The 72089-nt window shown below is 46.9% G+C and overlaps 2 pseudogenes; one reads left to right on the forward strand and one right to left on the reverse strand.

Annotated features, from left to right (window-relative positions):
* The first annotated feature begins 9226 nt into the window (after nt 1–9226).
* Nucleotides 9227–9433, forward strand: LOC142285894 (U2 spliceosomal RNA; annotated as a pseudogene).
* A 25199-nt stretch (nt 9434–34632) lies between these two features.
* Nucleotides 34633–34838, reverse strand: LOC142285901 (U2 spliceosomal RNA; annotated as a pseudogene).
* Between the last annotated feature and the right edge of the window lie 37251 nt (nt 34839–72089).

The raw sequence follows: 72089 nt of genomic DNA on the forward strand, positions 1-72089 counted from the left end.
GGCATGGAGAAAAAACCACTCTCATCTTTTGGCATAAAATTTGGTCGCAGCTTTAAACCAGGCATTAACTTGCCAACATCACGGGGTTCAGGTAAATGTACCGCCTTCCGGCCGTCCGGCGCGGGTATTTCACCACCACTTTTTCTACCCCTTCCGCTGCTGCGACTTAAACACAGAAAACTCAATCAACTTGGAAAACAAAAAGGGAGGGAGGGTGGGAAAACAGGTCCGGGTCCTGCAGCCGAGAGGCTGGAAGCTGGGCAGCACGGTGATATGTATCCAGGAGGCGGGGCTTAGGCCAGTCACACCACAGGAGGCGGGGGCGGCAGGTCAGTGTCTTTCTAGGGGGAGACCTCTATTTAAACATGCATAGGGGCCAGCAGTCAGGGGGCAGCATCTCAAGTTTCTGGCTGCAGTGCCCCTCAGACTGCCAGGACCCAACTACCACCATTTTTCCCCCCTAGAAAGACACGACACCGTTCTCTTATAAATTAAAATACTTTTATTTGAATTTTCCATTTTGGAGAGAGGCATGGAGAAAAAACCACTCTCATCTTTTGGCATAAAATTTGGTCGCAGCTTTAAACCAGGCATTAACTTGCCAACATCACGGGGTTCAGGTAAATGTACCGCCTTCCGGCCGTCCGGCGCGGGTATTTCACCACCACTTTTTCTACCCCTTCCGCCAAGGAGCAGCACCGCGCCAGCAAGCTGCGACCCCCCCCAAAAACTGAAATACCTGAGCCGTCCCAGGCATTTCCGAAACCACCATATCCATAACATCATCATTTTGGGGTGTACCCATCCGAGCTTAAGGACAGCCAAATATTGCCTTCCAGCTGGCGGTGCCAGACCAACAACCTCTTTTTTTTTTTTTTTTTTAAAAAACACTTTATTAACAGCACAACTTGGGTAGGCCCTGATCGACCATGCGCCAGGAGAGATCCTTATCACATTCTTCCATAGCTCCAAGCCACCTGGGCCAGAGGGTAACCTTCGACCGGATCGTTGTAACACTCCACACTAAAACAGGGAAACTTGTACCTCTCTGACCGGATAAGGGTAAGAGGCCTAGCTAGACGGCCTTGGACCAGCTACTTGAAGCCTATGTGTATCACCAAGTCGGTTGTAGAAAAGAGAGCTCACGCAATCTTGATCGCCTCTGATAGACCCACAGCTGAGCCAAGCTCCGGCAACCTTTCCAATTACTTTCACTGTAACAGGAACCAAGAACCGACCACCAAGGCGAAGAGGCGAAGATCCGCTCTCCTCGCAGACAACATACATGGAAGTAACCTCGGACCCAATCACTGGGCCGACTTGGATCTGAAAGGCAAAAACACTGTCAGAACAGGGAATTCTCGTAACCATCAAACACCTCGTCTCTCCAAGGTGGTACTGACAAAAAGACAAAAACCCACAAAAAATTTTTTTTTTTTTTTTTTTGGATAAACAAATCACAATCATGTCATTTTACATTAGCCCTGTACACTGTTCTGAATCTCCTTACGTGTCGAATAAAACCCGATTTCAAAAAACCAACTCCGACCTGACGTCCCTCATAATGCATTTCCATTGTCGTTACCTGATCCACTGAAAACTGTGCTCATGTATGCTGGCTCCTGAAGCCTTGTAGCACCCCAACTCTGGGAGAGTACGTGCCGGGTACCACGGCTGGCAAACACCAAAATAACGAGTAACCGTCGCATTACCAACCAAAAACCAGCCCACAAAATGGAGGACCAACTACGTAACGCTAAAATGAAGGGCCGTCGTCATGGGTAAAAACTGGTCCCATACACCCGCTCGCCTAAGAGACATAAACGACAACGTCGGGACACCCGCCGAGTGAGGGAAAAAGATCCAAAATATCAATGTATAGATTTGCAATGGGGCGAACAATCCAAACCCCCACTTTTTTCTTTTTTTTTTTTTTTTTTTTTTTTAAAACAAAACAAACAATCTTCGGCTAAAAAAGAATAGGCCTACTGTGCTCCACTCGCTTACCATAATCATCCAACCCTTCAATACCTTTCACCCCACAAGACCCTCATCGCTTCAGTACCGTTCCGCAATTTAAAAATGGGAAGACCGACCTCGTAACAGTTTGCTTGCAACCGAAATTGGTGCACATTCGCTGAATACTGCAGGGTGTGTATTACTAGAGGGTGGCTTGTAAAATCGTCACGCACATCAACCACCAGAGCAACACCCGCTGAATAACGTACCATCGAACCGTCAGGTCAATGCAAAATGGAGGCCCGGATCATAGGCCTAACTTCACCGAGCACCCCACCATCTAGCTGAGAACTCCAACCTTGATCCTGCTGGTGGGTTGAGTTACCAAAATACCTGAGATTGGGATTGCAATAAGGTGCCCGATACTAACCCGGAACCCAGATGCCTGTTTTGCCTTCAACCCTGCGTTGACCCATAATCATTCCAAGCCACAAAAACCTAATCAGCCTGATTACTTATTCGAGGAAAGGGCTGTAGTTGGTTAAGGCTTTTACCCACCGGCATCGTCGGACCACTGGTCATTCTCCTATTTCCCAGTCCACCCCCCCTTTTGTGTAGCTGGAACCGAAATAGGGGGAAAGGCGCAATCAAAGTTAGGTTAATGGACCATGTCCCCCCGGGCCCAGCATAAGGAGCATTTTTTTTTTTTTTTTTTTTTTTTTTTTTTTTATATATAACTATATAAACACTTTGTATCGCAAATGATCCCAAACAGCTGGCCCTGCAACGCCATAATACTCCATCTACAAATCTGTCTGTTCCTGCTCTTGAAACTATTATGGCATGGCACGGTGGCTCAATGGCTAGCTGCAGCCCTGGGGTCCTGGGCCCAAATCCCGCCAAGGACACCATCCGCAAGGAGCCTGTACGTTCTCCCCGTGACTGCGTGGGTCTACTCCGGGCACTCTAGCCTCCTCCCACACCCCCATAAACATACAGATAGGGAATCCAGACCGTAAGCCCCGATGGGGCAGCGTCCCCAATCCATGCAACGCACACAAAAACTAAAAGTGAATTTATACCTTTTAGAATATGTATGTGGAAGTAATTGTCCAGAAAATATTAGCGGGCATAATTATTCTGCGAATAGCTAACATTGCCGGTTTTCCCATCTCACTTGTTTATTTTCAGTTCTTACGGTAAGGAAAACCAATGAAAACATACGTAATTAACCAAAGAGGGAAAATCTAGTAAAAAAGGATGAAAATTACTTCACTACAAAAAAGAAGCAGTTTTAGAAAAACAATCAAACCATGCAAATGTACAGAGATATACTTCTCACATTTCGATAAAACTAACTGTGACCAATATAGATCCCTTCTTTCAATTACAGCATGACATTAGGGGTAAAACAGGGGGGTTAGATCCCGTGATCCCATAATATTGTCACTAATCAATAAATCACTTGAAGGGTCAGTTAACCGGTGGCAACAAGATTATTACAAGGAATGGAGGCCGCCTGTATTAAACTAAGGTTGAAAAATTAAGATATGTTTAATTTTTGAAAGACGTCTCAGAGGATATCTCATTTGTACCTCTTCCGACAGGCCTACAAGCTGCCGTAACCCTCAGTCCGATACAGCGCCGCACAATCAGCTCTGCCCTCATCTACTGTCTCCTCACCCATCCCCTGTAGACTGTGAGCCCTCGAGGGCAGGGTCCTCTCTCCCCCTGTACCAGTCTGTGCCTTGTACGGTTTATGATTATTATACTGGTACCTATTATGTAAAAACCCCTTTCGCATGCAAAGCGCCATGAATTATATGGCGCATAATAAATAATAATAATTTGTATAAATACCCGTGTGGTCAATATAAATAAACTGCCACCAAACTTAATCCTCCGAAATAGGGAAGGCTTCTTTACAGTTAGAGCAGGTAGATTGTGGAATGCTGTCTACAAGGGGTAGGAATGCTAGATACCATCACAGCTTTTAACAGAAACGGGGGAGGGCGATTCCCTCAGCACCAATAACATTGTTATAAATAACTTAGTGACAACATGTAGAGCTGGGCGGGACGCCTGTTACCTGTGACGTCACGTTATCCTCCCTAGGGGGACTTATCCCACCCCGCATTCCCCATCAGGGTACTCACCTGGTGATTCAGGAAATGACAAGACGACTGGATCTAGATCTACCCACGTAACGCCTGCTACGACGACGCTCACACCTATCCAAGGGTTAAGATGACAGACTCCGGACATGGTGGCTACCCATGCCAAAGCTTGCTACCGTGACCCCTGCACATGACCGTACAACGCGATAGTCGGCACCGCACCCACCGCCGCCATAACATGCTGAAATCCCCTGTGTGACAACGGGGCGGGGCTGTTAACAGTCACCATTGTCATAATGTCAAATGGAGTGTGTTTTGGCCTGGGAGGGGGCTTGGTGTAGGTGTGGTATCAGCAGGAGGGAAAACACGCCACCTGCTGACTGTTGCTTCTTGCCCCTGTTCACTACCAGCCCCCCTCAATTTGAACATTGAAGTCCTAACAGAATCCCTTAACCCGCCCGCTCACTGGGAGACCCACATGGTCCCTGGTTCATTCCCAGGCTAGCCCCCTTGGCATTCCCGGGGCATACAAACGGAGGGGAGGGGAAGTTCAGTGCGTGTGGGATGGGGTGATTTGACTCTTGCAGGTTAGTGCCTGCATACTAGATTCTCCCCTACCGTGCCTCCAACCTGCGCTGTGACAGGGACTGCACTGAGTCTGCACTTCAATTAGGCTGTGTGCCTAATTCATGCGTCCTGCGTCCCCTGCACAGTCTATGGAGACTGTGTAGAGGCCGTACGCACGTTGCATAGTAGAACGCAGCGATTCAGCTGTTGCCCGAATCGCTGTGTTCTAAGAAGTGACATGTCACTTCCGTGCGCTTTGCCGGCAGCTCCTGCTCTGTCTATGGCAGGAGCTGCAGGCTGAGCGCACGTTCTCTACCGGCACCATGCGCCTCAGAACGGAGCTTTTCAGCTGCGCTCTGAGGCACACCTTTTAGGTGCCGTGCAGAGCGCACACAGCCCTACCCAGCTCCTCCTCGGCACTGGCGACGGTGTCTGGTCGGCGGTTGCTGGGCGGCGGGTGGGCGGGGCCAATGACAAAGAGCGCGAAGCGCTCTTTTTCAAACTTAATGGCGGCTCAAGCTGACCGGCGGGCGGGTAGTTCCCTCAGAACGCCGCTCGCCGGCGCACGTAGCTTGAGCCTCAGCAGGGAGGGAGCCGCTCATAGCAAACAGCGCCGTGAGCAGAACGCTTTCCTCCATGCTGATTTTAGGGGAGGAGGGGGGGGGGTGGGAGGAGGGGGGGGGGGTGGGGGGAGGGGGGGGGTGAGGTTGTTAAATAATGGCGAGCACAAGCGGACCAGCGGGCGGGTAGTTCCCTTAGAACGCCGCGCTCACCGGTCACACATCGCTTGTGCCTCAGCATAGAGGGAGCCGCTCACAGCTAACAGTGCTGTGAGCTGAAACGCTTACCTCCCTGCTGATAGCTCTCTTACCGCCTCCAGGAGCGGGTCCCTGTGTCCGGCTGCCCAAACAGGTCCGGGTCCTGCAGCCGAGAGGCTGGAAGCTGGGCAGCACGGTGATATGTATCCAGGAGGCGGGGCTTAGGCCAGTCACACCACAGGAGGCGGGGGCGGCAGGTCAGTGTCTTTCTAGGGGGAGACCTCTATTTAAACATGCATAGGGGCCAGCAGTCAGGGGGCAGCATCTCAAGTTTCTGGCTGCAGTGCCCCTCATTGTGTTATAGCCCACGTGTCATGATAACACTTGTACCATCTTTTCATTTAGATTCCACCTACAATTATTTACCGATTCCAGTTCTGAAATAGGCTTTCATGATCTACTCACTAGAATTCTCAAGTGCATAAGGTACTGAGACATATACATGTTCACACCATTATAAAGAACAAAGTATAAACATTGAGGTTTTTCTCACACCCATGTTCCTGTGTTCTTTGATATGATATGTGTTCATTTCCTTCACTATATAGGATTGCAAGTTTTCCATTTGTACCTTAATGGCAATGACGCTATACAATTGAACACATATCATCCTGTTATCCATATAGGTGTGTATTTACCTGCTTGACTATTTTTGGTTGTTTGATCCAGAATGTTTCTCCAGATAGGTCATGTGGAAATTTTCTTTCCTCAGTACAAATGTTTTCACTATGGCTTTGGAAAAATTTTTTGTATGTGCATCATGGTCATTTGACCCATTGTACTCTCAAGTAGCAATATATTGTACTGTTATGTTGTACTATGTACTAATTACGTGTTTATATGGTTTTGTAACCCTTTATGATCTTAGATAACTTTATCCTTGATAAAGACCTAAAAACAAGGTCGAAACGTTGGATGAATTATCCTTTTGCACAAATAAAGAATTTTCAGCATTCCAAGAGTTCTTTTCTTACGTTATTGATCACTATAGTGTGCCAGAGCTATTTCTATTGAATTGACTCTTATTTTTTCTGAGCACCTGCTATATACACAGTGACCCAGACATATTCAAGTTTCATTCAGAAGGCAGAGGGAAGCCTTAGCAGCTGAGCCTATATCTTGGCTTGTGAGCATTAGAACAGGCCGGCGATTACAGGGTAACATGAAAAATGTCCAGCTTGCATTATGACTAGAACATGACAATATCCTTTTAAGTACTAACCTATGATGCGTTCCTAAGCAGTTGATGTTATATGTTCTACATTTCATTTTCTGCATACTTTACAAGTAGTAGAATTTGCTTTGATATAGGCAACTGGATTTTCACAATGAAAAGGCAAAGGATAACGCCCGAAAAAGACGCCATACATTATGTCAGTGCCATCACTGACAAACCTGGATTGACCATGAAATACATCAATCCCCTTAAAGGTGAGTTAAAACAAGTTTTAACTAAATTGCCTTAATATTGTCATGCATTAGAATGACTGTCTTAGGTAATGATAAATATTTTCTACAGGAAGAGGAGTGTTTGCTGAAACTGAAATCGAAAAAGGGAGTTTTGTTGCAGAATATCGAGGCGAGCTCACGTATGCACTTACGATGGTAGACAACTACTCGAGATTTATGGTTGTGGTACAAGTCAAAGATCTAATGGCCCATACTGCAGCGAAGGTCTTCCAAGCACACTTATGCAGACCTCATGGCTACTCAGAGAGAGTCCTCACAGATCAAGGCACAGCCTTTGAAGCGGAAATCTTCAAGGACTTCTGCAGCTTTTACCGATGCAGGAAGATGCGCACTACACCCTACCATGCTCAAACCAATGGTTATCAACCTGCTCAGGACTTTACCCCATATTCCAGATGTGGCCTTACAAGTGATTTATAGAGGGGTAACAATACGTTGGGATCACCGGATCTAATCTCCCTTTTTATACACCCTAAAATCTTGTTTGCTTTAGAATAAACAATAACATCATAAAGGTATAGCAGTACCGTTTCAAAGTTTCGGTGTCCCAAGCAGCATTCCATCAGCCTCTGGAAGGTTCCTGGCAAATTGCACAGCTCGAAGGGCATGCTTTTGAACTCGCAGAGACCCATCGGGGTGGCAAAGGCGGTCTTCTCCCGGTCTGCCTCAGCAACGGACACTTGCCAATAGCGACTAGTGAGATCAAGGGTAGAAAAATAATTTGCAGTTCTCAATGCAGCTAGCTATTCCTCAATACAGGGGAGTGGTGCTGTCCTTCTTCTTTAACAGGACCAACGGAGCTGCCCAGAGGCTACAACTGTCACGGATAACCCCAGCCTCCTTCATGTTGCTCAACATGTCCTTGGTACACTGGTAATGTGCAGGTAGTTTTGGCTTATATCTCTCTTTGATGGGTGGGTGTGCACTTGTGGGGATGTAGTGTTTGACCCCTTTTATTCTTCAAAAGTCTAGCGGATGTTTGCTGAAGACTTGCTCGTATTCTTGCACTAGCCTGTAGACCCCCTTCTTGTGATGTGAAGGTGTGGAGTCAGTGCCTACGTGTAATTCCTTACACCACTCCTCTGGCTGACTTGGTGAGCTGTCACTGAATGGGTGGGCTGAAGCAATGGTGGATGCTGCTGTTTGGATAGCATGTGTATCTACTGAGAACAGCTTATCAATGGTGGCAAATCGGAGCAGCTTAATCTCTTGCTCTCCGCAGTTCAACACTCTCATGGGCACTCTTCCCTTCCATATTAATGAATAAAACTATGATGTAAATAGCATATAGATACCCCACAAATGCAGATAAAAGTAGGTTATGGGAAAAGGGGGAAGAGAGAAACAGGAAAATAGTGGAATAAAGTATACCTTCCAGGTGGGAGAGGAAATGGCAGCACAGCCAGTGGAGGTGAAGCAAGGGGAGCCTGCAACTAAAGAGTTGAGAGCGTTATCACATGGTGACTGAGCCTGATTGTAACGGGAGCATAGAGGTGCCGATCCTGTCTTACCTGCGTTGGTGTAGAAGTGGGTGTCCTGTGGTGGAGTCAGCTATGTGCAGTGGTGGCCGTGGGTTCTTTTATGTGCGACCGTAGTAATAGCTGCGCCCACTTCCTGTATGGGAGTGGAATGCAGTGAGGGTAATGGAACGCACGCCTGCGCATTTGTGTTTAACGTCGCGCATGTGCAGAACGGAGAAAAGGCTGCGCTCACTTCCTAATGAAAGGGAGTGAGACGCATCTGGGAAGGGAAGGGAAAAGATTAGGGTTTGGGGATGATGAAAGGGCTTTCTACGGGCAAGGATGGCAAAGGGTGGCAGTGACGGAAAGTCAGGCAGCCTGTCCTGTCCTGTCCTGTCCGTCCGTCTTTTTGTATCATGAATTGGAAAGACTGCAAGGGGGAGGGGAGGTGCTTGTGTCCAAAAGGAGGAGTTATTCAGATTCATTGCAGTGGGCGGCGGCTGCAAAAAGCACCATTCTTCTTGTTTTTGCTCTGCAAAACAGCCTTTTCAAGGGTTGGCTTGGGTGACAAAATGTCTTCTGTAGGCGTGGGTTTGTCTCCCTCTCCCTAAGATGTGTCCGGTATAGGCCAGGGTGCCACTCAAGGCCGTAACCAATTCGGGTTATAGCTTCTCGGCCTTTTGGCTAAGATCAAGTGTAGTTTCGGAGGACGCTACCTTGGTCGGTACTGGAAGGTGCCTGGGATTGCACGTCTGCCGGCCTTGAGGAAGTGTGTGCGCCTTCTGGTGACACATAGCCCTCTTGTGCCTGGACGGTTCCCAGGCAACGGGAGGCGATCACCTTTGTTATTTTGAAGTCCTACTGATAAACAGAAAAAAAAAAAAATTAAATCTGTTCTTATCAGTTTAATATCTGATACGTCCCCTCTCTGGGGACCATATATTAAATGGATTTTTAGAACAAGGAGATGGAAAAAATCTTGCTCTGTCCACTGCACGCATTGACCTGGTATTGCAGTACCTCCAGGACCGGTGCACCCCTTCTTAACCCAGTTTCCAAAAGCAGAACTCAATTCACCTGATTCAAATGAGCCCCATTAGTTAATTGAAAGAAAGCAAAAACTTTATATGCACCTCAATTTGGCCAATTCACTTTTCACACTTTCACCCTTTTTTTTATCTTTCACACCTTTTACTTGCTTTATTGATGCAAAAAGCTGTGCCAAATAGCAAACTCATCTCCACTCAACTTGACCAACTCTGCTATGTCCCGTGCAGTATCTTATTCTCAGTCTTATCTAGATCATTTGCAATTGAATAGAATAGATCCCTTTTGGCTGCTTATGACTGTGTAAAATATGTAGTTTTACTGGGCTGGGATGAGAGAATCCATTGAAGCATGGTGTAGGGATTGTGGTTCCTGTGTGCTAAGAAGAGAGGCTGGCACCAGCCAGAAAGCCCCATTGCAGCCAATAATCACTTAATAACTTTTTCAACTTGTCATCATATGGGAGGCCTTCCATTCCTTGTAGTAGTCTAGTTGCCCACCTTTGAACTGACTCTAACTTCTGAATGTCCTTATTAAAATGTGGAGCCCAAAACTGGTTCCCATATTCCAGATGTAGCCTTACAAGTGATTTATAGAGGTGTAACAATACGTTGGGATCACGGGATCTAATCTCCCTTTTTATACACCCTAAAATCTTGTCCCAAGCAGCATTCCATCAGCCTCTGGAAGGTTCCTGGCGCATTGCACAGCTCGAAGGGCATGCTTTTGAACTCGCAGAGACCCATAGGGGTGGCGAAGGCGGTCTTCTCCCGGTCTGCCTCAGCAACGGACACTTGCCAATAGTGACTAGTGAGATCAAGGGTAGAAAAATAATTTGCAGTTCTCAATGCAGCTAGCGATTCCTCAATACGGGGAGTGGTGCCGTCCTTCTTTTTTAACAGGATCAACAGAGCTGCCCAAAGGCTACAACTGTCACGGATAACCCCAGCCGCCTTCATGTTGCTCAACATGTACTTGGTACACTGGCAATGTGAAGGTGGTATTGGCTTATAGCTCTCTTTGATGGGTGGGTGTGCACCTGTGGGGATGTGGTGTTGGACCCCTTTTATTCCCCCAAAATCTAGCGGGCTTCCCACCGGTAACCCGCTCCCCAGCTTGGATGGATGCTGAGGGAGCCCCTTTTGCCCGCAGGCTCTGGCCCTGGGAACTGTAGCCTTGGCGGTGACTGTGCTTCCCTCTACGGTGTGAGCTGTTGCCTTCAATCGGGTCTTGACTGCTGGGAAACCCTGGAGGTTCCTGTCGCTAACGGATTTGACCGGTTTTACGGCGACTCCTAGCCTGGTCGGGGTCCGTAGGCCCTGCCGGATGGTGCTGGCTTCTCTTCACTCCCCGATCTGGTACCGGCGGGCCACCGCCCATCCCCGGTCCGTACGGTTCACTCCAATCAGCCTCTCCTGCAGAAGGTCACCACCGTCTGCCAACCTTGCTGAGTGCCCGGGCCACACACCCGGACACGGTCAGTCTCCTCTCCTCTTCACTTCTCTAACTCCAAAACTGATCTCTAATCTGACTCCTTTTCCCGCCTCCAGGACTGTGAACTCCTCGGTGGGTGGGATCAACCGCCTGGCCCACCCCCTGGTGTGGACATCAGCCCCTGGAGGAAGGCAACTAGGATTTGTGTTTAGCTTCGGTGTGCCTAGCCGGAGTGTAGAGTGTGTTGGTGTAGTACCTGTGACGACCTGGCTTGTCCAGGGCGCCCATGTGGGGTGTTGGCAGTGTATTTGCGCCTGCGTTCAAAGGTTTGCTGAATGGATAACTGAACGCTGCGCTGGGACAAGGACGTGCTTGATGATGGTGTTATTTCTGAGTAGGCAACTGCAGGTGCAGGACCGGAGGAGGCTTGTTCGCAGGCAGCATGGACAGGGGATTGGCTCGCATGCACAACCAGCGAAGACGTAGCAGTGACATTAGCAAGCACTGCTCCTCGACTCTGTTGTACTTCCCACAAAGTCGGGTGCTTGGCTGACATGTGCCTGATCATGCTGGTGGTGGTCAGGCTGCTAGTTTTGGTACCCCTGCTGATGCTGGCACGGCAGGTGTTGCAAATGGCCTTTTTAGAATCATCTGGATCCAACTTAAAAAACTGCCAGACTCGGGAAGACCTAACATTTGTACAGGCACCTTGTGTCGTGTTGTTGTTCCGGGGAACGGTTGCCTGACTTCTGCCTGGAGCCACCACCCTGCTTCTTACTGCCTGTTGGGATGCTACGCCTCCCTCCCCCTGTGCACTGCTGTCCTCGCTCTGCATATCCTCCTGCCAGGTTGGGTCAGTTACTGGATCATCCACCACGTCGTCTTCCTCTTCCGCACCCTGCTCCTCCTCCTGACTTCCTGACAATTGTGTCTCATCATCGTCCACCCCTTGTTGAGACACGTTGCCAACTTCGTGAGAACGTGGCTGCTCAAATATTTGGCCATCTGTACATACGATCTCCTCATGACCCACTTCAACATGAGCTGGCGAGAGGCCAGAATGTGCGAATGGAAATGTGAACAGCTCTTCCGAGTGTCCAAGTGTGGGATCATTAATGTCCGAGGACGTGTACTCAGCCTTGTGGTAGGAAGGAGGATCAGGTTCTGAAATGTGCGGTGCAGTATCACGGCTACTGACACTTGACCGTGTGGAAGACAGAGTGTTTGTGGTGGTGCCAATCTGACTGGAAGCATTATCCGCTATCCAACTAACAACCTGTTGACACTGGTCTTGGTTCAAGAGCGGTGTACTGCTGCGGTCCCCAAGAATTTGGGACAGGATGTGCGAGCGACTAGATGTGGCCCTTTGTTGTGGCAAAATTAGAGCTTGCCCACGACCTCGGCCTCTGCCTGCACCACCATCACGTCCACTTCCTTGTTCCTTGCCAACGCCCTTGCGCATTTTGCAATGCTGTGCTGACGTGTATTCACTAGACTTGGGCGTTATATCAAAGTTTGTGCAAATTGTGCACCTGTACGCTGCCACCGACAGGCACACACGTGCGGTTTTTAAATGCAAGCACGGACGCACTAAGAACCTAACAGGTTTTAGGAGCAAAAATTAATGACGAGAACTCTGACACTATCAGCCACTGCTGACTGACGTGTATTATACACTACACTTGTGCGTTATATAATAGTTTGGTAAAAACGCACACAAGTGCACCTGTACGCTGCCACCGACAGGCACACACGTGCGGTTTTTAAATGCAAGCACGGACGCACTAAGAACCTAACACAGGTTTTAGGAGCAAAAATTAATGACGAGAACTCTGACACTATCAGCCACTGCTGACTGACGTGTATTATACACTACACTTGTGCGTTATATAATAGTTTGGTAAAAACGCACACAAGTGCACCTGTACGCTGCCACCGACAGGCACACACGTGCGGTTTTTAAATGCAAGCACGGACGCACTAAGAACCTAACACAGGTTTTAGGAGCAAAAATTAATGACGAGAACTCTGACACTATCAGCCACTGCTGACTGACGTGTATTATACACTACACTTGTGCGTTATATAATAGTTTGGTAAAAACGCACACAAGTGCACCTGTACGCTGCCACCGACAGGCACACACGTGCGGTTTTTAAATGCAAGCACGGACGCACTAAGAACCTAACACAGGTTTTAGGAGCAAAAATTAATGACGAGAACTCTGACACTATCAGCCACTGCTGACTGACGTGTATTATACACTACACTTGTGCGTTATATAATAGTTTGGTAAAAACGCACACAAGTGCACCTGTACGCTGCCACCGACAGGCACACACGTGCGGTTTTTAAATGCAAGCACGGACGCACTAAGAACCTAACAGGTTTTAGGAGCGACAATTGCTGAGAAGTCTGACACTATCAGGACTGTTTTAGACTGTGTACACCAGCCCCAGATATGATGAAGGCTGGTATACGGTCACCACTAGGAATGGCTATATACCCTGCCTGCCTGCCTGCCTGCCTGCCTGTATACTGCTACAATAGTCCTGACAAGGACTCTTTTGGTCACTAGCCTGTATTCCAACCTGGCTATACCCTGCCTGTATACAGCAACAATAGTCCTGAGAAGGACTCTGCTACTGTACTCCGACCTGGCTATACCCTGCCTGCCTGTATACAACTAGAATAGTCCTGAGAAGGACTTTTGGTCACACTGTTTGCAGCCCTGCTACGGAAATAGCTATAAAGGGCCGCAAACCTTTCCCTGAAGCAGCGACCCTCTCCCTGCACTGACTGTCTGGATAGCTGTGAGCAGAGCACAGCGCGCCCGCCGGTATAAAGGCTCGGTCACGCTGTGCAGGCCGGCCAATCACTGCAATTCCACAACTAACAGGGCTGTGGCATTGCAGTGGTCTGCCAGCCAATCCCTGCATGAGGGCTGGCTCTCAAAAGAGCGCCAACATGCAGGGATGAAGACCACGAGTACAGCACGAGTATCGCGAGATTACTCGGTCCCCGTCGAGTAGACCGAGTACAGTGATACTCGTGCGAGTACCGAGTAGTAACAAGCATGCTCGCTCATCACTATTTATTAGTAAAATGGCTTACACTCCCCTTTTTTCCACTTTTTTCTTCACTACTTTTATAAAGAAATTTTTCCTTTCTTTATTCTTAATGCAATTTTATATAGCAACACCACCATTTTTTGCCACGAACATAATTTTTCTTGTCCGTCATCCCGTTCACCCTTACAGGGTTGTGGACAGATGCACTTGTCACTACACTTCTAAGACTCAATACAGGGTCTGGAGCTCAATGCTCCCTTTTTGTTTTTTTTTTCTTCTTTTTTTTCTTTTTTTCATTTTGTCCTTCTTCTTCTTCTTTTTCTGATTTTTGTCTCAAAAAGCTGATGAAATTTGAAACACTATACCCCAGTGATTTTATAAATGTTTCTCAATATATCACTTGAGAACTTTTATGGCCGGTATTGTAACAGTTGACCATCCCGGCAGTATTTGAAATACAGCAGTCAGTCCTCTGACGTAGCTCCATATGTGTATATATAGAGGTTCTTCCTCCTTTGATTGCATACTGTTCTTTTTTTGCCCTGATGAAGGAGACAGTGATCTCTGAAACACATTGACCGGAAAAAAGAATAAAGAGATGAAATAATTAACATCAGTTTCCTTTGGTGACAGCGCGGCACGCACCCGATTTTCCTCCTATACGTTATTGCTCTTCTACTAGGGGCTGCGGCTGTCGCCATTTGTAACGTGCATTTAGGGGTTGTGACTGGCACAACCTTAATAGGTGAGTGCAACTACTATTAGTTATTTGTTACCTTACCAGGTAAGACCCTAATTTGTGCGTCTGCTCCAGAGTTATTTCCCTGATTATTAATATCTGACAGGCAGTGATTGATCCTGCATTCTCACCTTCCTCTCTGTTGCACATTCTTATTGTTCCTATATGCTCTCTATTTCCATCAGACTTTTTTTGTCCTTCGGTGGGGCTCTAACATATGTGCACCATTTATTATTTATTTTTATGGATTCCTTTCTTTTTTCATGCTAGCGTTCATTATGCAGTAGTCATTCATGATATATCTTATATTTGTGAATCCATTAGGGCTCTATATGTCTGGTGCATCACATTGGGTCTTTTCAGTGCACAATAGGCACCTTTTTCTGTTATGCTCTGCTGCCACCTTATGGACATCCTATCAGTGATGCCAGAAAAAAATGGACATGTCTCCGTGCAGCAATCACGGACACGCGGGTACGCCGCACGGAGACACGTGCAGTGAAAAATCACTGATGTGTGAGCAGACCCATTCATTATAATGGATCTGCGTATCTCAGTGATTCTGTTATGTTTAAAAAAAAGCACAAACGTACCAGAATCACTGACGTGTGAAACAGGCCTTATAGTGTTTTGATTTATGTATGTATTATACAACTTCTGTGGATCTTGTATGAGTGACTTTTCTTCATTTTATCGGATTGTTTTAAAATATTGAAATAAAGTCACGCTTCCTATGCATCCTTTTGTATTCTGATTGGCTACTATAATACAGTTTTTAGGCACTGAGATCGATACCAGAGGCATGGTCTTCCGCTTACCAGAGGATAAGCTCAAAAGGCTAAGGGACATAATAGAAGGGTTTAGTGCTGTTAAGAAGGTGGCATTAAGATAAATGAAATATATCTTCTCGGTCTTCTCGTTTTCTTGCTGAGTTGTGCCAATGGACAGAGTTTTTTCTAGACATTTGCTATTGGAAACTCAGGGAACCAAAGCTCCTGGATAGAGTTGAGCGCGGTTCGTGGTTCGTGGTTCTCCAGTTCTAGGCTCGAGTGATTTTGGGGCATGTTCTAGATCGAACTAGAACTCGAGTTTTTTGCAAAAGCTCGATAGTTCTAGAAACGTTCGAGAACGGTTCTAGCAGCCAAAAAACAGCTAAATCATAGCTTGGTTTCTGCTGTAATAGTGTAAGTCACTCTGTGAATCAAACTATTATCACATTTCAGTGTATAGTGTGCGTGAACAGCGCCTTCAGATCACTGCTGTTTCTATAATGGCGATCGCCATTTTTTTTTTTTTTTTCTTGTCTTCCTTCCCTAAGTGCGCGCGTCTTGTGGGGCGGGCCAGCATGTCAGCCAATCACAGACACACACACAGCTAAGTTGACTTTGAGCCAGAGAAGCAACGGCATGTGTGATAGGATCTGCATGTCACATGTCCCTGCATTATAAAACCGGACATTTTCTTCACGGACGCCATTATCTGCCTTCTGCGTCTTTGGTGTCAGACATCACTGTCGCAGCTCCGTCCTCCTGAGTCCTATAGCCGATACAGCTGTATGCGCTGCATACACAGCGTTAGACAGCATAGGGAGAGCACTTTATAGCAGTCCTTTTAAGGACTCAAACCGGCAGGGTCAGAGAGCCATAGGTGACAGGTCCTGCAAACAGCAACAGCATCTGTGTAGCCAAGGTCAGGGATTTCCTCCCTGCATTTCACCATTAGGAGGGAATAGAAAGGCAGGCTTCCATTCCTCTACCCAGAGCACCACAATCCTGCCACTGTACCCTCCTATCCTCTGCACACTCCAACTCATTATAACTAAGCCATTATACTAGCAAACACTCAGTGTACCTAGTGGCATCCTATCTGTGGCTATTGGACTTTGCTATAGTCCCACTAGTGCAAAGACATTTGCAGAGCACGTCTGCCTGCATTGCACACTCCAACTTTTTTAAACTAAGCAATTTTACTAGCAAACACTCAGTGTACCTAGTGGCATCCTATACGTGGCTATTGGACTTTGCTATAGTCCCACTAGTGCCAAGACATTTGCAGAGCGCATCTGCCTGCGTTGCACACTCCAACTAATTTTAACTTAGCCATTATACTAGCAAACACTCAGTGTACCTAGTGGCATCCTATACGTGGCTATTGGACTTTGCTATAGTCCCACTAGTGCCAAGACATTTGCAGAGCGCATCTGCCTGCGTTGCACACTCCAACTAATTATAAGTAAGCCATTATACTAGCAAACACTCAGTGTACCTAGTGGCATCCTATCTGTGGCTATTGGACTTTGCTATAGTCCCACTAGTGCAAAGACATTTGCAGAGCACGTCTGCCTGCATTGCACACTCCAACTTTTTTAAACTAAGCAATTTTACTAGCAAACACTCAGTGTACCTAGTGGCATCCTATACGTGGCTATTGGACTTTGCTATAGTCCCACTAGTGCCAAGACATTTGCAGAGCGCATCTGCCTGCGTTGCACACTCCAACTAATTATAAGTAAGCCATTATACTAGCAAACACTCAGTGTACCTAGTGGCATCCTATCTGTGGCTATTGGACTTTGCTATAGTCCCACTAGTGCCAAGACATTTGCAGAGCGCATCTGCCTGCGTTGCACACTCCAACTAATTATAAGTAAGCCATTATACTAGCAAACACTCAGTGTACCTAGTGGCATCCTATACGTGGCTATTGGACCTTGCTATAGTCCCACTAGTGCCAAGACATTTGCAGAGCGCATCTGCCTGCGTTGCACACTCCAACTAATTATAAGTAAGCCATTATACTAGCAAACACTCAGTGTACCTAGTGGCATCCTATACGTGGCTATTGGACCTTGCTATAGTCCCACTAGTGCCAAGACATTTGCAGAGCGCATCTGCCTGCGTTGCACACTCCAACTAATTATAAGTAAGCCATTATTATTATTATTATTATTTATTATTATAGCGCCATTTATTCCATGGCGCTTTACAAGTGAAAGGGTATACGTACAACAATCATTAACAGTACATAACAGACTGGTACAGGAGGAGAGAGGACCCTGCCCGCGAGGGCTTACAGTCTACAGGGAATGGGTGATGGTACAATAGGTGAGGACAGAGCTGGTTGCGCAGTGGTCTACTGGACTGAGGGCTGTTGTAGGTTATAGGCTTGTTGGAAGAGGTGGGTCTTGAGGTTCCTCTTGAAGCTTTCCACGGTAGGGGAGAGTCTGATGTGCTGAGGTAGAGCATTCCAAAGTATGGGGGATGCACGGGAGAAATCTTGTACGCGATTGTGGGAAGAGGAGATAAGGGAGGAGCAGAGAAGGAGATCTTGTGAGGATCTGAGGTTGCGTGCAGGTAGGTACCGGGAGACTAGGTCACAGATGTAGGGAGGAGACAGGTTGTGCATGGCTTTGTATGTCATGGTTAGTGTTTTGAACTGGAGTCGTTGGGTGATGGGAAGCCAGTGAAGGGATTGGCAGAGTGGCGAGGCTGGGGAGTAGCGAGGGGAGAGGTGGATTAAGCGGGCCGCAGAGTTTAGGATAGATTGGAGGGGTGCAAGAGTGTTGGAAGGGAGGCCAGAGAGCAGGAGGTTGCAGTAGTCGAGGCGGGAGATGATGAGGGCATGCACTAATGTTTTTGCTGATTCTTGGTTAAGGAAAGCACGGATCCGGGAGATGTTTTTGAGTTGTAATCGGCATGAGGTGAAGAGGGCTTGGATGTGTGGCTTGAAGGATAGAGCAGAGTCGAGGGTCACTCCAAGGCAACGAGCTTGTGAGACTGGGGAGAGTAAGCAACCATCGAGTTTGATGGAAAGGCTTGTTGGAGGAGATGAGTGAGGAGGAGGAAAGACAATGAATTCTGTTTTGTCCATGTTAAGTTTTAGGAATCGCACAGAGAAGAAGGATGAAATAGCAGACAGACATTGTGGGATTCTGGTTAGTAGAGAGGTAATGTCAGGTCCATTATACTAGCAAACACTCAGTGTACCTAGTGGCATCCTATCTGTGGCTATTGGACTTTGCTATAGTCCCACTAGTGCCAAGACATTTGCAGAGCGCATCTGCCTGCGTTGCACACTCCAACTAATTATAAGTAAGCCATTATACTAGCAAACACTCAGTGTACCTAGTGGCATCCTATACGTGGCTATTGGACCTTGCTATAGTCCCACTAGTGCCAAGACATTTGCAGAGCGCATCTGCCTGCGTTGCACACTCCAACTAATTATAAGTAAGCCATTATACTAGCAAACACTCAGTGTACCTAGTGGCATCCTATACGTGGCTATTGGACCTTGCTATAGTCCCACTAGTGCCAAGACATTTGCAGAGCGCATCTGCCTGCGTTGCACACTCCAACTAATTATAAGTAAGCCATTATTATTATTATTATTATTATTTATTATTATAGCGCCATTTATTCCATGGCGCTTTACAAGTGAAAGGGTATACGTACAACAATCATTAACAGTACATAACAGACTGGTACAGGAGGAGAGAGGACCCTGCCCGCGAGGGCTTACAGTCTACAGGGAATGGGTGATGGTACAATAGGTGAGGACAGAGCTGGTTGCGCAGTGGTCTACTGGACTGAGGGCTGTTGTAGGTTATAGGCTTGTTGGAAGAGGTGGGTCTTGAGGTTCCTCTTGAAGCTTTCCACGGTAGGGGAGAGTCTGATGTGCTGAGGTAGAGCATTCCAAAGTATGGGGGATGCACGGGAGAAATCTTGTACGCGATTGTGGGAAGAGGAGATAAGGGAGGAGCAGAGAAGGAGATCTTGTGAGGATCTGAGGTTGCGTGCAGGTAGGTACCGGGAGACTAGGTCACAGATGTAGGGAGGAGACAGGTTGTGCATGGCTTTGTATGTCATGGTTAGTGTTTTGAACTGGAGTCGTTGGGTGATGGGAAGCCAGTGAAGGGATTGGCAGAGTGGCGAGGCTGGGGAGTAGCGAGGGGAGAGGTGGATTAAGCGGGCCGCAGAGTTTAGGATAGATTGGAGGGGTGCAAGAGTGTTGGAAGGGAGGCCAGAGAGCAGGAGGTTGCAGTAGTCGAGGCGGGAGATGATGAGGGCATGCACTAATGTTTTTGCTGATTCTTGGTTAAGGAAAGCACGGATCCGGGAGATGTTTTTGAGTTGTAATCGGCATGAGGTGAAGAGGGCTTGGATGTGTGGCTTGAAGGATAGAGCAGAGTCGAGGGTCACTCCAAGGCAACGAGCTTGTGAGACTGGGGAGAGTAAGCAACCATCGAGTTTGATGGAAAGGCTTGTTGGAGGAGATGAGTGAGGAGGAGGAAAGACAATGAATTCTGTTTTGTCCATGTTAAGTTTTAGGAATCGCACAGAGAAGAAGGATGAAATAGCAGACAGACATTGTGGGATTCTGGTTAGTAGAGAGGTAATGTCAGGTCCATTATACTAGCAAACACTCAGTGTACCTAGTGGCATCCTATCTGTGGCTATTGGACTTTGCTATAGTCCCACTAGTGCCAAGACATTTGCAGAGCGCATCTGCCTGCGTTGCACACTCCAACTAATTATAAGTAAGCCATTATACTAGCAAACACTCAGTGTACCTAGTGGCATCCTATACGTGGCTATTGGACCTTGCTATAGTCCCACTAGTGCCAAGACATTTGCAGAGCGCATCTGCCTGCGTTGCACACTCCAACTAATTATAAGTAAGCCATTATACTAGCAAACACTCAGTGTACCTAGTGGCATCCTATACGTGGCTATTGGACTTTGCTATAGTCCCACTAGTGCAAAGACATTTGCAGAGCACGTCTGCCTGCATTGCACACTCCAACTTTTTTAAACTAAGCAATTTTACTAGCAAACACTCAGTGTACCTAGTGGCATCCTATACGTGGCTATTGGACTTTGCTATAGTCCCACTAGTGCCAAGACATTTGCAGAGCGCATCTGCCTGCGTTGCACACTCCAACTAATTTTAACTTAACCATTATACTAGAAAACACTCAGTGTACCTAGTGGCATCCTATACGTGGCTATTGGACTTTGCTATAGTCCCACTAGTGCCAAGACATTTGCAGAGCGCATCTGCCTGCGTTGCACACTCCAACTAATTATAAGTAAGCCATTATACTAGCAAACACTCAGTGTACCTAGTGGCATCCTATACGTGGCTATTGGACCTTGCTATAGTCCCACTAGTGCCAAGACATTTGCAGAGCGCATCTGCCTGCGTTGCACACTCCAACTAATTATAAGTAAGCCATTATACTAGCAAACACTCAGTGTACCTAGTGGCATCCTATACGTGGCTATTGGACTTTGCTATAGTCCCACTAGTGCCAAGACATTTGCAGAGCGCATCTGCCTGCGTTGCACACTCCAACTAATTATAAGTAAGCCATTATACTAGCAAACACTCAGTGTACCTAGTGGCATCCTATACGTGGCTATTGGACCTTGCTATAGTCCCACTAGTGCCAAGACATTTGCAGAGCGCATCTGCCTGCGTTGCACACTCCAACTAATTATAAGTAAGCCATTATACTAGCAAACACTCAGTGTACCTAGTGGCATCCTATCTGTGGCTATTGGACTTTGCTATAGTCCCACTAGTGCCAAGACATTTGCAGAGCGCATCTGCCTGCGTTGCACACTCCAACTAATTATAAGTAAGCCATTATACTAGCAAACACTCAGTGTACCTAGTGGCATCCTATACGTGGCTATTGGACTTTGCTATAGTCCCACTAGTGCCAAGACATTTGCAGAGCGCATCTGCCTGCGTTGCACACTCCAACTAATTATAAGTAAGCCATTATACTAGCAAACACTCAGTGTACCTAGTGGCATCCTATACGTGGCTATTGGACTTTGCTATAGTCCCACTAGTGCCAAGACATTTGCAGAGCGCATCTGCCTGCGTTGCACACTCCAACTAATTTTAACTTAGCCATTATACTAGCAAACACTCAGTGTACCTAGTGGCATCCTATACGTGGCTATTGGACTTTGCTATAGTCCCACTAGTGCCAAGACATTTGCAGAGCGCATCTGCCTGCGTTGCACACTCCAACTAATTATAAGTAAGCCATTATACTAGCAAACACTCAGTGTACCTAGTGGCATCCTATACGTGGCTATTGGACTTTGCTATAGTCCCACTAGTGCAAAGACATTTGCAGAGCACGTCTGCCTGCATTGCACACTCCAACTTTTTTAAACTAAGCAATTTTACTAGCAAACACTCAGTGTACCTAGTGGCATCCTATACGTGGCTATTGGACTTTGCTATAGTCCCACTAGTGCCAAGACATTTGCAGAGCGCATCTGCCTGCGTTGCACACTCCAACTAATTTTAACTTAACCATTATACTAGCAAACACTCAGTGTACCTAGTGGCATCCTATACGTGGCTATTGGACTTTGCTATAGTCCCACTAGTGCCAAGACATTTGCAGAGCGCATCTGCCTGCGTTGCACACTCCAACTAATTATAAGTAAGCCATTATACTAGCAAACACTCAGTGTACCTAGTGGCATCCTATACGTGGCTATTGGACCTTGCTATAGTCCCACTAGTGCCAAGACATTTGCAGAGCGCATCTGCCTGCGTTGCACACTCCAACTAATTATAAGTAAGCCATTATACTAGCAAACACTCAGTGTACCTAGTGGCATCCTATACGTGGCTATTGGACTTTGCTATAGTCCCACTAGTGCCAAGACATTTGCAGAGCGCATCTGCCTGCGTTGCACACTCCAACTAATTATAAGTAAGCCATTATACTAGCAAACACTCAGTGTACCTAGTGGCATCCTATACGTGGCTATTGGACCTTGCTATAGTCCCACTAGTGCCAAGACATTTGCAGAGCGCATCTGCCTGCGTTGCACACTCCAACTAATTATAAGTAAGCCATTATACTAGCAAACACTCAGTGTACCTAGTGGCATCCTATCTGTGGCTATTGGACTTTGCTATAGTCCCACTAGTGCCAAGACATTTGCAGAGCGCATCTGCCTGCGTTGCACACTCCAACTAATTATAAGTAAGCCATTATACTAGCAAACACTCAGTGTACCTAGTGGCATCCTATACGTGGCTATTGGACTTTGCTATAGTCCCACTAGTGCCAAGACATTTGCAGAGCGCATCTGCCTGCGTTGCACACTCCAACTAATTATAAGTAAGCCATTATACTAGCAAACACTCAGTGTACCTAGTGGCATCCTATACGTGGCTATTGGACTTTGCTATAGTCCCACTAGTGCCAAGACATTTGCAGAGCGCATCTGCCTGCGTTGCACACTCCAACTAATTTTAACTTAGCCATTATACTAGCAAACACTCAGTGTACCTAGTGGCATCCTATACGTGGCTATTGGACTTTGCTATAGTCCCACTAGTGCCAAGACATTTGCAGAGCGCATCTGCCTGCGTTGCACACTCCAACTAATTATAAGTAAGCCATTATACTAGCAAACACTCAGTGTACCTAGTGGCATCCTATACGTGGCTATTGGACTTTGCTATAGTCCCACTAGTGCCAAGACATTTGCAGAGCGCATCTGCCTGCGTTGCACACTCCAACTAATTTTAACTTAGCCATTATACTAGCAAACACTCAGTGTACCTAGTGGCATCCTATACGTGGCTATTGGACTTTGCTATAGTCCCACTAGTGCAAAGACATTTGCAGAGCACGTCTGCCTGCATTGCACACTCCAACTTTTTTAAACTAAGCAATTTTACTAGCAAACACTCAGTGTACCTAGTGGCATCCTATACGTGGCTATTGGACTTTGCTATAGTCCCACTAGTGCCAAGACATTTGCAGAGCGCATCTGCCTGCGTTGCACACTCCAACTAATTATAAGTAAGCCATTATACTAGCAAACACTCAGTGTACCTAGTGGCATCCTATCTGTGGCTATTGGACTTTGCTATAGTCCCACTAGTGCCAAGACATTTGCAGAGCGCATCTGCCTGCGTTGCACACTCCAACTAATTATAAGTAAGCCATTATACTAGCAAACACTCAGTGTACCTAGTGGCATCCTATACGTGGCTATTGGACCTTGCTATAGTCCCACTAGTGCCAAGACATTTGCAGAGCGCATCTGCCTGCGTTGCACACTCCAACTAATTATAAGTAAGCCATTATACTAGCAAACACTCAGTGTACCTAGTGGCATCCTATACGTGGCTATTGGACCTTGCTATAGTCCCACTAGTGCCAAGACATTTGCAGAGCGCATCTGCCTGCGTTGCACACTCCAACTAATTATAAGTAAGCCATTATTATTATTATTATTATTTATTATTATAGCGCCATTTATTCCATGGCGCTTTACAAGTGAAAGGGTATACGTACAACAATCATTAACAGTACATAACAGACTGGTACAGGAGGAGAGAGGACCCTGCCCGCGAGGGCTTACAGTCTACAGGGAATGGGTGATGGTACAATAGGTGAGGACAGAGCTGGTTGCGCAGTGGTCTACTGGACTGAGGGCTGTTGTAGGTTATAGGCTTGTTGGAAGAGGTGGGTCTTGAGGTTCCTCTTGAAGCTTTCCACGGTAGGGGAGAGTCTGATGTGCTGAGGTAGAGCATTCCAAAGTATGGGGGATGCACGGGAGAAATCTTGTACGCGATTGTGGGAAGAGGAGATAAGGGAGGAGCAGAGAAGGAGATCTTGTGAGGATCTGAGGTTGCGTGCAGGTAGGTACCGGGAGACTAGGTCACAGATGTAGGGAGGAGACAGGTTGTGCATGGCTTTGTATGTCATAGTTAGTGTTTTGAACTGGAGTCGTTGGGTGATGGGAAGCCAGTGAAGGGATTGGCAGAGTGGCGAGGCTGGGGAGTAGCGAGGGGAGAGGTGGATTAAGCGGGCCGCAGAGTTTAGGATAGATTGGAGGGGTGCAAGAGTGTTGGAAGGGAGGCCAGAGAGCAGGAGGTTGCAGTAGTCGAGGCGGGAGATGATGAGGGCATGCACTAATGTTTTTGATGATTCTTGGTTAAGGAAAGCACGGATCCGGGAGATGTTTTTGAGTTGTAATCGGCATGAGGTGAAGAGGGCTTGGATGTGTGGCTTGAAGGATAGAGCAGAGTCGAGGGTCACTCCAAGGCAACGAGCTTGTGAGACTGGGGAGAGTAAGCAACCATCGAGTTTGATGGAAAGGCTTGTTGGAGGAGATGAGTGAGGAGGAGGAAAGACAATGAATTCTGTTTTGTCCATGTTAAGTTTTAGGAATCGCACAGAGAAGAAGGATGAAATAGCAGACAGACATTGTGGGATTCTGGTTAGTAGAGAGGTAATGTCAGGTCCATTATACTAGCAAACACTCAGTGTACCTAGTGGCATCCTATCTGTGGCTATTGGACTTTGCTATAGTCCCACTAGTGCCAAGACATTTGCAGAGCGCATCTGCCTGCGTTGCACACTCCAACTAATTATAAGTAAGCCATTATACTAGCAAACACTCAGTGTACCTAGTGGCATCCTATACGTGGCTATTGGACCTTGCTATAGTCCCACTAGTGCCAAGACATTTGCAGAGCGCATCTGCCTGCGTTGCACACTCCAACTAATTATAAGTAAGCCATTATACTAGCAAACACTCAGTGTACCTAGTGGCATCCTATACGTGGCTATTGGACTTTGCTATAGTCCCACTAGTGCAAAGACATTTGCAGAGCACGTCTGCCTGCATTGCACACTCCAACTTTTTTAAACTAAGCAATTATACTAGCAAACACTCAGTGTACCTAGTGGCATTCTATACGTGGCTATTGGACTTTGCTATAGTCCCACTAGTGCCAAGACATTTGCAGAGCGCATCTGCCTGCGTTGCACACTCCAACTAATTATAAGTAAGCCATTATACTAGCAAACACTCAGTGTACCTAGTGGCATCCTATACGTGGCTATTGGACATTGCTATAGTCCCACTAGTGCCAAGACATTTGCAGAGCGCATCTGCCTGCGTTGCACACTCCAACTAATTATAAGTAAGCCATTATACTAGCAAACACTCAGTGTACCTAGTGGCATCCTATACGTGGCTATTGGACTTTGCTATAGTCCCACTAGTGCCAAGACATTTGCAGAGCGCATCTGCCTGCGTTGCACACTCCAACTAATTATAAGTAAGCCATTATACTAGCAAACACTCAGTGTACCTAGTGGCATCCTATACGTGGCTATTGGACTTTGCTATAGTCCCACTAGTGCCAAGACATTTGCAGAGCGCATCTGCCTGCGTTGCACACTCCAACTAATTTTAACTTAGCCATTATACTAGCAAACACTCAGTGTACCTAGTGGCATCCTATACGTGGCTATTGGACTTTGCTATAGTCCCACTAGTGCCAAGACATTTGCAGAGCGCATCTGCCTGCGTTGCACACTCCAACTAATTATAAGTAAGCCATTATACTAGCAAACACTCAGTGTACCTAGTGGCATCCTATACGTGGCTATTGGACTTTGCTATAGTCCCACTAGTGCCAAGACATTTGCAGAGCGCATCTGCCTGCGTTGCACACTCCAACTAATTTTAACTTAGCCATTATACTAGCAAACAGTGTACCTAGTGGCATCCTATACGTGGCTATTGGACTTTGCTATAGTCCCACTAGTGCCAAGACATTTGCAGAGCGCATCTGCCTGCGTTGCACACTCCAACTCATTATAACTAAGTTGCATTGTCAGGGATATTTATTCTTTATTATTCTGCTGTTAATAAAGCTAGACCACCACTGCAATCTTCACCACCTCTCAATTTTTACTACCACATTTTCAGTCCACAATCTTGTCGCAATCAACATGAGTGGCAAAATGACAGATGCTGGTGGAAAGGGGAAGAGGCGTGGTGGAAAAGGCAAAAAAGGTTTTGTCTGTGGGGAAAGTGCAGCAGCACTGAATACACGTTCAGAGACAACGCTGGCAGCTGGACACGACAAAATCTCCAAGGCGTAACTGGAGAGCTCTGGCCATTTTTCTAGGTTTGAAGCCCAAAAGGAGCAAGGCTCCAGTTGCACAGCCATGGCATCGATGTTCATTTGGAGATACTCCTGTATCATCCTCTCCAGCCGTTGAGTATGTGTCAGACTTGTTGTCTCTGGTGGCCTTGCAAAAGAGGGTCTAAAAAAATTATGAAAAGATTCCATAAAATTGCTGTTACCGGCACCAGATACGGTCCTACTGGTACGGGTAGACTGTTGAAGATGACGAGACCGTCCCATGTTTGTCAAGTTACAACTGGGAGATTCCCTACCTGCACGGTTGTTTGGTGGAAAAGCCGAGCTAAGATCGAGTAACAGCTTCTGCTGATACTCCTGCATACGTGCGTCCCTTTCTATGGCTGGAATTATGTCACAAAATTTGGACTTGTACCGGGGATCTAATAGTGTGGCAATCCAGTAGTCATCATCACTTCTAATTTTGACAATACGACTGTCATGTTGGAGGTAGTGCAACAAAAAGGCACTCATGTGTCTTGCGCAGCCATGCGGACCAAGTCCACGCTGTGTTTGTGGCATAGAGGTGCTACCCGTTCTTTCTTCCTCTGACATCTCCCCCCAACCTCTTTCAACTGAAATTTGACCAAGGTCTCCCTCATCCGCTGAGTCTTCCATGTCCATGGACAGTTCGTCCTCCATTTCTTCATGTTCTCCTGCACCTTGCTCAACATTTCGCCTGCTACTATGCGCCCTTGTCGATCCCTGTTCCCCATGGTCCCATGCCTGCTGCGTTGGTGATGATGAACGTCTGGACCTTGGTGATGTTGTTGTCCCTTGCGCATATGAATCCTCCTGTAGTTCCTCCCCTTCATGTTGTCCCACCCCCTGACTCCGAATAGTGTTTAGCGTGTGCTCCAGCATGTAAATGACTGGAATCGTCATGCTGATAATGGCATTGTCAGAGCTAAACATATTCGTCGCCATGTCGAAACTGTGCAGAAGGGTGCATAGGTCCTTGATCTGAGACCACTCCATCAGGGTGATCTGCCCCACCTCTGCATCTCGTTGGCCCAGGCTATACGTCATGACGTATTGCACCAGGGCTCTGCGGTGCTGCCACAGTCGCTGTAACATGTGGAGAGTTGAATTCCAGCGTGTCGCCACATCGCATTTCAGGCGATGAACCGGCAGGCCGAAAGACTTCTGGAGCGATGCAAGTCGCTCTGCTGCGGCGCTTGAACGGCGGAAGTGAGCTGACAGTTTTCGTGCCCTGTTCAGAAGGCCATCTAGGCCGGGATAGTGTGTTAAAAATTGCTGGACGACAAGGTTCAACACGTGAGCCATACAAGGTACGTGTGTCACAATGCCCAGGCGAAGTGCCGCACCCAGGTTTGCAGCATTGTCGCACACGGCCTTACCAGGCTGCAGGTTGAGTGGAGACAACCATTTATTAAACTCGGACCGCAGAGCTGACCACAACTCCTCAGCTGTGTGACTCTTATTCCCAAGACATGTCAAGCTAAAGACCGCCTGATGCCGTTACGCTCTGCTGCCAGCATAGTAATGAGGCGTGCGTGATTCCTTCTGCGCAGTGAGAACGCTGGTGGCCTGACCAGGCAGGCTTGGGGCGGAGGTGGAGGACCCAGATGAGGTGGAGGATGCAGAAGCTGTGGCGGAACTTGGACAGACAGAGGATTGACACACAAGTCGTGGGGACGGCAAGACTTGTGCAGCAGACCCTTCACCATCTATCACCATAGTTACCCAGTGCCCAGTCAGCGACATGTAACGTCCCTGTCCATGCTTACTGGTCCAAGTATCGGTGGTGAAATGCACCCGTTCACACACAGAGTTTCTCAAGGAAGCGGTGATGTTGTGTGCGACATGCTGGTGTAGCACGGGCACACCTTTCTTAGAGAAGTAGTGGCGACTAGGCATCTGGTACTGGGGCACAGCGACAGACATAAGGTCTCTAAAATCCTGTGTGTCCACTAGGCGGAAAGGCAGCATTTCGGTAGCCAACAGCTTACAGAGGGATAGAGTCAACCTCTTAGCTTTGTCATGGGTCGGAGGAAGTGGCCTTTTATTTGACCACATCTGAGGGACAGAGATCTGGCTGCTGTGTGTAGACGGTGTTGAGTAGGGTGTCCCTGGAAAAATGCAGGTTTGTGAGGAAAGTGCAGGCGGAGACATGATGTTGCCTTCATCCAACGTTGGTGCTATCGATGTCTGAGAGAGCTGTACACACTCACTTGTTTCCCCTTCCAAACCAACTGACGACCTTACAAGCAAACTGCCTGTTGCGGTTACAGTGGTGGAAGTTTGGCGTGGAAAAACAGGTGTGACAGCTGTCCCCACAGTCCTAGAAGATGAAGAGCGCGCGGATGCACTGGAAGGGGCGGGCGGTGGATGGTTCGCTCTTGCAGCATTGCAGCACAGTGAGCTTCCCACCGGGACCTATGATATTTATTCATGTGACGATTCATGGAAGAAGTTGTCAAACTGCTGAGGTTTTGACCTCTACTAAGAGAATCATGACAAATTTTACATATCACATGATTTGGGCGATCTTTTTCTATGTCAAAAAAGGACCAGGCTAGGCAAGGCTTAGAGGCCATGCGACCTGTTGATCCACCCCGAATAATGCTCATAGGCAGAGTGGTGGCTGAGGATGCAGTTGTAGACGTGCTACCAGTGCTCCGACTCTGTCCAGGAAGGCGCAAGGTAACTTCGTCGTCGGTTGCATCCTCCTCCACCGCCTCTGTTGACCTCCTCGAGTGCCTGACTGGGGGTTGACAGTAGGTGGGATCTAGAACTTCATCATCAATTGTTGTGTTTGCACTCCCCTCCCCCTCAGACCGAGCCTCTTCTTGCCCTGACCGAATATTTAAGTTGTCATCCCAATCGGGTATCTGCGTCTCATCTTCATCAGTATGTTCCTCATTGTCTATAACCACAGGTGTTACAGTTTGTGACAAAGGGTCAACATTATGCTCAGAAACTTGGTCCTCACGGCCTGAATCAGAGTCACAAAGGTTCTGGGCATCACTGCAGACCATTTCCTGTTCTGTACTCACTGTAGCTTGGGAGCAGACCTCTGATTCCCAGGCTATAGTGTGACTGAACAGCTCTGCAGACTCAGCCATCTCAGTTCCACCATACTGTGCAGGGCTGATGGAGACTTCAGAGCTGGGAGAAATCAAGTGTGATTGGGATGACAACTCAGAGGACTGGTGTTTTTTGGATGCGGTACTTGAAGTGGCTGAGAGGGCACTTGTTGGACCACTTGAGATCCATTCAAGCATTTTCCTTTTTTGCCCATCATCTACCTTTCTTCCTGTTGTTCGTGTCCGTAAAAAAGGGAGCACATCGGATTGTCCACGGTAAGTAGTAGACATCTTACTTTTGCTGGTAGATGGTCTATCTTCAGCAGATGATAATGGAGCTTTGCCACTTTCCCCACAGACAAAACCTTTTTTGCCTTTTCCACCACGCCTCTTCCCCTTTCCACCAGCATCTGTCATTTTGCCACTCATGTTGATTGCGACAAGATTGTGGACTGAAAATGTGGTAGTAAAAATTGAGAGGTGGTGAAGATTGCAGTGGTGGTCTAGCTTTATTAACAGCAGAATAATAAAGAATAAATATCCCTGACAATGCAACTTAGTTATAATGAGTTGGAGTGTGCAACGCAGGCAGATGCGCTCTGCAAATGTCTTGGCACTAGTGGGACTATAGCAAAGTCCAATAGCCACGTATAGGATGCCACTAGGTACACTGAGTGTTTGCTAGTATAATGGCTAAGTTAAAATTAGTTGGAGTGTGCAACGCAGGCAGATGCGCTCTGCAAATGTCTTGGCACTAGTGGGACTATAGCAAAGTCCAATAGCCACGTATAGGATGCCACTAGGTACACTGAGTGTTTGCTAGTATAATGGCTTACTTATAATTAGTTGGAGTGTGCAACGCAGGCAGATGCGCTCTGCAAATGTCTTGGCACTAGTGGGACTATAGCAAAGTCCAATAGCCACGTATAGGATGCCACTAGGTACACTGAGTGTTTGCTAGTATAATGGCTAAGTTAAAATTAGTTGGAGTGTGCAACGCAGGCAGATGCGCTCTGCAAATGTCTTGGCACTAGTGGGACTATAGCAAAGTCCAATAGCCACGTATAGGATGCCACTAGGTACACTGAGTGTTTGCTAGTATAATGGCTTACTTATAATTAGTTGGAGTGTGCAACGCAGGCAGATGCGCTCTGCAAATGTCTTGGCACTAGTGGGACTATAGCAAAGTCCAATAGCCACGTATAGGATGCCACTAGGTACACTGAGTGTTTGCTAGTATAATGGCTTACTTATAATTAGTTGGAGTGTGCAACGCAGGCAGATGCGCTCTGCAAATGTCTTGGCACTAGTGGGACTATAGCAAAGTCCAATAGCCACAGATAGGATGCCACTAGGTACACTGAGTATTTGCTAGTATAATGGCTTACTTATAATTAGTTGGAGTGTGCAACGCAGGCAGATGCGCTCTGCAAATGTCTTGGCACTAGTGGGACTATAGCAAGGTCCAATAGCCACGTATAGGATGCCACTAGGTACACTGAGTGTTTGCTAGTATAATGGCTTACTTATAATTAGTTGGAGTGTGCAACGCAGGCAGATGCGCTCTGCAAATGTCTTGGCACTAGTGGGACTATAGCAAAGTCCAATAGCCACGTATAGGATGCCACTAGGTACACTGAGTGTTTGCTAGTATAATGGCTTACTTATAATTAGTTGGAGTGTGCAACGCAGGCAGATGCGCTCTGCAAATGTCTTGGCACTAGTGGGACTATAGCAAGGTCCAATAGCCACGTATAGGATGCCACTAGGTACACTGAGTGTTTGCTAGTATAATGGCTTACTTATAATTAGTTGGAGTGTGCAACGCAGGCAGATGCGCTCTGCAAATGTCTTGGCACTAGTGGGACTATAGCAAAGTCCAATAGCCACGTATAGGATGCCACTAGGTACACTGAGTGTTTGCTAGTATAATGGCTAAGTTAAAATTAGTTGGAGTGTGCAACGCAGGCAGATGCGCTCTGCAAATGTCTTGGCACTAGTGGGACTATAGCAAAGTCCAATAGCCACGTATAGGATGCCACTAGGTACACTGAGTGTTTGCTAGTAAAATTGCTTAGTTTAAAAAAGTTGGAGTGTGCAATGCAGGCAGACGTGCTCTGCAAATGTCTTTGCACTAGTGGGACTATAGCAAAGTCCAATAGCCACAGATAGGATGCCACTAGGTACACTGAGTTTTTGCTAGTATAATGGCTTACTTATAATTAGTTGGAGTGTGCAACGCAGGCAGATGCGCTCTGCAAATGTCTTGGCACTAGTGGGACTATAGCAAGGTCCAATAGCCACGTATAGGATGCCACTAGGTACACTGAGTGTTTGCTAGTATAATGGCTTACTTATAATTAGTTGGAGTGTGCAACGCAGGCAGATGCGCTCTGCAAATGTCTTGGCACTAGTGGGACTATAGCAAGGTCCAATAGCCACGTATAGGATGCCACTAGGTACACTGAGTGTTTGCTAGTATAATGGCTTACTTATAATTAGTTGGAGTGTGCAACGCAGGCAGATGCGCTCTGCAAATGTCTTGGCACTAGTGGGACTATAGCAAGGTCCAATAGCCACGTATAGGATGCCACTAGGTACACTGAGTGTTTGCTAGTATAATGGCTTACTTATAATTAGTTGGAGTGTGCAACGCAGGCAGATGCGCTCTGCAAATGTCTTGGCACTAGTGGGACTATAGCGAGGTCAAATAGCCACGAATAGGATGCCACTAGGTACACTGAGTGTTTGCTAGTATATATGGCAAAATTATAGATGGAAAGGGAGAAGGGGAGGGGGGGAGAGAGGAGGCTGTAATTGACTACAAGGGTATGAGTTATGAGTGATCATAGGGATAGTGTTACATAAGTGGAAATACCTATGGAGGACCGGATGTGTAAGCGCATACCTTATACAAACCTATAGAGTGCTGATGGGTGAGAGTGTGATGTTAGATATAAGACATCCTATAGTGAATAGTGAGCCGTAATCAAGTGCAACAGGGATATTTCACGTGACTATGGGAACATGGAAGGTAAAGAAAGGGGAGAAAAAACTGTTAGACAAGGTAATCAGACATAATGTAACCAGTTGATCAGACATGACAAACATGACAAATAAAAAACAAGGAAGAATGGAACTCCATACATAGTGGAACCATATATAGTGTGAACACGAAAAAGAACCGGGCGTTAGAAAAAATGTGCACGGCCCAATGAATCAAGTCGGTTCTTCATATTCATGGTTTAAGCCCTTGGGTTCCAACGTGCCCAGAGTATATATCCAGAAAGATTCCCTTTCTTTGAGCTTCCTAATTCTATTGCCTCCTCTGCGTATGGCTGGGACATGTTCGATGACTTGGAATCTTAATTGGGCCACTGTGTGATTATGCGTCACAAAATGGTGTGGGACTGGTAATAGAATCTGCTTACAATGTATTGTTGACTTGTGCTTAGCACAAAAAAAGGGAATCTTTCTGGATATGTACTCTGGACACATTAAAACCCAAGGGCTTAAACCGTGAATATGAAGTACAGACTTGATTCATTGGGCCGTGCACCATGTCACCATGTGTGCAATTGCATTGTCCAATGGCTCACAATGGTTATGCGTTTTCATTGGATGGATAATCGAAGCCATGTTTTTTTCCTTTCTCTTGGGTTTGTTGTGTGAGTAGCCTATAGGATTAAGTTAGTTACCGCAGGCAGTGGATTTAGCTTCCTGTCTTTGGTCCAGTGGTAGATTGATTGTTTGGTCTATGAGCTGTTATGGGTTTTAATCCAGGTGAATGCCCATGGGCTGCCTATAACTGTGTGAAATATGTAGTTTTACTGGGCTGGGATGAGAGAATCCATCGAAGCATGGTGTAGGGATTGTGGTTCCTGTGTGCTAAGAAGAAAGGCTAGCACCAGCCAGAAAGCCCCATTACAGCCAATAATCAACCGCTAGCCGCTGGAACTCGTTGCTCTAGATCATGTCAAACTCTCACCAAGCAGGAATAGATACATTAGCCCACCATCCCACCCAAAGAGCAACTTCTGCTGCGCAGCTGGCTTTCTAGGCAGCAGCGCTATTGTGATGTCAGCGGGGGACATTGTGACAAGCCAGTGTTCCGTCACTTCATGTTGTGCACTGTTCAAACGGAAAATACATCAACAGGCAGACTACAGAAAAGCTTACTGACAAAGGATAGAGAGGGGCTTTCTCAGAGGGCTTTTTACAGTTTGTCTATTCCCAATTAGCCGTTTAAGTATGCTTAATGAAAGTACTAATTCTTTCATAGGCCGCCCATTCTTAGTATTTGACGTTCCTTATATTGCGGTATCAGGCTTCGCAGCAGGTTGCAAAACATTCATCACCCATGACTGTCCCCAATTGGGCTCAGAAGCTAAATGTCTATCATGACCTCTCTTTTTGAAAGTCCAAGAGCAAGCAAACTCTTCCTCCAGGAGAGGGAGCCAACAGATCACTAAAGACATCATCATTGCTCAAAGAAAACACCGAAAAACAATGGAAGCTTTAATTGGAGTGGAATCTGATAGCCAGCACCTGATGCCAAGTCTGCATCTTCTAACACCTGCAGTCACTGCAGCAGCTGAATCCAATGTGTCCAAAAGGGATCTATTCTATTCAATTGCAAATGATCTAGATAAGACTGAGAATAAGATACTGCACGGGACATAGCAGAGTTGGTCAAGTTGAGTGGAGATGAGTTTGCTATTTGGCACAGCTTTTGCATCAATAAAGCAAGTAAAAGGTGTGAAAGATAAAAAAAAAGGGTGAAAGTGTGAAAAGTGAATTGGCCAAATTGAGGTGCATATAAAGTTTTTGCTTTCTTTCAATTCACTAATGAGGCTCATTTGAATCAGGTGAATTGAGTTCTGCTTTTGGAAACTCGGTTAAGAAGGGGTGCACCGGTCCTGGAGGTACTGCAATACCAGGTCAATGCGTGGAGTGGACAGAGCAAGATTTTTTCCATCTCCTTGTTCTAAAAATCCATTTAATATATGGTCCCTAGAGAGGGGACGTATCAGATATTAAACTGATAAGAACAGATTTAATTTTTTTTTTTTCTGTTTATCAGTAGGACTTCAAAATAACAAAGGTGATCGCCTCCCGTTGCCTGGGAACCGTCCAGGCACAAGAGGGCTATGTGTCACCAGAAGGCGCACACACTCCCTCAAGGCCGGCAGACGTGCAATCCCAGGCACCTTCCAGTACCGACCAAGGTAGCGTCCTCCGAAACTACACTTGATCTTAGCCAAAAGGCTGAGAAGCTATAACCCGAATTGGTTACGGCCTTGAGTGGCACCCTGGCCTATACCGGACACATCTTAGGGAGAGGGAGACAAACCCACGCCTACAGAAGACATTTTGTCACCCAAGCCAAACCCTTGAAAAGGCTGTTTTGCAGAGCAAAAACAAGGAGAATGGTACTTTTTGCAGCCGCCGCCCACTGCAATGAATCTGAATAACTCCTCCTTTTGGGCACAAGCACCTCCCCTCCCCCTTGCAGTCTTTCCAATTCATGATACAAAAAGACGGACGGACAGGACAGGACAGGACCATCTGCCTGACTTTCCGTCACTGCCACCCTTTGCCATCCTTGCCCGTAGAAAGCCCTTTCATCATCCCCAAACCCTAATCTTTTCCCTTCCCTTCCCAGCTGCGTCTCACTCCCTTTCATTAGGAAGTGAGCGCAGCCTTTTCTCCGTTCTGCACATGCGCGACGTTAAACACAAATGCGCAGGCGTGCGTTCCATTAGCCTCACTGCATTCCACTCCCATACAGGAAGTGGGCACAGCTATTACTACGGTCGCACATAAAAGAACCCACGGCCACCACTGCACATAGCTGACTCCACCACAGGACACCCACTTCTACACCAACGCAGGTAAGACAGGATCGGCACCTCTATGCTCCCGTTACAATCAGGCTCAGTCACCATGTGATAACGCTCTCAACTCTTTAGTTGCAGGCTCCCCTTGCTTCACCTCCACTGGCTGTGCTGCCATTTCCTCTCCCACCTGGAAGTTATACTTTATTCCACTATTTTCCTGTTTCTCTCTTCCCCCTTTTCCCATAACCTACTTTTATCTGCATTTGTGGGGTATCTATATGCTATTTACATCATAGTTTTATTCATTAATATGGAAGGGAAGAGTGCCCATGAGAGTGTTGAACTGCGGAGAGCAAAAGATTAAGCTGCTCCGATTTGCCACCATTGATAAGCTGTTCTCAGTAGATACACATGCTATCCAAACAGCAGCATCCACCATTGCTTCAGCCCACCCATTCAGTGACAGCTCACCAAGTCAGCCAGAGGAGTGGTGTAAGGAATTACACGTAGGCACTGACTCCACACCTTCACATCACAAGAAGGGGGTCTACAGGCTAGTGCAAGAATACGAGCAAGTCTTCAGCAAACATCCGCTAGACTTTTGAAAAATAAAAGGGGTCAAACACTACATCCCCACAAGTGCACACCCACCCATCAAAGAGAGATATAAGCCAAATCTACCTGCACATTACCAGTGTACCAAGGACATATTGAGCAACATGAAGGAGGCTGGGGTTATCCGTGACAGTTGTAGCCTCTGGGCAGCTCCGTTGGTCCTGTTAAAGAAGAAGGACAGCACCACTCCCCTGTATTGAGGAATAGCTAGCTGCATTGACAACTGCAAATTATTTTTCTACCCTTGATCTCACTAGTCACTATTGGCAAGTGTCCGTTGCTGAGGCAGACCGGAAGAAGACCGCCTTTGCCACCCCGATGGGTCTCTGCGAGTTCAAAAGCATGCCCTTCGAGCTGTGCAATTTGCCAGGAACCTTCCAGAGGCTGATGGAATGCTGCTTGGGACACCGAAACTTTGAAACGGTACTGCTATACCTTTATGATGTTATTGTTTATTCTAACGCAAACAAGATTTTAGGGTGTATAAAAAGGGAGATTAGATCCGATGATCCCAACGTATTGTTACCCCTCTATAAATCACTTGTAAGGCCACATCTGGAATATGGGGTAAAGTCCTGAGCAGGTTGATAACCATTGGTTTGAGCATGGTAGGGTGTAGTACGCATCTTCCTGCATCGGTAAAAGCTGCAGAAGTCCTTGAAGATTTCCGCTTCAAAGGCAGTGCCTTGATCTGTGAGGACTCTCTCTGAGTAGCCATGAGGTCTGCATAAGTGTGCTTGGAAGACCTTCGCTGCAGTATGGGCCATTAGATCTTTGACTTGTACCACAACCATAAATCTCGAGTAGTTGTCTACCATCGTAAGTGCATACGTGAGCTCACCTCGATATTCTGCAACAAAACTCCCTTTTTCGATTTCAGTTTCAGCAAACACTCCTCTTCCTGTAGAAAATATTTATCATTACCTAAGACAGTCATTCTAATGCATGACAATATTAAGGCAATTTAGTTAAAACTTGTTTTAACTCACCTTTAAGGGGATTGATGTATTTCATGGTCAATCCAGGTTTGTCAGTGATGGCACTGACATAATGTATGGCGTCTTTTTCGGGCGTTATCCTTTGCCTTTTCATTGTGAAAATCCAGTTGCCTATATCAAAGCAAATTCTACTACTTGTAAAGTATGCAGAAAATGAAATGTAGAACATATAACATCAACTGCTTAGGAACGCATCATAGGTTAGTACTTAAAAGGATATTGTCATGTTCTAGTCATAATGCAAGCTGGACATTTTTCATGTTACCCTGTAATCGCCGGCCTGTTCTAATGCTCACAAGCCAAGATATAGGCTCAGCTGCTAAGGCTTCCCTCTGCCTTCTGAATGAAAATTGAATATGTCTGGCTCACTGTGTATATAGCAGGTGCTCAGAAAAAATAAGAGTTAATTCAATAGAAATAGCTCTGGCACACTATAGTGATCAATAACGTAAGAAAAGAACTCTTAGAATGCTGAAAATTCTTTATTTGTGCAAAAGGATAATTCATCCAACGTTTCGAGCTTGTTTTTAGGTCTTTATCAAGGATAAAGTTATCTAAGATCATAAAGGGTTACAAAACCATATAAACACGTAATTAGTACATAGTACAACATAACAGTACAATATATTGCTACTTGAGAGTACAATGGGTCAAATGACCATGATGCACATACAAAAAAATTTTCCAAAGCCATAGTGAAAACATTTGTACTGAGGAAAGAAAATTTCCACATGACCTATCTGGAGAAACATTCTGGATCAAACAACCAAAAATAGTCAAGCAGGTAAATACACACCTATATGGATAACAGGATGATATGTGTTCAATTGTATAGCGTCATTGCCATTAAGGTACAAATGGAAAACTTGCAATCCTATATAGTGAAGGAAATGAACACATATCATATCAAAGAACACAGGAACATGGGTGTGAGAAAAACCTCAATGTTTATACTTTGTTCTTTATAATGGTGTGAACATGTATATGTCTCAGTACCTTATGAACTTGAGAATTCTAGTGAGTAGATGATGAAAGCCTATTCCAGAACTGGAATCGGTAAATAATTGTAGGTGGAATCTAAATGAAAAGATGGTACAAGTGTTATTATGACACGTGGGCTATAACACAATGGACCATGTGACAAAGAAGAAAGGAGAGAAAGAACAGGAAGAAAATGGAACTACCTGTAACATTACGTGATAGTCACTGGTAAGTATCACTTGACAATTCAGGTGAAAAAGGATTCCTTTATTAAAGGGTTCTCAGTCGCCTCAGGATCATGAAATACTAGGGTAAATGATATGAGAATGGGTAAGAAGCACCACTAAAGGAAATATGAGATGCAGGACATATATCTATAAACCCCTGAACTACATGATAGAAATAAAAAGAAGAAAAAAGAAAAAAAAGAAGAAAGAAGAAGAACACATAGAATGCGGAAAGAGAATGGGTACAACTACCTGAGTTACTGCAGGGAGGCCCCTGGTAGGTATTGTGAGGGTTAGTGGAATTCCTTCACTGAAGGGTTCTCAGTTGCCTCAGGTTCGTGAAAAATGCTATAGACAAATAATGCCCGGAGAAAAGGGGTTCATATACAGCGAATAATGGTAATACAAGGTACATGTGTCCCATGTAATAGTATAAATATATATATATATTGTACTAAGCTCTACACCAGAAATAGAAAGTAGTCCCTCTGCCTTCTGTCTAGGTGCCCTGAGTTATGTCCTGTAAACTGTCACAGTGACCTAGACACACATGTGTAGTAGGGGAATATCCCTGCTGAGATGCCAGTGCTAGAGCACTCGTTTGCTGTGGAGTTGAACGCTATGTGAGCAGTTCTTACCTTCAATGAGCAGAAGTCTCTTTTTTCAGATTTCAATATCTCTGTGGGTATCTGGCAGAAATATGGAATACTCTTTACTGCTAAGACCCTGTACACCACTCCCACTAAAGGGGGCTTTACACGCTGCGACATCGCTAATGCGGAGTCGTTGGGGTCACGGAATTTGTGACGCACATCCGGCCGCATTAGCGATGTTGCTGCGTGTGATACCGATGAGCGATTTTGCATCGTTGCAAAAACGTGCAAAATCGCTCATCGGTGACATGGGTCTCCATTCTCGATTATCGTTACTGCAGCAGTAACGATGTAGTTCGTCGCTCCTGCGGTAGCACACATCGCTCCGTGTGACACCGCAGAAACGAGGAACCTCTCCTTACCTGCCTCCCAGCCGCTATGAGGAAGGAAGGAGGTGGGCGGGATGTTCCGGCCACTCATCTCCGCCCCTCCGCTGCTATTGGGCGGTCGCTCAGTGACGTCGCTGTGACGCCGCACGGACCGCCCCCTTAGAAAGGAGGCGGTTCGCCGGACACAGCGACGTCGCCGGGCAGGTAAGTATGTGTGACGGGTCTGGTCGGTGTTGTGCGGCATGGGCAGCGATTTGCCCGTGTCGCGCAACAGATGGGGGCGGGTACCCACACTAGCGATATCGGGACCGATATCGCAGTGTGTAAAGTAGCCTTTAGTCACATGACCAAGACTGTATCTGTGTCCCTACAACACACTTGAGACAAATGTGTGTGTGAGCCTGCATTGTGGGGTATATATAATATATTATAGAGCTGGGAAGGATCATTCTAAGCAGTGAGCTGTTCCAGTATTTGTAGGAAAATACCCAGTAGAAGCATCAAACACAGCACCAATACCTCCCATCAGTATTCCACCACAGTGCCATGTAACCCATGCCCTACACTCCCATCTACACCAATACTATACAGGCACAAACTAGTATATCTGACTAAAAGCCCCCAAAATATGAAGAACGGCCTATAGTTGAGTGTGGATATAAAATCTATGTGAGCAGAGCTAGAATAGAAATCACTGATCGCATTGAAGTCATTCTGACCATAAATCACCATGATATCAAGGTGAAGAGTTGTGTGTTACTGCTGGGAGGAAAGGGTTAACAGTGGAATATTAAGGTGCATTTCTGTGTGCAGTGTTACTAGTCAATGTAACAATTCAGTATGAGCTGCTCTTGGTGCCGGGGGAGGGAGATGCTCTCCTGAGCAAGATAGATGGGGAATGAACATGATATCTATATAGTGTAAGGCAGGGGGTCTCAAACCAGGTGATCATGTCTGATCAACTGGTTACATTATGTCTGATTACCTTGTCTAACAGTTTTTTCTCCCCTTTCTTTACCTTCCAGGTTCCCATAGTCACGTGAAATATCCCTGTTGCACTTGATTACGGCTCACTATTCACTATAGGATGTCTTATATCTAACATCACACTCTCACCCATCAGCACTCTATAGGTTTGTATAAGGTATGCGCTTACACATCCGGTCCTCCATAGGTATTTCCACTTATGTAACACTATCCCTATGATCACTCATAACTCATACCCTTGTAGTCAATTACAGCCTCCTCTCTCCCCCCTCCCCTTCTCCCTTTCCATCTATAATTTTGCCAGTACAATATTAGTTTACATTAGGCACACACTCACATATTCCTTTCCTTAGTGATTTATTGTAATTCACATTCACATACAATTCTCTATGCCTGCCCCATTACTACATTCATACCTACTTGACCCTATCCTGATACCCCTTGTCTCACCTTGTTGGTCCCTACACCTGTTATCATGTCCTTTCCTGTGTCTGTCTTGTCACACAACACATTTTAGCATATAACTTGTGCTCCTTATTACCTGTCCTGCCTATTAGAATTATGTCCATTATGTCCATGCATGGCCCAATGAATCAAGTCTGTACTTCATATTCATGGTTTAAGCCTTTGGGTTCCAATGTGCCCAGAGTATATATCCAGAAAGATTCCCTTTCTTTGAGCTTCCTAATTCTATTGCCTCCTCTGCGTATGGCTTGGACATGTTCGATGACTTGGAATCTTAATTGGATCACTGTGTGATTATGCGTCACAAAATGGTGTGGGACTGGTAATAGAATCTGCTTACAATGTATTGTTGACTTGTGTTTAGCTCAAAGAAAGAGAATCTTTCTGGATATGTACTCTGGGCACATTAGAACCCAAGGGCTTAAACCGTGAATATGAAGTAAAGACTTGATTCATTGGGCCGTGCACCATGTCACCAAGTGTCCAATTGCATTGTCCAATGGCTCACAATGGTTATGCGTTTTCATTGGATGGATAATCGAAGCCATGTTTTTTTCCTTTCTGTTGGGTTTGTTGTGTGAGTAGCCTATAGGATTAAGTTGGTTACCGCAGGCAGTGGATTTAACTTCCTGTCTTTGGTCCAGTGGTAGATGGATTGTCTGGTCTATGAGCTGTTATTGGTTTGAATGCAGGTGAATGCCCATGGGCTGCTTATGACTGTGTAAAATAGTATTGATTCATGATGGATTTCAGACTACATGTAGATATCTTCAGTCTTTCTATCCACATCATTTAAATGAACATTATCCATGCAGCTTGAAATTCATCCAATAAGAGAAGCAACCTTGTACAACCAATCTGATAAGGGCACAGTATATCCTAAGGGAAGGTTATGGCTATAAAAGGGGACTTCTTGGAGTCACCAGGTTGTTGATGGATGTTGCATGATCTAGTCTAAGCTCTTAAGAGCTGGCTATGGGATCAGAACCAGGATGCCTTGTGGACTCGGTCTAGGGACTTTGGCTTCAACTAGAGGATCACTTGGCTACATGGCTTCAATCTAGGGGCTTCAATTCCGATTGGAGATCATAACCGCAATCTAGGGATTTCGACTCCGGCTGCCAGGATTATACCATATCATCATACCAGAGACTACTTAAGGAAGAAACCCAGGTTGGACAATTTTGTCACCTGGCTACAGACTTTGCAGACCTCAGCCAGCTTCCTAAATCTGGCGCTATTCTATTGTCGGTGGGTGCCCGACAAATTACACAGCTATGTCAAATTTTGGTTTATGAAACTTCAAATCCAGTGACTGATTATTATGTTTTCTAATGTCCTGATTTAAAAAAAAAAATAAATATTTTTTTTTAACCATCAAATATTGATTTTGTACAATCCATGTGTGAAGTTACATACAAGTGACATGAACAAGAAAAATACTTATTGTAACCAAAAATATTCACAATTTTATATATAAAATACATTTATTTATTGTACAGTCATTCTGCAACTTTATTAGAAATTTATTCTTGCACTTTTTCCTTTTCTCTAGATCCCCCTTTTCTCTTATAGAAGGCCTGTGGATCTTCTCTGTGAAGCATCCGGCAATCATGTTCACGTTTCATTTACTTTGGTATCGTCGTTCCATCTCCTTGATATTCCGATGAAAACCTTCTTGTTCTTCCCACCAGCACCAAGGTTTTCAGACAAGTAGTCCAAATAGGAATGTAAAAAATGTAACTTCAAATTCATTAGACAACCCAAGGCTTTGAAACGTTTCAGCATGTTCTCCACGATGGACTTAAATTTTGATTCTTTGTTGTTACCTAGAAACGTATTTATTGCTTCTTTCAAAGAGTCCCAAGCCCTTTTTTCAACAGTTTTCATTATTGTTTAAAACACGTCATCCTTCATTCATGGGTTTCTGAATATCCGAACCCACAAAAATGCTTTTGTGCTGCCCCTGTGCCAGCAGCCGCCGTTGGTCGGATCCAGACCTTCTAAGAGAGTGGCTCGACCCGGGGGTCTCGCGGACATGTCGAATAAAAGGAGGAATGTAGATGTATGGGCTAGGCCGTATTAAGTTTGTGACGCCACCAACGGTGTGTGGTGAGGTGGGACACCACCGCTGCCGTTATGGGATACCCGGGAGAGATGTAGTGGCAGCTGGATGTTAACCCCTCCGTGTGTAGGGATGATTGCCCCGGGGCCCAGTGTCTTTGTGCAGGGTATGGTGATGGCAAGGGCCGGCGCGCCTGAGCAAGCAGGGGGATGTTTGGTTACTCACAGTAAATGAATCACACGAGTCTTTCGGTAAACCAAAGGTGCTGGTGGCCTGCCGCCCCGGCCGGTTGCATTCAGGTCCCCCACCCAGGCTGGTGGTCGCTGTCCTTTACTCTGCACTTGTTTTTGTGTATGGTGGACTGCCTGGTCTGGAACTCAGGAGTCCGCTCCCGGCTGGATATGGCCTAAGGAGCCGTGCCCGCAGGCGCTGGCCCGTGGGATCTAAGGGCCCTGGCGGTGGCCTTATCCCTATCAGTGGGCTGTTGTCTTCTTTGAGGGACTTTAGGTGGGATAGGACCTATAATCCTGCCCTCAATCATTTAATTAGCTAGGCCGCTGGTTTCGGTCCTGGCTTCAGTGTCCTAGGTGACTAGGGTTTCAGGTCGGCTGTGTGTTTCCTAAGTGAGGAAAGGTGTTGTGCGGGGGCCTATCTGTAACTACCTGGTTTTGCCAGGGCATCACACCTTCCTTCAGACTTGATTCTGACAGTCCCTGAAACTTGGTACACAGGTACTTAAACATCTCTCCTTCTTTCAGTAGCGCTTTCACAAACAGCTTCATCAGTCCAAGCTTACAGTGGAGTGGTGGCAAGAGAACTTTAGGTGGGATCAACTAAGCTTTATGCAACAATGTTCTTGAGTCCCGGTTACAAAGATGTTCTTGTTGGCCAATTTTTTTTGCTCCAGTGAAGAGTCCTAACCTGGCTTTCCAATTCACACAAAAAGCATGTGTTCTGCCTTCTTTTACGTAATGCTGTGAATCTCTAGCATACAGCTAAACCCTAGTTCACATTTCAAATAAACAGACTGTGAAGTTCAATAGCCTTGATTTATTAGCTGGTAACGTGAACTTGATTGCAGTATACATGGAATATACAGTGAATATAGGAATATCCAAGATGCAGTTGAAGACAGAATACGGTATATCCAAGATACTGTTTTATACGGGTAAAAACTATAACAAGAAAATGATTACAGTCAGTACAGTGTTAATACAGAGTTAACATAGCATAACAGTACATGAGATGCAGTTCTTACGAGAATGTAGGTGAAAGGTCACTGCATCTGCAATACATAGAAATCTTATCTAGACAAACAAGACAGGGATGACACTAAAGGTGTAGAAGTACAATGTACAATGCATTTACTACACTCTTCCATCTAGGATTCTATCACTAACACATGTAATTTGCTTTGCTCACCGGATTACACTAGGCAGGGGTGAATGTACAGAGAGGTAAGTCGGCATGTCCTTTCCTGACAAATCCAAAGAAAAAATGGCTGCAGGCTTCTTCTCAGCTCAGGGAGGCATTCCTTACCCAGAATACCTTTAGCTTAAAGGGAAACTCAGCAATTCAAAAGAATAACAATGACCTCTAGGGATTGTAACAGAAATTTCAATGAATGACTATTAGCAGGCTGCCATGAGGCAGAACAGCATGGGTATTTAATATATCCTCCTTGCTGCCCAAGAAGCAATGAGAACATTTTTAGACCACCACATATTGACCATCCATGCTCCTTGTAGTTAAGTTTCTTGAGAATAAAGTCTAAATTCTCACAGCTTTCTTCCAAGTGCATAGCATGTGTGACGCCCTGGACTAGCCAGGTAGTCACAAACACAAAATCACACACACCCCCTCCCCTGGATAGTCTACATCAGTCACACAAAATCCTTGTTGCCTCCTCCAGGCTCTGATGTCCACACCAGGTGGGGCGGAGCCAGGCGGTTGGCCCCACCCACCGAGGAGTTCACAGGCCCGGAGGCGGGAAAAAGCAGTTAGTTTAGTTTTGTAGTGGAAAGTGAGAGGACAGAAACTGTTAGTGTCTGGGTAGGAGCCCAGGCACTGTCAGCAAGGTCGGCAGACGGTGGTGGCCGTCTGCAGGAGGTGGTACAAGTCAGCTGAACCGTAGGACCGGGGACGGGCGGTGACCCGAGGGGAACTGAACCGGTGAGCGGATCTGTACCAAGCACAAAGGCAGGGCCATTGGACCCTGACCAGGCTAGGAGCCGCCGACAATGGTCAAATCCGAGAGTGACCGGAATCCCAGGGGTTCCCTAACACCCAAGACCCGACAGAAGGCAACCGTCCACACCGTGAGGATAAAAAGCCACCGCCATAGGCTAGAGATCCAAGGGCCAGCGCCTGCGGGCAAACGGGCTCCCTCGGTACGTACACCCCAGCCATCCAGCCTCCCCGTACCGCCACCGGGCCCCGGGATCACCAACCCCTACCCACGGAGGGGGAACCAACATCCTAGCTGCTCCCTGCCATCGCTCCCGGGATCCCCGTCACCAGCAGTGGTGGTGCCCATTATCACCACGACCTGTGGGTGACGTCACTAACTATCTCCCCAAACAAACCACCCCCTTTTCACTCGTGGGCGAGGAGCGCTGCTCGAGTCCCCGGATCTGGCCCTCCGCTCGAGCCACCGAGCAGCAGCAGCAGCAGAAGTCCCCGAACCCGAGCGTAGCGTGCGTGGCCCCTCTGCCCGCGACACATGCCCTACACACACTGAAGAATACTTACTGCCATTGAGCAGTAGCACAGCTTTCAGACTTTTTGGATGAAACAATGACGTGTCTCCACTCGCTCACATTGTACTTAATGTTACATTTTCCATCAGCACAGGAACATCGCTTGAATACACTAGAGCACCATCTTCAGAAAAGTATGGAGGGAATCTTTTCAGAATTCTAACCTTTTGGAAACCTATTGTCACGCTCTCCGGGTCCCCTGCTCTGCCCCCCGGCTCACCTGCCACGCTCCCCGGCTTCCCTGCTTCGCTCCCCGGCTCCTCTGGCAGACATCCCCCGCTCCACGGTCTCCAGCCTCCACCACCTGCGGTCCCCAGGCGGCCCGGTCCCCGCTCCCGGCGCCCGTCGGCAGCCCTGCTCCAGGCCGGCTCCCCTGCTTCCTATACACCGCTCCCTGCCCTGGCTTCTGGCACCCGGGCCTCGCGCATGCGCATTAGGGCGCGCGCGCGGTCATTGACCCTCTCTTAAAGGGCCAGCGTCCACTGACAGGAAATTGAACACACAGGTACAGGGTATAAAGGGGTTTAATGTCCAAGTGGGCGGGGCCTGTTCTTCGTGTTTCCTAAGCTAGGAGTCAGGTCTCCTTGTGTCTCTGTGATATACTTACCTATCTCTCTTCTAGAGCCGCTCCTGCCTCGCCATCCGGTCCTGCCGATTCCCGAACCCCGAACGCTGACTATCTGCCATCCCGTCAGTCCGTACCATCTCTGATCCCTGTGGTGACCCGTCCTCTCGCTCCATCGGTTCCGGACTCTGCCTGACATCTCGGCCTCCGAACCTGAGCTCCGTCACCCGGACTACCATCAGTGACTCCGTGGTCCCAGGGACTTCTCCATTCCACTCTTTTGCACGGACTGTCCTGCTACCCGTAGTGCTCCGGCTACCGGACCCCTTGCCTTCATTAAGGTGTTCGGCCCAGTGGATCCACCTCCTGGGTCTGCCCGTCCACCTGGCCCTAACACCTATAGAATCAGTGTTTGTGAAAAAACTGTACGTGATGATAATTTTTCAATATTTTTACTGAGTCCAATGATCGAAAGTATGAAAAAAATCACATCTTTCAAAAATTTTTACCCTTGGAAACCTGTGTTATTATTACTATGCACGAGCCCTAAATTGTCTGAAAAACAACAAATATGCTGGTTGGATAGACCTTGACCCCACAATTCAACGGCCACAATTAAGGAGAAAAGTGCTAAGAGAGTTAAATTTGCCCCTGAAATAACCCATGATACGGGCCAAGGAGGGACACACCATTTTGATCCGAAAATAGCCCAACACCATGAGAGACGGGCAAATCCGTGAAAAGACAAAGTTCCAAGCTACAACTGACGCAGGATCTACAGCACATACGCCCATTGTAATTGTTCATGATTTCCGGCCACTACGCATTTCAGCCTTCAGGGACCTGGTAATTCGAATGCTATGTCCAGGAGTAGAGATGAGCGAACCGGTCCCGGTTCGGCTCGAGGTCGGTTCGCCGAACGGAGCTCCCGTTCGAGTTCGGCTCGTCGAACGTTCGACGAACCGAACTCGAGCCAATAGGAAACAATGGCAGGCAATCACAAACACAGTAAAACACCTAGAAAACACCCTCAAAGGTGTCCAAAAGGTGACAAACAGCTCACAACACAACACAAACACATGGGAAAGTGACAAGGACATATACTCATGCGAAAACAAAACAGCTGGACAAGGAAAAGAGGAGGACACACAGATATAGGCATGGCACGCCATTCTAAAATCATGTAAAACACCGCAAGGTGACTCCAAGCGGAGTCTCCCTTTTTTCCAAAAATTGGGCCCCACACACACCCACCCCTTCAGTGGCAGCAGTTGTGCCCCAGTTGTACACTTCACAGCTACATTTGCATCAAGCACATTCAAAAATACGCTATTCTTAACCGTCCCCAGGATGACACCGGGGTAGGTAGCAAAGTCTTTCCTGATCCCAGCTCTGTTCATCTTGGCTTCTTTTAAAAACACAGCAAGCAAGGGTTACTCCAAGCGGAGTCTCCCTTTTTTCCAAAAATTGGGCCACACAGACACCCACCCCATCAGTGGCAGCACTTGGGCCCTAGTTGCAAACAGGATGTTTTTATTTGCATCAAGCAAATTCAAAAATACGCCATAATTAACCGTCCCCAGGATGACACCGGGGTAGGTAGCAAAGTCTTTCCTGATCCCAGCTCTGTTCATCTTGGCTTCTTTTAAAAACACAGCAAGCAAGGGTTACTCCAAGCGGAGTCTCCCTTTTTTCCAAAAATTGGGCCACACAGACACCCACCCCATCAGTGGCAGCACTTGGGCCCTAGTTGCAAACAGGATGTTTTGATTTGCATCAAGCAAATTCAAAAATACGCCATAATTAACCGTCCCCAGGATGACACCGGGGTAGGTAGCAAAGTCTTTCCTGATCCCAGCTCTGTTCATCTTGGCTTCTTTTAAAAACACAGCAAGCAAGGGTTACTCCAAGCGGAGTCTCCCTTTTTTCCAAAAATTGGGCCACACAGACACCCACCCCATCAGTGGCAGGACTTGGGCCCTAGTTGCAAACAGGATGTTTTGATTTGCATCAAGCACATTCAAAAATACGCCATTCTTATCCGTCCCCAGGATGACACCGGGGTAGGTAGATAAAGTCTTTGCTGACCCATGACTTGTTCATCTTGGCTTCTTTTAAAAACACAGCAAGGAAGGGTTACTCCAAGCGGAGTCTCCCTTTTTTCCAAAAATTGGGCCACACAGACACCCACCCCATCAGTGGCAGCACTTGGGCCCTAGTTGCAAACAGGATGTTTTGATTTGCATCAAGCACATTCAAAAATACGCCATAATTAACCGTCCCCAGGATGACACCGGGGTAGGTAGCAAAGTCTTTCCTGATCCCAGCTCTGTTCATCTTGGCTTCTTTTAAAAACACAGCAAGCAAGGGTTACTCCAAGCGGAGTCTCCCTTTTTTCCAAAAATTGGGCCACACAGACACCCACCCCATCAGTGGCAGCACTTGGGCCCTAGTTGCAAACAGGATGTTTTGATTTGCATCAAGCACATTCAAAAATACGCCATAATTAACCGTCCCCAGGATGACACCGGGGTAGGTAGCAAAGTCTTTCCTGATCCCAGCTCTGTTCATCTTGGCTTCTTTTAAAAACACAGCAAGCAAGGGTTACTCCAAGCGGAGTCTCCCTTTTTTCCAAAAATTGGGCCACACAGACACCCACCCCATCAGTGGCAGCACTTGGGCCCTAGTTGCAAACAGGATGTTTTGATTTGCATCAAGCACATTCAAAAATACGCCATAATTAACCGTCCCCAGGATGACACCGGGGTAGGTAGCAAAGTCTTTCCTGATCCCAGCTCTGTTCATCTTGGCTTCTTTTAAAAACACAGCAAGCAAGGGTTACTCCAAGCGGAGTCTCCCTTTTTTCCAAAAATTGGGCCCCACACACACCCACCCCTTCAGTGGCAGCAGTTGTGCCCCAGTTGTACACTTCACAGCTACATTTGCATCAAGCACATTCAAAAATACGCTATTCTTAACCGTCCCCAGGATGACACCGGGGTAGGTAGCAAAGTCTTTCCTGATCCCAGCTCTGTTCATCTTGGCTTCTTTTAAAAACACAGCAAGCAAGGGTTACTCCAAGCGGAGTCTCCCTTTTTTCCAAAAATTGGGCCACACAGACACCCACCCCATCAGTGGCAGCACTTGGGCCCTAGTTGCAAACAGGATGTTTTGATTTGCATCAAGCACATTCAAAAATACGCCATAATTAACCGTCCCCAGGATGACACCGGGGTAGGTAGCAAAGTCTTTCCTGATCCCAGCTCTGTTCATCTTGGCTTCTTTTAAAAACACAGCAAGCAAGGGTTACTCCAAGCGGAGTCTCCCTTTTTTCCAAAAATTGGGCCCCACACACACCCACCCCTTCAGTGGCAGCAGTTGTGCCCCAGTTGTACACTTCACAGCTACATTTGCATCAAGCACATTCAAAAATACGCTATTCTTAACCGTCCCCAGGATGACACCGGGGTAGGTAGCAAAGTCTTTCCTGATCCCAGCTCTGTTCATCTTGGCTTCTTTTAAAAACACAGCAAGCAAGGGTTACTCCAAGCGGAGTCTCCCTTTTTTCCAAAAATTGGGCCACACAGACACCCACCCCATCAGTGGCAGCACTTGGGCCCTAGTTGCAAACAGGATGTTTTGATTTGCATCAAGCACATTCAAAAATACGCCATAATTAACCGTCCCCAGGATGACACCGGGGTAGGTAGCAAAGTCTTTCCTGATCCCAGCTCTGTTCATCTTGGCTTCTTTTAAAAACACAGCGAGCAAGGGTTACTCCAAGCGGAGTCTCCCTTTTTTCCAAAAATTGGGCCACACAGACACCCACCCCATCAGTGGCAGCACTTGGGCCCTAGTTGCAAACAGGATGTTTTGATTTGCATCAAGCACATTCAAAAATACGCCATAATTAACCGTCCCCAGGATGACACCGGGGTAGGTAGCAAAGTCTTTCCTGATCCCAGCTCTGTTCATCTTGGCTTCTTTTAAAAACACAGCAAGCAAGGGTTACTCCAAGCGGAGTCTCCCTTTTTTCCAAAAATTGGGCCCCACACACACCCACCCCTTCAGTGGCAGCAGTTGTGCCCCAGTTGTACACTTCACAGCTACATTTGCATCAAGCACATTCAAAAATACGCTATTCTTAACCGTCCCCAGGATGACACCGGGGTAGGTAGCAAAGTCTTTCCTGATCCCAGCTCTGTTCATTTTGGCTTCTTTTAAAAACACAGCAAGCAAGGGTTACTCCAAGCGGAGTCTCCCTTTTTTCCAAAAATTGGGCCACACAGACACCCACCCCATCAGTGGCAGCACTTGGGCCCTAGTTGCAAACAGGATGTTTTGATTTGCATCAAGCACATTCCAAATCAACAAGCATTTACTCTCCCCAGGATGACACAGGGGTAGTAAATTCCTTCTGGATCCATGACTTGTTCATTTTGATGAACGTCAGTCTGTCCACATTGTCACTGGACAGACGCGTGCGCTTATCTGTCAGCACACACCCAGCAGCACTGAATACACGTTCAGAGACAACGCTGGCAGCTGGACACGACAAAATCTCCAAGGCGTAACTGGAGAGCTCTGGCCATTTTTCTAGGTTTGAAGCCCAAAAGGAGCAAGGCTCCAGTTGCACAGTCATGGCATCGATGTTCATTTGGAGATACTCAGATACTCCTGTATCATCCTCTCCAGCCGTTGAGTATGTGTCAGACTTGTTGTCTCTGGTGGCCTTGCAAAAGAGGGTCTAAAAAAATTATGAAAAGATTCCATAAAATTGCTGTTACCGGCACCAGATACGGTCCTACTGGTACGGGTAGACTGTTGAAGATGACGAGACCGTCCCATGTTTGTCAAGTTACAACTGGGAGATTCCCTCCCTGCACCTGCACGGTTGTTTGGTGGAAAAGCCGAGCTAAGATCGAGTAACAGCTTCTGCTGATACTCCTGCATACGTGCGTCCCTTTCTATGGCTGGAATTATGTCACAAAATTTGGACTTGTACCGGGGATCTAATAGTGTGGCAATCCAGTAGTCATCATCACTTCTAATTTTGACAATACGACTGTCATGTTGGAGGTAGTGCAACAAAAAGGCACTCATGTGTCTTGCGCAGCCATGCGGACCAAGTCCACGCTGTGTTTGTGGCATAGAGGTGCTACCCGTTCTTTCTTCCTCTGACATCTCCCCCCAACCTCTTTCAACTGAAATTTGACCAAGGTCTCCCTCATCCGCTGAGTCTTCCATGTCCATGGACAGTTCGTCCTCCATTTCTTCATGTTCTCCTGCACCTTGCTCAACATTTCGCCTGCTACTATGCGCCCTTGTCGATCCCTGTTCCCCATGGTCCCATGCCTGCTGCGTTGGTGATGATGAACGTCTGGACCTTGGTGATGTTGTTGTCCCTTGCGCATATGAATCCTCCTGTAGTTCCTCCCCTTCATGTTGTCCCACCCCCTGACTCCGAATAGTGTTTAGCGTGTGCTCCAGCATGTAAATGATTGGAATCGTCATGCTGATAATGGCATTGTCAGAGCTAAACATATTCGTCGCCATGTCGAAACTGTGCAGAAGGGTGCATAGGTCCTTGATCTGAGACCACTCCATCAAGGTGATCTGCCCCACCTCTGCATCTCGTTGGCCCAGGCTATACGTCATGACGTATTGCACCAGGGCTCTGCGGTGCTGCCACAGTCGCTGTAACATGTGGAGAGTTGAATTCCAGCGTGTCGCCACATCGCATTTCAGGCGATGAACCGGCAGGCCGAAAGACTTCTGGAGCGATGCAAGTCGCTCTGCTGCGGCGCTTGAACGGCGGAAGTGAGCTGACAGTTTTCGTGCCCTGTTCAGAAGGCCATCTAGGCCGGGATAGTGTGTTAAAAATTGCTGGACGACAAGGTTCAACACGTGAGCCATACAAGGTACGTGTGTCACAATGCCCAGGCGAAGTGCCGCACCCAGGTTTGCAGCATTGTCGCACACGGCCTTACCAGGCTGCAGGTTGAGTGGAGACAACCATTTATTAAACTCGGACCGCAGAGCTGACCACAACTCCTCAGCTGTGTGACTCTTATTCCCAAGACATGTCAAGCTAAAGACCGCCTGATGCCGTTGCGCTCTGCTGCCAGCATAGTAATGAGGCGTGCGTGATTCCTTCTGCGCAGTGAGAATGCTGGTGGCCTGACCAGGCAGGCTTGGGGCGGAGGTGGAGGACCCAGATGAGGTGGAGGATGCAGAAGCTGTGGCGGAACTTGGACAGACAGAGGATTGACACACAAGTCGTGGGGACGGCAAGACTTGTGCAGCAGACCCTTCACCATCTATCACCATAGTTACCCAGTGCCCAGTTAGCGACATGTAACGTCCCTGTCCATGCTTACTGGTCCAAGTATCGGTGGTGAAATGCACCCGTTCACACACAGAGTTTCTCAAGGAAGCGGTGATGTTGTGTGCGACATGCTGGTGTAGCGCGGGCACACCTTTCTTAGAGAAGTAGTGGCGACTAGGCATCTGGTACTGGGGCACAGCGACAGACATAAGGTCTCTAAAATCCTGTGTGTCCACTAGGCGGAAAGGCAGCATTTCGGTAGCCAACAGCTTACAGAGGGATAGAGTCAACCTCTTAGCTTTGTCATGGGTCGGAGGAAGTGGCCTTTTATTTGACCACATCTGATGGACAGAGATCTGGCTGCTGTGTGTAGACGGTGTTGAGTAGGGTGTCCCTGGAAAAATGCAGGTTTGTGAGGAAAGTGCAGGCGGAGACATGATGTTGCCTTCATCCAACGTTGGTGCTATCGATGTCTGAGAGAGCTGTACACACTCACTTGTTTCCCCTTCCAAACCAACTGACGACCTTACAAGCAAACTGCCTGTTGCGGTTACAGTGGTGGAAGTTTGGCGTGGAAAAACAGGTGTGACAGCTGTCCCCACAGTCCTAGAAGATGAAGAGCGCGCGGATGCACTGGAAGGGGCGGGCGGTGGATGGTTCGCTCTTGCAGCATTGCAGCACAGTGAGCTTCCCACCGGGACCTATGATATTTATTCATGTGACGATTCATGGAAGAAGTTGTCAAACTGCTGAGGTTTTGACCTCTACTAAGAGAATCATGACAAATTTTACATATCACATGATTTGGGCGATCTTTTTCTATGTCAAAAAAGGACCAGGCTAGGCAAGGCTTAGAGGCCATGCGACCTGTTGATCCACCCCGAATAATGCTCATAGGCAGAGTGGTGGCTGAGGATGCAGTTGTAGACGTGCTACCAGTGCTCCGACTCTGTCCAGGAAGGCGCAAGGTAACTTCGTCGTCGGTTGCATCCTCCTCCACCGCCTCTGTTGACCTCCTCGAGTGCCTGACTGGGGGTTGACAGTAGGTGGAATCTAGAACTTCATCATCAATTGTTGTGTTTGCACTCCCCTCCCCCTCAGACCGAGCCTCTTCTTGCCCTGACCGAATATTTAAGTTGTCATCCCAATCGGGTATCTGCGTCTCATCTTCATCAGTATGTTCCTCATTGTCTATAACCACAGGTGTTACAGTTTATGACAAAGGGTCAACATTATGCTCAGAAACTTGGTCCTCACGGCCTGAATCAGAGTCACAAAGGTTCTGGGCATCACTGCAGACCATTTCCTGTTCTGTACTCACTGTAGCTTGGGAGCAGACCTCTGATTCCCAGGCTATAGTGTGACTGAACAGCTCTGCAGACTCAGCCATCTCAGTTCCACCATACTGTGCAGGGCTGATGGAGACTTCAGAGCTGGGAGAAATCAAGTGTGATTGGGATGACAACTCAGAGGACTGGTGTTTTTTGGATGCGGTACTTGAAGTGGCTGAGAGGGCACTTGTTGGACCACTTGAGATCCATTCAAGCATTTTCCTTTTTTGCCCATCATCTACCTTTCTTCCTGTTGTTCGTGTCCGTAAAAAAGGGAGCACATCGGATTGTCCACGGTAAGTAGTAGACATCTTACTTTTTCTGGTAGATGGTCTATCTTCAGCAGATGATAATGGAGCTTTGCCACTTTCCCCACAGACAAAACCTTTTTTGCCTTTTCCACCACGCCTCTTCCCCTTTCCACCAGCATCTGTCATTTTGCCACTCATGTTGATTGCGACAAGATTGTGGACTGAAAATGTGGTAGTAAAAATTGAGAGGTGGTGAAGATTGCAGTGGTGGTCTAGCTTTATTAACAGCAGAATAATAAAGAATAAATATCCCTGACAATGCAACTTAGTTATAATGAGTTGGAGTGTGCAACGCAGGCAGATGCGCTCTGCAAATGTCTTGGCACTAGTGGGACTATAGCAAAGTCCAATAGCCACGTATAGGATGCCACTAGGTACACTGAGTGTTTGCTAGTATAATGGCTAAGTTAAAATTAGTTGGAGTGTGCAACGCAGGCAGATGCGCTCTGCAAATGTCTTGGCACTAGTGGGACTATAGCAAAGTCCAATAGCCACGTATAGGATGCCACTAGGTACACTGAGTGTTTGCTAGTATAATGGCTTACTTATAATTAGTTGGAGTGTGCAACGCAGGCAGATGCGCTCTGAAAATGTCTTGGCACTAGTGGGACTATAGCAAAGTCCAATAGCCACGTATAGGATGCCATTAGGTACACTGAGTGTTTGCTAGTATAATGGCTAAGTTAAAATTAGTTGGAGTGTGCAACGCAGGCAGATGCGCTCTGCAAATGTCTTGGCACTAGTGGGACTATAGCAAAGTCCAATAGCCACGTATAGGATGCCACTAGGTACACTGAGTGTTTGCTAGTATAATGGCTTACTTATAATTAGTTGGAGTGTGCAACGCAGGCAGATGCGCTCTGCAAATGTCTTGGCACTAGTGGGACTATAGCAAAGTCCAATAGCCACGTATAGGATGCCACTAGGTACACTGAGTGTTTGCTAGTATAATGGCTTACTTATAATTAGTTGGAGTGTGCAACGCAGGCAGATGCGCTCTGCAAATGTCTTGGCACTAGTGGGACTATAGCAAAGTCCAATAGCCACAGATAGGATGCCACTAGGTACACTGAGTGTTTGCTAGTATAATGGCTTACTTATAATTAGTTGGAGTGTGCAACGCAGGCAGATGCGCTCTGCAAATGTCTTGGCACTAGTGGGACTATAGCAAGGTCCAATAGCCACGTATAGGATGCCACTAGGTACACTGAGTGTTTGCTAGTATAATGGCTTACTTATAATTAGTTGGAGTGTGCAACGCAGGCAGATGCGCTCTGCAAATGTCTTGGCACTAGTGGGACTATAGCAAAGTCCAATAGCCACGTATAGGATGCCACTAGGTACACTGAGTGTTTGCTAGTATAATGGCTTACTTATAATTAGTTGGAGTGTGCAACGCAGGCAGATGCGCTCTGCAAATGTCTTGGCACTAGTGGGACTATAGCAAGGTCCAATAGCCACGTATAGGATGCCACTAGGTACACTGAGTGTTTGCTAGTATAATGGCTTACTTATAATTAGTTGGAGTGTGCAACGCAGGCAGATGCGCTCTGCAAATGTCTTGGCACTAGTGGGACTATAGCAAAGTCCAATAGCCACGTATAGGATGCCACTAGGTACACTGAGTGTTTGCTAGTATAATGGCTAAGTTAAAATTAGTTGGAGTGTGCAACGCAGGCAGATGCGCTCTGCAAATGTCTTGGCACTAGTGGGACTATAGCAAAGTCCAATAGCCACGTATAGGATGCCACTAGGTACACTGAGTGTTTGCTAGTAAAATTGCTTAGTTTAAAAAAGTTGGAGTGTGCAATGCAGGCAGACGTGCTCTGCAAATGTCTTTGCACTAGTGGGACTATAGCAAAGTCCAATAGCCACAGATAGGATGCCACTAGGTACACTGAGTTTTTGCTAGTATAATGGCTTACTTATAATTAGTTGGAGTGTGCAACGCAGGCAGATGCGCTCTGCAAATGTCTTGGCACTAGTGGGACTATAGCAAGGTCCAATAGCCACGTATAGGATGCCACTAGGTACACTGAGTGTTTGCTAGTATAATGGCTTACTTATAATTAGTTGGAGTGTGCAACGCAGGCAGATGCGCTCTGCAAATGTCTTGGCACTAGTGGGACTATAGCAAGGTCCAATAGCCACGTATAGGATGCCACTAGGTACACTGAGTGTTTGCTAGTATAATGGATTACTTATAATTAGTTGGAGTGTGCAACGCAGGCAGATGCGCTCTGCAAATGTCTTGGCACTAGTGGGACTATAGCAAAGTCCAATAGCCACGTATAGGATGCCACTAGGTACACTGAGTGTTTGCTAGTATAATGGCTTACTTATAATTAGTTGGAGTGTGCAACGCAGGCAGATGCGCTCTGCAAATGTCTTGGCACTAGTGGGACTATAGCAAGGTCCAATAGCCACGTATAGGATGCCACTAGGTACACTGAGTGTTTGCTAGTATAATGGCTTACTTATAATTAGTTGGAGTGTGCAACGCAGGCAGATGCGCTCTGCAAATGTCTTGGCACTAGTGGGACTATAGCAAAGTCCAATAGCCACGTATAGGATGCCACTAGGTACACTGAGTGTTTGCTAGTATAATGGCTAAGTTAAAATTAGTTGGAGTGTGCAACGCAGGCAGATGCGCTCTGCAAATGTCTTGGCACTAGTGGGACTATAGCAAAGTCCAATAGCCACGTATAGGATGCCACTAGGTACACTGAGTGTTTGCTAGTAAAATTGCTTAGTTTAAAAAAGTTGGAGTGTGCAATGCAGGCAGACGTGCTCTGCAAATGTCTTTGCACTAGTGGGACTATAGCAAAGTCCAATAGCCACAGATAGGATGCCACTAGGTACACTGAGTTTTTGCTAGTATAATGGCTTACTTATAATTAGTTGGAGTGTGCAACGCAGGCAGATGCGCTCTGCAAATGTCTTGGCACTAGTGGGACTATAGCAAGGTCCAATAGCCACGTATAGGATGCCACTAGGTACACTGAGTGTTTGCTAGTATAATGGCTTACTTATAATTAGTTGGAGTGTGCAACGCAGGCAGATGCGCTCTGCAAATGTCTTGGCACTAGTGGGACTATAGCAAGGTCCAATAGCCACGTATAGGATGCCACTAGGTACACTGAGTGTTTGCTAGTATAATGGCTTACTTATAATTAGTTGGAGTGTGCAACGCAGGCAGATGCGCTCTGCAAATGTCTTGGCACTAGTGGGACTATAGCAAAGTCCAATAGCCACAGATAGGATGCCACTAGGTACACTGAGTGTTTGCTAGTATAATGGCTTACTTATAATTAGTTGGAGTGTGCAACGCAGGCAGATGCGCTCTGCAAATGTCTTGGCACTAGTGGGACTATAGCAAAGTCCAATAGCCACAGATAGGATGCCACTAGGTACACTGAGTGTTTGCTAGTATAATGGCTTACTTATAATTAGTTGGAGTGTGCAACGCAGGCAGATGCGCTCTGCAAATGTCTTGGCACTAGTGGGACTATAGCAAAGTCCAATAGCCACGTATAGGATGCCACTAGGTACACTGAGTGTTTGCTAGTAAAATTGCTTAGTTTAAAATAGTTGGAGTGTGCAATGCAGGCAGACGTGCTCTGCAAATGTCTTTGCACTAGTGGGACTATAGCAAAGTCCAATAGCCACAGATAGGATGCCACTAGGTACACTGAGTGTTTGCTAGTATAATGGCTTACTTATAATTAGTTGGAGTGTGCAACGCAGGCAGATGCGCTCTGCAAATGTCTTGGCACTAGTGGGACTATAGCAAAGTCCAATAGCCACGTATAGGATGCCACTAGGTACACTGAGTGTTTGCTAGTAAAATTGCTTAGTTTAAAAAAGTTGGAGTGTGCAATGCAGGCAGACGTGCTCTGCAAATGTCTTTGCACTAGTGGGACTATAGCAAAGTCCAATAGCCACAGATAGGATGCCACTAGGTACACTGAGTGTTTGCTAGTATAATGGCTTACTTATAATTAGTTGGAGTGTGCAACGCAGGCAGATGCGCTCTGCAAATGTCTTGGCACTAGTGGGACTATAGCAAAGTCCAATAGCCACGTATAGGATGCCACTAGGTACACTGAGTGTTTGCTAGTAAAATTGCTTAGTTTAAAAAAGTTGGAGTGTGCAATGCAGGCAGACGTGCTCTGCAAATGTCTTTGCACTAGTGGGACTATAGCAAAGTCCAATAGCCACAGATAGGATGCCACTAGGTACACTGAGTGTTTGCTAGTATAATGGCTTACTTATAATTAGTTGGAGTGTGCAACGCAGGCAGATGCGCTCTGCAAATGTCTTGGCACTAGTGGGACTATAGCAAAGTCCAATAGCCACGTATAGGATGCCACTAGGTACACTGAGTGTTTGCTAGTAAAATTGCTTAGTTTAAAAAAGTTGGAGTGTGCAATGCAGGCAGACGTGCTCTGCAAATGTCTTTGCACTAGTGGGACTATAGCAAAGTCCAATAGCCACAGATAGGATGCCACTAGGTACACTGAGTGTTTGCTAGTATAATGGCTTAGTTATAATGAGTTGGAGTGTGCAGAGGACAGGAGGGTACAGTGGCAGGATTGTGGTGCTCTGGGTAGAGGAATGGAAGCCTGCCTTTCTATTCCCTCCTAATGGTGAAATGCAGGGAGGAAATCCCTGACCTTGGCTACACAGATGCTGTTGCTGTTTGCAGGACCTGTCACCTATGGCTCTCTGACCCTGCCGGTTTGAGCCCTTAAAAGGACTGCTATAAAGTGCTCTCCCTATGCTGTCTAACGCTGTGTATGCAGCGCATACAGCTGTATCGGCTATAGGACTCAGGAGGACGGAGCTGCGACAGTGATGTCTGACACCAAAGACGCAGAAGGCAGATAATGGCGTCCGTGAAGAAAATGTCCGGTTTTATAATGCAGGGACATGTGACATGCAGATCCTATCACACATGCCGTTGCTTCTCTGGCTCAAAGTCAACTTAGCTGTGTGTGTGTCTGTGATTGGCTGACATGCTGGCCCGCCCCACAAGACGCGCGCACTTAGGGAAGGAAGACAAGAAAAAAAAAAAAAAAATGGCGATCGCCATTATAGAAACAGCAGTGATCTGAAGGCGCTGTTCACGCACACTATACACTGAAATGTGATAATAGTTTGATTCACAGAGTGACTTACACTATTACAGCAGAAACCAAGCTATGATTTAGCTGTTTTTTGGCTGCTAGAACCGTTCTCGAACGTTTCTAGAACTATCGAGCTATTGCAAAAAGCTCGAGTTCTAGTTCGATCTAGAACATGCCCCAAAATCACTCGAGCCTAGAACTGGAGAACCACGAACCACGAACCGCACTCAACTCTATCCAGGAGCTTTGGTTCCCTGAGTTTCCAATAGCAAATGTCTAGAAAAAACTCTGTCCATTGGCACAACTCAGCAAGAAAACGAGAAGACCGAGAAGATATATTTCATTTATCTTAATGCCACCTTATTAACAGCACTAAACCCTTCTATTATGTCCCTTAGCCTTTTGAGCTTATCCTCTGGTAAGCGGAAGACCATGCCTCTGGTATCGATCTCAGTGCCTAAAAACTGTATTATAGTAGCCAATCAGAATACAAAAGGATGCATAGGAAGCGTGACTTTATTTCAATATTTTAAAACAATCCAATAAAATGAAGAAAAGTCACTCATACAAGATCCACAGAAGTTGTATAATACATACATAAATCAAAACACTATAAGGCCTGTTTCACACGTCAGTGATTCTGGTACGTTTGTGCTTTTTTTTAAACATAACAGAATCACTGAGATACGCAGATCCATTATAATGAATGGGTCTGCTCACACATCAGTGATTTTTCACTGCACGTGTCTCCGTGCGGCGTACCCGCGTGTCCGTGATTGCTGCACGGAGACATGTCCATTTTTTTCTGGCATCACTGATAGGATGTCCATAAGGTGGCAGCAGAGCATAACAGAAAAAGGTGCCTATTGTGCACTGAAAAGACCCAATGTGATGCACCAGACATATAGAGCCCTAATGGATTCACAAATATAAGATATATCATGAATGACTACTGCATAATGAACGCTAGCATGAAAAAAGAAAGGAATCCATAAAAATAAATAATAAATGGTGCACATATGTTAGAGCCCCACCGAAGGACAAAAAAAGTCTGATGGAAATAGAGAGCATATAGGAACAATAAGAATGTGCAACAGAGAGGAAGGTGAGAATGCAGGATCAATCACTGCCTGTCAGATATTAATAATCAGGGAAATAACTCTGGAGCAGACGCACAAATTAGGGTCTTACCTGGTAAGGTAACAAATAATTAATAGTAGTTGCACTCACCTATTAAGGTTGTGCCAGTCACAACCCCTAAATGCACGTTACAAATGGCGACAGCCGCAGCCCCTAGTAGAAGAGCAATAACGTATAGGAGGAAAATCGGGTGCGTGCCGCGCTGTCACCAAAGGAAACTGATGTTAATTATTTCATCTCTTTATTCTTTTTTCCGGTCAATGTGTTTCAGAGATCACTGTCTCCTTCATCAGGGCAAAAAAAGAACAGTATGCAATCAAAGGAGGAAGAACCTCTATATATACACATATGGAGCTACGTCAGAGGACTGACTGCTGTATTTCAAATACTGCCGGGATGGTCAACTGTTACAATACCGGCCATAAAAGTTCTCAAGTGATATATTGAGAAACATTTATAAAATCACTGGGGTATAGTGTTTCAAATTTCATCAGCTTTTTGAGACAAAAATCAGAAAAAGAAGAAGAAGAAGGACAAAATGAAAAAAAGAAAAAAAAGAAGAAAAAAAAACCAAAAAGGGAGCATTGAGCTCCAGACCCTGTATTGAGTCTTAGAAGTGTAGTGACAAGTGCATCTGTCCACAACCCTGTAAGGGTGAACGGGATGACGGACAAGAAAAATTATGTTCGTGGCAAAAAATGGTGGTGTTGCTATATAAAATTGCATTAAGAATAAAGAAAGGAAAAATTTCTTTATAAAAGTAGTGAAGAAAAAAGTGGAAAAAAGGGGAGTGTAAGCCATTTTACTAATAAATAGTGATGAGCGAGCATGCTTGTTACTACTCGGTACTCGCACGAGTATCACTGTACTCGGTCTACTCGACGGGGACCGAGTAATCTCGCGATACTCGTGCTGTACTCGTGGTCTTCATCCCTGCATGTTGGCGCTCTTTTGAGAGCCAGCCCTCATGCAGGGATTGGCTGGCAGACCACTGCAATGCCACAGCCCTGTTAGTTGTGGAATTGCAGTGATTGGCCGGCCTGCACAGCGTGACCGAGCCTTTATACCGGCGGGCGCGCTGTGCTCTGCTCACAGCTATCCAGACAGTCAGTGCAGGGAGAGGGTCGCTGCTTCAGGGAAAGGTTTGCGGCCCTTTATAGCTATTTCCGTAGCAGGGCTGCAAACAGTGTGACCAAAAGTCCTTCTCAGGACTATTCTAGTTGTATACAGGCAGGCAGGGTATAGCCAGGTCGGAGTACAGTAGCAGAGTCCTTCTCAGGACTATTGTTGCTGTATACAGGCAGGGTATAGCCAGGTTGGAATACAGGCTAGTGACCAAAAGAGTCCTTGTCAGGACTATTGTAGCAGTATACAGGCAGGCAGGCAGGCAGGCAGGGTATATAGCCATTCCTAGTGGTGACCGTATACCAGCCTTCATCATATCTGGGGCTGGTGTACACAGTCTAAAACAGTCCTGATAGTGTCAGACTTCTCAGCAATTGTCGCTCCTAAAACCTGTTAGGTTCTTAGTGCGTCCGTGCTTGCATTTAAAAACCGCACGTGTGTGCCTGTCAGTGGCAGCGTACAGGTGCACAATTTGCACAAACTTTGATATAACGCCCAAGTCTAGTGAATACACGTCAGCACAGCATTGCAAAATGCGCAAGGGCGTTGGCAAGGAACAAGGAAGTGGACGTGATGGTGGTGCAGGCAGAGGCCGAGGTCGTGGGCAAGCTCTAATTTTGCCACAACAAAGGGCCACATCTAGTCGCTCGCACGTCCTGTCCCAAATTCTTGGGGACCGCAGCAGTACACCGCTCTTGAACCAAGACCAGTGTCAACAGGTTGTTAGTTGGATAGCGGATAATGCTTCCAGTCAGATTGGCACCACCACAAACACTCTGTCTTCCACACGGTCAAGTGTCAGTAGCCGTGATACTGCACCGCACATTTCAGAACCTGATCCTCCTTCCTACCACAAGGCTGAGTACACGTCCTCGGACATTAATGATCCCACACTTGGACACTCGGAAGAGCTGTTCACGTTTCCATTCGCACATTCTGGCCTCTCGCCAGCTCATGTTGAAGTGGGTCATGAGGAGATCGTATGTACAGATGGCCAAATATTTGAGCAGCCACGTTCTCACGAAGTTGGCAACGTGTCTCAACAAGGGGTGGACGATGATGAGACACAATTGTCAGGAAGTCAGGAGGAGGAGCAGGGTGCGGAAGAGGAAGACGACGTGGTGGATGATCCAGTAACTGACCCAACCTGGCAGGAGGATATGCAGAGCGAGGACAGCAGTGCACAGGGGGAGGGAGGCGTAGCATCCCAACAGGCAGTAAGAAGCAGGGTGGTGGCTCCAGGCAGAAGTCAGGCAACCGTTCCCCGGAACAACAACACGACACAAGGTGCCTGTACAAATGTTAGGTCTTCCCGAGTCTGGCAGTTTTTTAAGTTGGATCCAGATGATTCTAAAAAGGCCATTTGCAACACCTGCCGTGCCAGCATCAGCAGGGGTACCAAAACTAGCAGCCTGACCACCACCAGCATGATCAGGCACATGTCAGCCAAGCACCCGACTTTGTGGGAAGTACAACAGAGTCGAGGAGCAGTGCTTGCTAATGTCACTGCTACGTCTTCGCTGGTTGTGCATGCGAGCCAATCCCCTGTCCATGCTGCCTGCGAACAAGCCTCCTCCGGTCCTGCACCTGCAGTTGCCTACTCAGAAATAACACCATCATCAAGCACGTCCTTGTCCCAGCGCAGCGTTCAGTTATCCATTCAGCAAACCTTTGAACGCAGGCGCAAATACACTGCCAACACCCCACATGCCACAGTTCTAAATGCTAACATTTCGCGACTGCTTGCGCTGGAAATGTTGCCTTTTAGGCTGGTGGAGACAGAAGCATTCCGCGACCTGATGGCGGCAGCTGTCCCACGTTACTCGGTCCCCAGCCGCCACTATTTCTCCCGGTGTGCCGTCCCCGCGTTGCATAACCACGTGTCACAAAACATCACACGTGCCCTGAACAACGCTGTTTCACCCAAAGTCCACCTAACCACAGACACATGGTGACGATTATCTCGAGAGTGCAAAGTAGCCAAATGAAACTTTTACTGGATTTCCACTTACTTTATCAAATCTCATCTCCACCACAGTTTGCATCTGTTATAGTTTTGGAGAAAATTGTGGTCATTTCATTTTTGCGCGAATGTGTTCAGATTCCTTTTTTATTGCCCTGCCTAAGGGCTATACTATTGTGTGGCACTCCGATGTCCCTGAGAAGAGACGTACATAAAGGCCTCTGAGTCTAATGTGCCCATTTTGAGGAACTGAGTCTTTGTAGTATTTTCCTTTGCCAGGGCAGTCCAAAATTGTGAGGTTCACCAATGCCCCTGCATACAGACGTGCATGATGGCCTGTAAACCTGAAGTGCCCATTGTAAGGAAGTGGGTCTATTGTAGTATAGCCCTTAGGCAGGGCAGCCAAAAATTGGGAGGCTCCACGTTGTCCCTGGATAGAGACGTGCATGAGGGCCTCAAAACATTAAGTGTCCAGTGTCAGGAAGTGGGTGTATTATAGTATAGCCCTTAGGCAGGGCAGCCAAAAATTGGGAGGCTCCACGTTGTCCCTGGATAGAGACGTGCATGAGGGCCTGTAAACCTGAAGTGCCCATTGGAAGGAAGTGGGTCTTTTGTAGTATAGCCCTTTGGCAGGGCAGCCAAAAATTGGGAGGCTCCACGTTGTCCCTGGATAGAGACGTGCATGAGGGCCTCAAAACATTAAGTGTCCATTGTCAGGAAGTGGGTGTATTATAGTATAGCCCTTTGGCAGGGCAGCCAAAAATTGGGAGGCTCCACGTTGTCCCTGGATAGAGACGTGCATGAGGGCCTCAAAACATTAAGTGTCCATTGTCAGGAAGTGGGTCTTTTGTAGTATAGCCCTTTGGCAGGGCAGCCAAAAATTGGGAGGCTCCACGTTGTCCCTGGATAGAGACGTGCATGAGGGCCTCAAAACATTAAGTGTCCATTGTCAGGAAGTGGGTGTATTATAGTATAGCCCTTTGGCAGGGCAGCCAAAAATTGGGAGGCTCCACGTTGTCCCTGCATAGAGACGTGCATGAGGGCCTCAAAACATTGTTCCCATTGCAAAGGAGCGGGTCTCCTGTCGTTGTAATGTCCATTCTGCAAAGAATGGGCGAAAAAATTTACCACTGGGGGTATACCTGAAACAAAGGCCTAACTCTTGTAACGGTCATCATGGTGGCGCATGAGGAGAAGGAGGAGCAGTCCAGCGATTATCCAAAGTCCAGAAGTGTGTACCCATGGGTGACTGGAGGTACATGGCAAATTCCCGTTACAAACTTTAAATTCCGCTCTCATTTGCTGGTGGTGTGGTGAAGTCTGGCCCAATCCAACCCTTGTTCATCTTGATCAGAGTCAGCCTGTCAGCATTTTCAGTTGACAGGCGGGTGCGTTTATCTGTAATGATTCCACCTGCGGCACTAAAAACACGCTCTGACAAAACGCTAGCGGCAGGGCAGGCCAGGACTTCCAAGGCGTAGAGAGCCAATTCATGCCACGTGTCCACCTTGGATACCCAATAATTGTAAGGCACAGAGGAATGTCGGAGTACAGTTGTTCGATCTGCAAGGTACTCCTTGAGCATCTGGGCAAACTTAGGATTTCTTGTGGCACTACCCCGCACCTCAGGGGCTGTGGTACGTGAGGGGCTGAGAAAACTGTCCCACATCTTAAAGACTGTTCCCCTACCTCTGGCGGATTGGACTTGTGCCTCTCTCGGCTGTACGCCTTGGTTGTCCACTGATTCCTGACCTATGCCGCTAGCGTTTTGTGAGGGGAATGCTTTGCCTACTTCCGTGACTATGGCCTTCCGGAACTGCTGCATTTTGGTTGACCTCTCCGCCTCGAGAATAAGAGACATAAAGTTCTCCTTGTAGCGTGGGTCTAACAGTGTTACCAACCAGTAATGATTGTCGGCCAAGATGTTCTTAACGCGAGGGTCACGAGACAGGCAGCTTACCATAAAGTCAGCCATGTGCGCCAGACTCTTAACAGCCAGGACTTCAGTAGCCTGACCAACACGTTGACTGAACATGCTGTCCTCCTCCTCCTCCTCCTCCTCCTCATCTACCCTGTCCTCTGGCCAGCCACGCTGAACCGAGGATATGACTGGTGTGCATGTCATATCCTCAATTTGGCCGGAGATTTGCTCCATGTCTTCATCCTCCTCCTCGTCATAGTCCTCCACTGCACGTTGTGATGAGACGAGGCTGGGCTGTGTGTTATCACCCACACCCACTACTGTTTCTTGCTGCAACTCATCGCGCTCCGCCTGCAATGCATCATGTTTGGTTTTGAGCAGAGACCGTTTTAGAAGGCAGAGTAGCGGTATGGTGACACTAATAATGGCGTCATCACCACTCACCATCTTGGTGGAGTCCTCAAAGTTTTGGAGGATGGTACATAGGTCGGACATCCATCTCCACTCCTCAGGTGTTATGTGTGGAGTTTGACCCATTTCCCGACGGCTTAGGTGATGCTGGTACTCAACAACTGCCCTCTTCTGCTCACATATCCTGACCAACATGTGCAGAGTTGAATTCCAACGCGTGGGGACATCACACACCAGTCTGTGAGCCGGAAGATGCAAACTGCGCTGAAAGCCGGCAAGGCCGGCTGAAGCAGTAGGTGACTTTCGAAAATGTGCAGACAGGCGGCGAACTTTTACCAGCAGATCAGACAGCTCTGGGTATGACTTTAGAAACCGCTGAACCACGAGGTTGAGCACATGGGCCACGCATGGAACATGTGTCAGCTGGCCTCGCCTCAAAGCCGCCACCAGGTTCCGGCCATTGTCACACACGACCTTTCCTGGCTTTAGGTTCAGAGGTGTGAGCCAGTGATCTGCCTGCTGTTTCAGAGCTGTCCACAGCTCTTCTGCATTGTGGGGTTTGTCACCTATGCAGATTAGCTTCAGCACAGCCTGTTGCCGCTTCGCCGAGGCAGTGCTGCAGTGCTTCCGGCTTGGGACTGGTGTGGAGGGTACAGTGGATGAGGATGCGCAGGAGGAGGAGGAGGCTGAAGAGCATGACATTCCGGAGCTGTAGAGTGTGGGTGAAACACTGACTGAGGTAGGGCCTGCAAACCTTGGTGTGGGAAGGACGTGTTCCGTCCCTCGCTCAGACTGGGTCCCAGCTTCCACAATATTAACCCAGTGTGCCGTCAACGAGATGTAGCGGCCTTGCCCACAAGCACTTGTCCACGTGTCTGTGGTTAGGTGGACTTTGGGTGAAACAGCGTTGTTCAGGGCACGTGTGATGTTTTGTGACACGTGGTTATGCAACGCGGGGACGGCACACCGGGAGAAATAGTGGCGGCTGGGGACCGAGTAACGTGGGACAGCTGCCGCCATCAGGTCGCGGAATGCTTCTGTCTCCACCAGCCTAAAAGGCAACATTTCCAGCGCAAGCAGTCGCGAAATGTTAGCATTTAGAACTGTGGCATGTGGGGTGTTGGCAGTGTATTTGCGCCTGCGTTCAAAGGTTTGCTGAATGGATAACTGAACGCTGCGCTGGGACAAGGACGTGCTTGATGATGGTGTTATTTCTGAGTAGGCAACTGCAGGTGCAGGACCGGAGGAGGCTTGTTCGCAGGCAGCATGGACAGGGGATTGGCTCGCATGCACAACCAGCGAAGACGTAGCAGTGACATTAGCAAGCACTGCTCCTCGACTCTGTTGTACTTCCCACAAAGTCGGGTGCTTGGCTGACATGTGCCTGATCATGCTGGTGGTGGTCAGGCTGCTAGTTTTGGTACCCCTGCTGATGCTGGCACGGCAGGTGTTGCAAATGGCCTTTTTAGAATCATCTGGATCCAACTTAAAAAACTGCCAGACTCGGGAAGACCTAACATTTGTACAGGCACCTTGTGTCGTGTTGTTGTTCCGGGGAACGGTTGCCTGACTTCTGCCTGGAGCCACCACCCTGCTTCTTACTGCCTGTTGGGATGCTACGCCTCCCTCCCCCTGTGCACTGCTGTCCTCGCTCTGCATATCCTCCTGCCAGGTTGGGTCAGTTACTGGATCATCCACCACGTCGTCTTCCTCTTCCGCACCCTGCTCCTCCTCCTGACTTCCTGACAATTGTGTCTCATCATCGTCCACCCCTTGTTGAGACACGTTGCCAACTTCGTGAGAACGTGGCTGCTCAAATATTTGGCCATCTGTACATACGATCTCCTCATGACCCACTTCAACATGAGCTGGCGAGAGGCCAGAATGTGCGAATGGAAACGTGAACAGCTCTTCCGAGTGTCCAAGTGTGGGATCATTAATGTCCGAGGACGTGTACTCAGCCTTGTGGTAGGAAGGAGGATCAGGTTCTTAAATGTGCGGTGCAGTATCACGGCTACTGACACTTGACCGTGTGGAAGACAGAGTGTTTGTGGTGGTGCCAATCTGACTGGAAGCATTATCCGCTATCCAACTAACAACCTGTTGACACTGGTCTTGGTTCAAGAGCGGTGTACTGCTGCGGTCCCCAAGAATTTGGGACAGGACGTGCGAGCGACTAGATGTGGCCCTTTGTTGTGGCAAAATTAGAGCTTGCCCACGACCTCGGCCTCTGCCTGCACCACCATCACGTCCACTTCCTTGTTCCTTGCCAACGCCCTTGCGCATTTTGCAATGCTGTGCTGACGTGTATTCACTAGACTTGGGCGTTATATCAAAGTTTGTGCAAATTGTGCACCTGTACGCTGCCACTGACAGGCACACACGTGCGGTTTTTAAATGCAAGCACGGACGCACTAAGAACCTAACAGGTTTTAGGAGCGACAATTGCTGAGAAGTCTGACACTATCAGGACTGTTTTAGACTGTGTACACCAGCCCCAGATATGATGAAGGCTGGTATACGGTCACCACTAGGAATGGCTATATACCCTGCCTGCCTGCCTGCCTGCCTGTATACTGCTACAATAGTCCTGACAAGGACTCTTTTGGTCACTAGCCTGTATTCCAACCTGGCTATACCCTGCCTGTATACAGCAACAATAGTCCTGAGAAGGACTCTGCTACTGTACTCCGACCTGGCTATACCCTGCCTGCCTGTATACAACTAGAATAGTCCTGAGAAGGACTTTTGGTCACACTGTTTGCAGCCCTGCTACGGAAATAGCTATAAAGGGCCGCAAACCTTTCCCTGAAGCAGCGACCCTCTCCCTGCACTGACTGTCTGGATAGCTGTGAGCAGAGCACAGCGCGCCCGCCGGTATAAAGGCTCGGTCACGCTGTGCAGGCCGGCCAATCACTGCAATTCCACAACTAACAGGGCTGTGGCATTGCAGTGGTCTGCCAGCCAATCCCTGCATGAGGGCTGGCTCTCAAAAGAGCGCCAACATGCAGGGATGAAGACCACGAGTACAGCACGAGTATCGCGAGATTACTCGGTCCCCGTCGAGTAGACCGAGTACAGTGATACTCGTGCGAGTACCGAGTAGTAACAAGCATGCTCGCTCATCACTATTTATTAGTAAAATGGCTTACACTCCCCTTTTTTCCACTTTTTTCTTCACTACTTTTATAAAGAAATTTTTCCTTTCTTTATTCTTAATGCAATTTTATATAGCAACACCACCATTTTTTGCCACGAACATAATTTTTCTTGTCCGTCATCCCGTTCACCCTTACAGGGTTGTGGACAGATGCACTTGTCACTACACTTCTAAGACTCAATACAGGGTCTGGAGCTCAATGCTCCCTTTTTGGTTTTTTTTTCTTCTTTTTTTTCTTTTTTTCATTTTGTCCTTCTTCTTCTTCTTTTTCTGATTTTTGTCTCAAAAAGCTGATGAAATTTGAAACACTATACCCCAGTGATTTTATAAATGTTTCTCAATATATCACTTGAGAACTTTTATGGCCGGTATTGTAACAGTTGACCATCCCGGCAGTATTTGAAATACAGCAGTCAGTCCTCTGACGTAGCTCCATATGTGTATATATAGAGGTTCTTCCTCCTTTGATTGCATACTGTTCTTTTTTTGCCCTGATGAAGGAGACAGTGATCTCTGAAACACATTGACCGGAAAAAAGAATAAAGAGATGAAATAATTAACATCAGTTTCCTTTGGTGACAGCGCGGCACGCACCCGATTTTCCTCCTATACGTTATTGCTCTTCTACTAGGGGCTGCGGCTGTCGCCATTTGTAACGTGCATTTAGGGGTTGTGACTGGCACAACCTTAATAGGTGAGTGCAACTACTATTAATTATTTGTTACCTTACCAGGTAAGACCCTAATTTGTGCGTCTGCTCCAGAGTTATTTCCCTGATTATTAATATCTGACAGGCAGTGATTGATCCTGCATTCTCACCTTCCTCTCTGTTGCACATTCTTATTGTTCCTATATGCTCTCTATTTCCATCAGACTTTTTTTGTCCTTCGGTGGGGCTCTAACATATGTGCACCATTTATTATTTATTTTTATGGATTCCTTTCTTTTTTCATGCTAGCGTTCATTATGCAGTAGTCATTCATGATATATCTTATATTTGTGAATCCATTAGGGCTCTATATGTCTGGTGCATCACATTGGGTCTTTTCAGTGCACAATAGGCACCTTTTTCTGTTATGCTCTGCTGCCACCTTATGGACATCCTATCAGTGATGCCAGAAAAAAATGGACATGTCTCCGTGCAGCAATCACGGACACGCGGGTACGCCGCACGGAGACACGTGCAGTGAAAAATCACTGATGTGTGAGCAGACCCATTCATTATAATGGATCTGCGTATCTCAGTGATTCTGTTATGTTTAAAAAAAAGCACAAACGTACCAGAATCACTGACGTGTGAAACAGGCCTTATAGTGTTTTGATTTATGTATGTATTATACAACTTCTGTGGATCTTGTATGAGTGACTTTTCTTCATTTTATTGGATTGTTTTAAAATATTGAAATAAAGTCACGCTTCCTATGCATCCTTTTGTATTCTGATTGGCTACTATAATACAGTTTTTAGGCACTGAGATCGATACCAGAGGCATGGTCTTCCGCTTACCAGAGGATAAGCTCAAAAGGCTAAGGGACATAATAGAAGGGTTTAGTGCTGTTAATAAGGTGGCATTAAGATAAATGAAATATATCTTCTCGGTCTTCTCGTTTTCTTGCTGAGTTGTGCCAATGGACAGAGTTTTTTCTAGACATTTGCTATTGGAAACTCAGGGAACCAAAGCTCCTGGATAGAGTTGAGTGCGGTTCGTGGTTCGTGGTTCTCCAGTTCTAGGCTCGAGTGATTTTGGGGCATGTTCTAGATCGAACTAGAACTCGAGCTTTTTGCAATAGCTCGATAGTTCTAGAAACGTTCGAGAACGGTTCTAGCAGCCAAAAAACAGCTAAATCATAGCTTGGTTTCTGCTGTAATAGTGTAAGTCACTCTGTGAATCAAACTATTATCACATTTCAGTGTATAGTGTGCGTGAACAGCGCCTTCAGATCACTGCTGTTTCTATAATGGCGATCGCCATTTTTTTTCTTTTTTCTTGTCTTCCTTCCCTAAGTGCGCGCGTCTTGTGGGGCGGGCCAGCATGTCAGCCAATCACAGACACACACACAGCTAAGTTGACTTTGAGCCAGAGAAGCAACGGCATGTGTGATAGGATCTGCATGTCACATGTCCCTGCATTATAAAACCGGACATTTTCTTCACGGACGCCATTATCTGCCTTCTGCGTCTTTGGTGTCAGACATCACTGTCGCAGCTCCGTCCTCCTGAGTCCTATAGCCGATACAGCTGTATGCGCTGCATACACAGCGTTAGACAGCATAGGGAGAGCACTTTATAGCAGTCCTTTTAAGGGCTCAAACCGGCAGGGTCAGAGAGCCATAGGTGACAGGTCCTGCAAACAGCAACAGCATCTGTGTAGCCAAGGTCAGGGATTTCCTCCCTGCATTTCACCATTAGGAGGGAATAGAAAGGCAGGCTTCCATTCCTCTACCCAGAGCACCACAATCCTGCCACTGTACCCTCCTGTCCTCTGCACACTCCAACTCATTATAACTAAGCCATTATACTAGCAAACACTCAGTGTACCTAGTGGCATCCTATCTGTGGCTATTGGACTTTGCTATAGTCCCACTAGTGCAAAGACATTTGCAGAGCACGTCTGCCTGCATTGCACACTCCAACTTTTTTAAACTAAGCAATTTTACTAGCAAACACTCAGTGTACCTAGTGGCATCCTATACGTGGCTATTGGACTTTGCTATAGTCCCACTAGTGCCAAGACATTTGCAGAGCGCATCTGCCTGCGTTGCACACTCCAACTAATTATAAGTAAGCCATTATACTAGCAAACACTCAGTGTACCTAGTGGCATCCTATCTGTGGCTATTGGACTTTGCTATAGTCCCACTAGTGCAAAGACATTTGCAGAGCACGTCTGCCTGCATTGCACACTCCAACTTTTTTAAACTAAGCAATTTTACTAGCAAACACTCAGTGTACCTAGTGGCATCCTATACGTGGCTATTGGACTTTGCTATAGTCCCACTAGTGCCAAGACATTTGCAGAGCGCATCTGCCTGCGTTGCACACTCCAACTAATTATAA

Source organism: Anomaloglossus baeobatrachus, unplaced genomic scaffold (assembly GCF_048569485.1).
Source record: "Anomaloglossus baeobatrachus isolate aAnoBae1 unplaced genomic scaffold, aAnoBae1.hap1 Scaffold_63, whole genome shotgun sequence".
Classification (NCBI taxonomy): domain Eukaryota; kingdom Metazoa; phylum Chordata; class Amphibia; order Anura; family Aromobatidae; genus Anomaloglossus; species Anomaloglossus baeobatrachus.